General features: G+C 47.4%; 4 protein-coding genes across 12 annotated transcripts; 1 reads left to right on the top strand and 3 right to left on the bottom strand.

Annotated features, from left to right (window-relative positions):
• Nucleotides 1-20,542: 20,542 nt before the first annotated feature.
• LOC101116640 (retinol dehydrogenase 12) lies at nt 20,543-27,965 on the bottom strand. The gene is made up of 6 exons (XM_004006092.6): nt 27,775-27,965; nt 27,366-27,605; nt 26,796-26,885; nt 22,695-22,883; nt 22,111-22,217; nt 20,543-21,992 (listed from the first exon to the last, which is right to left on the bottom strand). Exons 1-6 carry the CDS (start codon nt 27,950-27,952, stop codon nt 21,804-21,806), a joined length of 993 nt encoding a protein of 330 aa, XP_004006141.2. The 5' UTR covers nt 27,953-27,965; the 3' UTR covers nt 20,543-21,803.
• A 622-nt stretch (nt 27,966-28,587) lies between these two features.
• Nucleotides 28,588-33,112, bottom strand: C3H2orf81 (chromosome 3 C2orf81 homolog). 3 transcript variants are annotated; one of them, XM_004006093.6, is made up of 4 exons: nt 33,000-33,112; nt 30,414-30,635; nt 30,106-30,327; nt 28,588-30,014 (listed from the first exon to the last, which is right to left on the bottom strand). In XM_004006093.6, the coding sequence occupies exons 1-4, from the start codon at nt 33,015-33,017 to the stop codon at nt 28,656-28,658; spliced, it is 1,821 nt and encodes a 606-aa protein (XP_004006142.1). In that variant the 5' UTR covers nt 33,018-33,112; the 3' UTR covers nt 28,588-28,655. The 3 variants fall into 3 exon arrangements, with proteins under 3 accessions (XP_004006142.1, XP_012029061.1, XP_042104057.1); XM_012173671.5 differs by having other exon boundaries at nt 32,710-33,112; XM_042248123.2 differs by lacking the exon at nt 30,106-30,327.
• A 96-nt stretch (nt 33,113-33,208) lies between these two features.
• Nucleotides 33,209-37,075, top strand: WDR54 (WD repeat domain 54). Of its 3 annotated transcripts, none has more exons than XM_004007319.6 (10): nt 33,209-33,275; nt 33,602-33,889; nt 34,062-34,124; nt 34,649-34,715; nt 34,804-34,857; nt 35,179-35,306; nt 36,184-36,284; nt 36,384-36,546; nt 36,736-36,810; nt 36,887-37,075. In XM_004007319.6, the coding sequence occupies exons 2-10, from the start codon at nt 33,668-33,670 to the stop codon at nt 37,016-37,018; spliced, it is 1,005 nt and encodes a 334-aa protein (XP_004007368.4). In that variant the 5' UTR covers nt 33,209-33,275; nt 33,602-33,667; the 3' UTR covers nt 37,019-37,075. The 3 variants fall into 3 exon arrangements, with proteins under 3 accessions (XP_004007368.4, XP_027822823.1, XP_027822824.1); XM_027967022.3 differs by having other exon boundaries at nt 36,384-36,537; XM_027967023.3 differs by lacking the exon at nt 34,062-34,124.
• A 121-nt stretch (nt 37,076-37,196) lies between these two features.
• RTKN (rhotekin) lies at nt 37,197-51,745 on the bottom strand. Of its 5 annotated transcripts, none has more exons than XM_042248124.1 (13): nt 50,923-51,134; nt 48,896-49,322; nt 43,621-43,820; nt 41,844-41,905; nt 41,693-41,746; nt 41,477-41,594; nt 41,061-41,270; nt 40,228-40,322; nt 40,012-40,118; nt 39,647-39,775; nt 38,795-38,963; nt 38,475-38,579; nt 37,197-37,898 (listed from the first exon to the last, which is right to left on the bottom strand). In XM_042248124.1, exons 2-13 carry the CDS (start codon nt 48,965-48,967, stop codon nt 37,564-37,566), a joined length of 1,656 nt encoding a protein of 551 aa, XP_042104058.1. In that variant the 5' UTR covers nt 48,968-49,322; nt 50,923-51,134; the 3' UTR covers nt 37,197-37,563. The 5 variants fall into 5 exon arrangements, with proteins under 5 accessions (XP_042104058.1, XP_004006144.3, XP_042104059.1 ...); XM_004006095.5 differs by lacking the exon at nt 50,923-51,134 and adding an exon at nt 49,674-49,908; XM_042248125.2 differs by lacking the exons at nt 48,896-49,322; nt 50,923-51,134 and adding an exon at nt 51,640-51,745.
• Nucleotides 51,746-53,241: the final 1,496 nt, after the last annotated feature.

The raw sequence follows: 53,241 nt of genomic DNA on the forward strand, positions 1-53,241 counted from the left end.
TCGCTGCGCTTTTGCGTGCTAGGCTATTAATTAAAACAATAGTGGTAAATATAAAATAATGAAAATGTACATAATGGACTTTGGTAGTTTTTAATTAAAAAAACACTTGGGCTGGAGTCGGGGGGCTGTGGGGGCCGCAGCTGCCGGGCACTTCAGCTTCGCCACGGCTCGCAGGCACCTGGCGCGCTCCCGCCCGGCAGTCACGGCTCCCCAGACGAGTCCGCTCCGACGAGGGGCGCCGAAGAAAGAGCCCAAGAGGAGATCTGCGAGATTGTCAGCTAAATCGGCTCCTGCAAAAGTAGAAACGAAGCCGAAGAAGGCGGCAGGAAAGGATAAATCTTCAGACAAGTCAAATAAAAGGGGAAAAAAGGGAACAACGGCCGAAGTGGCTAACCGAGAGACTAAAAGGAGAGCCCAGCCTTTGATGAAGCAGAAGCCAAGTCTGATTAATATCACACCCTATCTGCCTCCCTTCTTGTACAATCCAGACGATTATTTTTATCAACTATTTTGTAAACGCAAGTTTTTTGACAGCTCTAAAAACATTTTTTTAAAAGAATCCTCTCTCATTCCACTTTTTAAGTGTAAGTGCTTTTTTTTTTTTTTAAAAGAGGTGAAATCATTTGCTGGTTATTTTTTGGCTCAACCAGAAAATAGTGGGATATTGAATATGGGAGGTTTTGGTTGTCTTGGGTGTCAGTAACATTCCATAAATTGATAATGAGCTTTTATACTCTATAATATAAAGCACACTAAATGGCAGTTTGGAGTCAATTGTGCATTCAATGTGTTGGATACTATTACTTCTCTTCCCATGTTTTTGGTAGAATTGTATCCTATAACAAACCACTGCTTGATCTTGGCTCTCCTGGTCAGAACTTTGTGCCCTGTAGCATCTTTAGTCGTGGTGGTCCAGTTCTCCTAGTAACATTGTTAATGTGCTGTGAGCGATTGAAAATTTGAGTATGTAGTATGACATTAAATTGTGACTGGTGGAATTTCCAATATTGTACTGGATATCCTGTTAAGGAAAATTTGCCTCCAAATTTAAGCTGTAAAGTTCTAGGAAAACTATTCAGAAAAGAATCAAAACTACATGATTTTTTTAGATTTTTGGTATAAATGTTCAGAATTATGTACAAATTAAAATGTCTATGTACTGATCCTCAAAACAACCAATAAAATCTCAGTTATGAAAAAAAAAAAAACATTGGAAAGTACGAATTCCTTGACCCAATGAACCCACTTCTAATGATGCCAAAGAAATGAAAAAAAAAAAAAAAGAACAAGTGTTCAGACATCTTTGTACAAGGATCTTGGAAGAGTCAGGATCTGATAAACAATGGGTTCAATTCTGTTTACCCACTGTCTCAGTCTTTGAGTTGTTTACTTAACCTCTCCCAACCTCTGTTTCATCTTTCATAAAATGAGAATGTTAAGGATAGAACCTGCATTATTTGGTTGTTCGTAAGTTTGAGTGCACAGAAGGCAATGGCACCCCACTCCAGTACTCTTGTCTGGAAAATTCCATGGACAGAGGAGCCTGATAGGCTGCAGTCCATGGGGTCCCTGAGAGTTGGACACGACTCAGTGACTTTACTTTCACTTTTCACTTTCATGCACTGGAGAAGGAAATGGCAACCCACTGCAGTGTTCTTGCCTGGAGAATCCCAGGGACGGCGGAGCCTGGTGGACTGCCATCTATGGAGTCACACAGAGTCGGACATGACTGAAGTGAGTTAGCAGCAGTAGCAAGTTTGAGTGGATTCATGTAAAGAGCCTGAAATGTAACTATTGCAATATTATGTTTGTCTCAGTTAATCTCAGATTGAAAAACAACCTGAAAAATCCATAAAACTGTTGGTGGGGTGGAAGTGGGGGTGGTAAATGGTAGGAAAGATGAATCTCTCCACTACTGCCCCTCTTTTCCCCATTTCATCATCTAAGTATTTCTGGAGAGGACTCTCGAGAGTCCCTTGGACAGTGTGGAGATCAAACCAGTCAATTTTAAAGAAAATCAACCCTGAATATTCATTGGAAAGACTGATGCTGAAGCTGAAGCTCCAATACTTTGGCCACCTGATGTGAAGAGCTGAGTCATTGGAAAAGTCCCTGGTGCTGGAAAAGATTGAAGGCAGGAGGAGAAGGGGGTGGCAGAGGATGAGATGGTTGGATGGCATCATCAACTCAGTGGACATGAGTTTCAGCAAACTCCAGGAGATGGTGAAGGACAGGAAGCCTGGTGTGCTGCTGTCCATGGGGTCACAAAGAGTCAGACACGAATGAGCAGCAACAAGTATTTCTTGTTATTATTCTAAATAGCTAATGCACTAGTGTGATTCAAAACCTCACTGCAACCTCTCTCCCTATCCACTCCTTCCTCCTTGCACACTGTAGTTAACCCTTGGTGTCAGTTTCTCGCTCAGCAAATTGCTCAGCAAGTGGCTCAGTTTCTTACTCCTCCCACTTCTTATCCACAAGACAGCATACTATATACACTTGTACCTTACTGCTTCACTTAACAGTATATCCTGGAGACCTTTCTAAATCAGTAAATAGAGATCTTCCTCATTCATGTTTTGAGCTGCATAGTACTCTGTTGCATGGAAACGTAACTTGTTAACCATCCTCTTCTAGTGGGATAACAATTTTTGCTATTGCAAATGATGCTACAATGAATCACCTTGCACATATGACATTCCATATGTGAGCAGGTTAATCTGTAGGATACAGCTGGGCCAAATATTAAGTGTATCTATAAGTAGAAATGGTCTTTATCCCCTGCAGTTAAAGAGAAATGGTATAAAATATAAATTTAAAGGCTCAGTTAAGTTCAGTTGCTCAGTCGTATCCAACTCTTTGCGACCTCATGAATTGCAGCACACCAGGCCTCTGTCCATCACTAACCCTCAGAGTTCACTCAGACTCACGTCCATCGAGTCCGTGATGCCATCCAGCCATCTCATCCTCTGTCGTCCCCTTCTCCTCCTGCCCCCAATCCCTCCCAGCATCAGAGTCTTTTCCAATGAGTCAACTCTTCACATGAGGTGGCCAAAGTACTGGAGTGTCAGCTTCAGCATCATTCCTTCCAAAGAAATCCCAGGGCTGATCTCTTTCAGAATGGACTGGTTGGATCTCCTTGCAGTCCAAGGGACTCTCAAGAGTCTTCTCCAACACCACACTTCAAAAGCATCAATTCTTTGGTCCTCAGCTTTCTTCACAGTCCAACTCTCACATCCATACGTGACCACTGGAAAAACCATAGCCTTGACTAGACGCACCTTAGTCGGCAAAGTAATGTCTCTGCTTTTGAATATGCTATCTAGGTTGGTCATAACTGTTCTTCCAAGGAGTGTCTTTTAATTTCATGGCTGCAGTCACCATCTGCAGTGATTTTGGAGCCCAAAAAAATAAAGTCTGACATTGTTTCCACTGTTTCCCCATCTATTTCCCATGAAGTGATGGGACCAGATGCCATGATCTTCGTTTTCTGAATGTTGAGCTTAAAGCCAACTTTTTCACTCTCCTCTTTCACTTTCATCAAGAGGCTTTTTAGTTCTTCTTCACTTTCTGCCATAAGGGTGGTGTCATCTGCATATCTGAGGTGATTGATATTCCTCCCGGCAATCTTGATTCCAGCTTGTGTTTCTTCCAGTCCAGCATTTCTCATGATGTACTCTGCATAGAAGTTAAATAAGCAGGGTGACAATATACAGCCTTGACATACTCCTTTTCCTATTTGGAACCAGTCTGCTGTTCCATGTCCAGTTCTAACTGTTGCTTCCTGACCTGCATACAGATTTCTCAAGAGGCAGGTCAGGTGGTCTGTATTCCCATCTCTTTCAGAATTTTCTACAGTTTATTGTGATCCACAGTCAAAGGCTTTGGCATAGTCAATAAAGCAGAAATAGATGATTTTCTGGAACTCTCTTACTTTTTCGATGATCCAGCGGATGTTGGCAATTTGATCTCTGGTTCCTCTGCCTTTCCTAAAACCAGCTAACATCAGGAGGTTCACGGTTCATGTATTGCTGAAGCCTGGCTTGGAGAATTTTGAGCATTACTTTACTAGCGTGTGAGATGAGTGCAATTGTGTGGTAGTTTGAGCATTCTTTGGCCTTGCCTTTCTTTGGGATTGGAATGAAAACTGACCTTTTCCAGTACTGTGGCCACTGCTGAGTTTTCCAAATTTGCTGGCATATTGAGTGCAGCAGTTTCACAGCATCATCTTTCAGAATTTGTAATAGTTCAACTGGAATTCCATCACCTCCACTAGCTTTGTTCGTAGTGATGCTTTCTAAGGCGCACTTGACTTCACATTCTGGGATGTCTGGCTCCAGATGAGTGATCACACCATCATGATTATCTGGGTCGTGAAGATCTTTTTGTACAGTTCTGTGTATTCTTGCCACCTCTTCTTAATATCTTCTGCTTCTGTTAGGTCCATACCATTTCTGTCCTTTATCGAGCCCATCTTTGCATGAAATGTTCCCTTGGTATCTCTAGTTTTCTTGAAGAGATCTCTAGTCTTTCCCATTCTTTTGTTTTCCTCTATTTCTTTACATTGATCGCTGAGGAAGGCTTTCTTATCTCTTCTTGCTATTCTTTGGAACTCTGCATTCAGATGCTTATATCTTTCCTCTTCTCCTTTGCTTTTCACTTCTCTACTTTTCACAGCTATTTGGAAGGCCTCCTCAGACAGCCATTTTGCTTTTTTGCATTTCTTTTCCATGGGGATGGTCTCGATCCCTGTCTCCTGTGCAATGTCACGAATCTCCGTCCATAGTTCATCAGGCACTCTATCTGTGATCTAGTCCCTTAAATCTATTTCTCACTTCCAGTGTATAATCATAAGGGATTTGATTTGGGTCATACCTGAATGGTCTAGTGGTTTTCCCTACTTTCTTCAATTTAAGTCTGAATTTGGTAATAAGGAGTTCATGATCTGAGCCACAGTCAGCTCCTGATCTTGTTCTTGTTGACTGTATAGAGCTTCTCCATCTTTGGCTGCAAAGAATATAATCAATCTGATTTCGGTGTTGACCATCTGGTGATGTCCATGTGTAGAGTCTTCTCTTGTGTTGTTGGAAGAGGGTGTTTGCTATGACCAGTGCATTTTCTTGGCAAAACGCTATTAGTCTTTGCCCTGCTTCATTCCGCATTCCAAGGCCAAATTTGCCTGTTACTCCAGGTGTTTCTTGACTTCCTACTTTTGCATTCCAGTCCCCTATAATGAAAAGGACATCTTTTTTGGGTGTTAGTTCTACAAGAATCAGTGTACATGTATTTACTCTTGCCTGGAAAATCCCATGGACGGAGGAGCCTGGTAAGCTGTAATACATGGCGTCGCTAAGAGTCGGGCAGGACTGAGCGACTTCACTTTCATGCATTGGAGAAGGAAATGGCTACCCACTCCAGTATTCTTGGCTTGGAGAATCCAAGGGACGGGGAGCCTGATGGGCTGCCGTCTATGGGGTCGCACACAGTCGGACACGACTGAAGCAACTTAGCAGCAGCAGCAGCAAAACATACATAAAATTTACCATTTTAACTATTTTTAAGTGTACAGTTCAGTGGCACTAAGTACATCTACCTTATTTTGCAACTATCTCCAGTATCCATCTCTAGAATTTTCTCATCTTTCCATATGGAAACTGTATCCATTAGACAGTAATTCCCCTTTCCCCCCTCACCCTAGTCTCTGGTAACAAGGATTCTACTTTCTGTCTCTATAAATTTGACTTTTCTAAGTACTCCATATAAACAGAATCATACAATATTTTTCCTTTTGTGTCCGGCTAAGCGACCGGCGCACTAAGCGCAGGAGGCTGCGACCGGTGCACTAAGCAAGGCCAAGAGGAGCCACCCCGCGCCCGAGGCCAGGGGCGGCGGCCGGGAGGAGCCAGCACACGTCCAAGGAGCGGTGGCTGCATGGGCGCAGGAGGGCCTAGAGGAACTATCCCACGTTGAAGGTCAGGAAGGGTGGCGATGAGGAAATAACCCTCATCCAAGGTAAGGAGCAGCAGCTGCGCTTTGCTGGAGCAGCTGTGAAGAGATACCCCATGCCTAAGGTAAGAGAAACCCAAGATGGTAAGTGTTGCAAGAGGGCATCAGAGGGCAGACACAGTGAAACCATACCCACAGAAATCTAGTCAATCTAATCACACTAGGACCACAGACTTGTCTAACTCAATGAAACCAAGCCATGCCTGCGGGGCAACCCAAGACAGGCAGGGCATGGAGGAGAGGTCTGACAGAATGTGGTCCACTGGAGATGGGAATGGCAAACCACTTCACTAGTCTTGCCTTGAGAACCCCATGAACAGTATGAAAAGGCAAAATGATAGGATATTGAAAGAGGAACTCCCCAGGTCATTAGGTGCCCAATATGCTACTGGAGATCAGTGGAGAAATAACTCTAGAAAGAATGAAGGGATGGAGCCAAAGCAAAAACAATACCCAGCTGTGGATGTGACTGGTGATAGAAGCAAGGTCCTATGCTGTAAAGAGCAATATTGCATAGGAACCTGGAATGTCAGGTCCATGAATCAAGGCAAATTGGAAGTGGTCAAACAAGAGATGGCAAGAGTGAATGTCGACATTCTAGGAATCAGTGAACTAAAATGGACTGGAATGGGTGAATTTAACTCAGATGACCGTTATATCTACTACTGCGGGCAGGAATCCATCAGAAGAAATAGAGTAGCCATCATGGTCAACAAAAGAGTCCGAAATGCAGTACTTGGATGCAATCTCAAAAACGACAGAATGATCTCTGTTCGTTTCCAAGGCAAACCATTCAACATCACGGTAATCCAAGACTATGCCTCAACCAGTAACGCTGAAGAAGGTGAAGTTGAATGGTTCTATGAAGACCTACAAGACCTTTTAGAACTAACACCCAAAAAAGATGTCCTTTTCATTATAGGGGACTGGAATGCAAAAGTAGGAAGTCAAGAAACACCTGGAGTAACAGGCAAATTTGGCCTTGGAATGCGGAATGAAGCAGGGCAAAGACTAATAGCGTTTTGCCAAGAAAATGCACTGGTCATAGCAAACACCCTCTTCCAACAACACAAGAGAAGACTCTACACATGGACATCACCAGATGGTCAACACTGAAATCAGATTGATTATATTCTTTGCAGCCAAAGATGGAGAAGCTCTATACAGTCAACAAGAACAAGACCAGGAGCTGACTGTGGCTCAGATCATGAACTCCTTATTACCAAATTCAGATTAAAATTGAAGAAAGTAGGGAAAACCACTAGACCATTCAGGTATGACCCAAATCAAATCCCTTATGATTATACACTGGAAGTGAGAAATAGATTTAAGGGCCTAGATCTGATAGATAGAGTGCCTGATGAACTATGGAATGAGGTTCGTGACCTTGTATAGGAGACAGGGATCGAGACCATCCCCATGGAAAAGAAATGCAAAAAAGCAAAATGGCTGTCTGAGGAGACCTTACAAATAGCTGTGAAAGGAATAGAAGTGAAAAGTAAAGGAAAAGAGGAAAGATATAAGCATCTGAATGCAGAGTTCCAAAGAATAGCAAGAAGAGATAAGAAAGCCTTCCTCAGCGATCAATGTAAAGAAATAGAGGAAAACAACAGAATGGGAAAGACTAGAGATCTCTTCAAGAAAATTAGAGATACCAAGGGAACATTTCATGCAGAGATGGGCTCGATAAAGGACAGAAATGGTATGGACCTAACAGAAGCAGAAGATATTAAGAAGAGGTGGCAAGAATACACAGAACTGTACAAAAAAGATCTTCACAACCCAGATAATCACAATGGTGTGATCACTCATCTGGAGCCAGACATCCTGGAATGTGAAGTCAAGTGCGCCTTAGAAAGCATCACTATGAACAAAGCTAGTGGAGGTGATGGAATTCCAGTTGAGCTATTTCAGATTCTGAAAGATGATGCTGTGAAAGTACTGCACTCAATAGGCCAGGAAATTTGGAAGACCCAGCAGTGGCCACAGGACTGGAAAAGGTCAGTTTTCATTCCAATCCCAAAGAAAGGCAAGGCCAAAGAATGCTCAAACTACCACACAATTGCACTCATCTCACACGCTAGTAAAGTAATGCTCAAAATTCTCCAAGCCAGGCTTCAGCAATACATGAACCGTGAACTTCCTGATGTTCAAGCTGGTTTTAGGAAAGGCAGAGGAACCAGAGATCAAATTGCCAACATCCGCTGGATCATCGAAAAAGTAAGAGAGTTCCAGAAAATCATCTATTTCTGCTTTATTGACTATGCCAAAGCCTTTGACTGTGGATCACAATAAACTGTGGGAAAATCTGAAAGAGATGGGAATACCAGACCACCTGACTTGCCTCTGAACTGGACATGGAACAACAGACTGGTTCCAAATAGGAAAAGGAGTACGTCAAGGCTGTATATTGTCACCCTGCTTATTTAACTTCTATGCAGAGTACATCATGAGAAATGCTGGATTGGAAGAAACACAAGCTGGAATCAAGATTGCCGGGAGGAATATCAATAACCTCAGATATGCAGATGACACCACTCTTATGGCAGAAAGTGAAGAGGAACTAAAAAGCCTCTTGGTGAAAGTGAAAGAGGAGAGTGAAAAACTTGGCTTAAAGCTCAACATTCAGAAAACGAAGATCATGGCATCTGGTCCCATCACTTCATGGGAAATAGATGGGAAACAGTGGAAACAATGTCGGACTTTATCTTTTTGGGCTCCAAAATCACTGCAGTTGGTGACTGCAGCCATGAAATTAAAAGACACTTACTCCTTGGAAGAACAGTTATGACCAACCTAGATAGCATATTCAAAAGCAGAGACATTACTTTGCCGACTAAGGTGCGTCTAGTCAAGGCTATGGTTTTTCCAGTGGTCATGTATGGATGTGAGAGTTGGACTGTGAAGAAAGCTGAGGACCAAAGAATTGATGCTTTTGAAGTGTGGTGTTGGAGAAGACTCTTGAGAGTCCCTTGGACTGCAAGGAGATCCAACCAGTCCATTCTGAAAGAGATCAGCCCTGGGATTTCTTTGGAAGGAATGATGCTGAAGCTGACACTCCAGTACTTTGGCCACCTCATGTGAAGAGTTGACTCATTGGAAAAGACTCTGATGCTGGGAGGGATTGGGGGCAGGAGGAGAAGGGGACGACAGAGGATGAGATGGCTGGATGGCATCACGGACTCGATGGATGTGAGTCTGAGTGAACTCCGAGAGTTGGTGATGGACAGGGGGGCCTGGTGTGCTGCAATTCATGAGGTCGCAAAGAGTCGGATACGACTGAGTGACTGAACTAAACTGAACTGTGTCTTCAAAATTTGTTCATGTTGTAGTATGTGTCATCATTTCTTTCCCTTTTAAAGCTGAAAAACATTCATTACATGTGTGTGTGTGTGTGTGTGTGTGTATACATATATACACACCACAGTTTGTTTATCCATTCACCTGTAATGGATTTGATGGATTTGGGAGCTGATTCTATCTTTTGTCTACTGTAAATAAGCACCTTAAAAAAAAAAATAGTGCGTATCTCATTGGAGAAGGAAATGGCAACCTACTTCAGTATTCTTGCCTGGATAGTCCCAGGGACGGGGGAGGCTGGTGGGCTGCCGTCTATGGGGTCGCACTGAGTCAGACACGACTGAAGTGACTTAGCAGCAGCAGCAGCACATACTTCATTTATCCCATCCCCAAGATCCTTGGAAAATCCCATGGACGGAGTAGCCCGCAAGGCTGCAGTCCATGGGGTCACTGAGGGTTGGACACGACTGAGAGACTTCACTTTCACTTTTTACTTTCCTGCGGAGAAGGAAATGGCAACCCACTCCAGTGTTCTTGCCTGGAGAATCCCACATTCAGGGGAGCCTGGTGGGCTGCCATCTGTCGGGTCACACAGAGTCGGACAGGACTGAAGTGACTTAGCAGTAGCAGCAGCAAGATCCTTACCCAAAGTAACTTGATGCCATTTTTTGTTTTTGGTTCCAGAGTCAGCCTCTGAAATTGCAAGCATTTTAGATGCAAAGAGCAACTTTGTATACACACTGTTCTAAACCTTGTTGTTTTTTTTAAATTGAAGTATAGTTGATTTACAATGTTATGTTTATGGTGTATGACAAAGTGATTCAGATATATGTATTATACATATATATTATATGCTTTTTCAGATTCTTTTCTATTGTAGGTTAATACAAGATATTAAATATAGTTCCCTGTGCTGAACCTTGTTTTTATCTCCATGCGACACTACATCTTGGAGGTTTTCCATATTAATACATCTTGATCTGCTTTGAATTTGTTTTTAAATATACATTTTTAATTTGAACTGGAGCCATCTCTCTGAGTGCTTTAACAACCTTTAACAGATATGCTGAGTTTTCATGTGAAGATGCCAAGCCTTGGTTAGAAGCAGGATATTGATACAAGAAAGACCCAAATCCTTTTCAACATCATGAAAAGGGGTCTGAAGACATGACATACAAACAGGAGACATATTGTTTCTTTTATATTGAATTGGACTGAGTGGTCTTCAAAGAAAATTAATACTCTCTCTGTCTTATGTGCTTTTTCACAGGTGCCAACCTGATGCCCTGTGTGATAGGGACCATGAACAAGACTCCAAAGACCCTAAAACTCCAATCTGTGTGACTAGAGCCCATCCTTCCAATCCCTGATACTGAACAGAGAAGAACACCTGTGCTCATTTGGGTAGACTTCTAAGCACTTCAGAAAATGGGGTGGAACCAACAGGGAAAAAAATCTCCCCTTGAAAAAAGTTCAAAGGACTCATTTAAAAAGACCTTGACACTGGGAAAGATTGAAGACAGGAGGAAAAGGAGACGACAGAGGATGAGATGGTTGGATGGCATCACCAACTCAATGGACATGAGTTTGAGTAAACTCTGGGAGTTGGTGCTGGACGGGGAGGCCTGGCGTGCTGCAGTCCATGAGGTCGCAAAGAGTCGGACATGACTGAGCGACTGAACTGAACTGAAAAAAAGAATGCTGTTTCCGGGAGGAAGTAGTTTTTCAGGCTGAGACATGGAGAAGGGATTAGATAAAGGCAGAGAGCAAATCAAAGCCAGGTATGGCAGAGGACAGATACAGAGAAGAGAAGCGTCTACATTAGTTATACTGGTGCTGTCCAAAAGAAATAAAATGTAAATTTTAGAATTGTCTTTAAGTGATAAATATGCTCATAACTTTTAAAAATTTTCTGGTTGCTCTGGGTCTTCGTTGCTGTGCATGTGGGCTTTTTCTCTAGCTGCGGTGAGTGGGAGCTCCTCTCTAGTTGGAATGGGCAGTCTTCTCATTGTGGTGGCTTCTCTTGTTGTGGGCATAGTCTCTAGGGTGCATAGGCTTCAGTAGCTGTAGAACATGGGCTCAGCGGTGGGCAGCTCCCAGGCTCTAGAGCACAGGTTCGATAGCTGTGGCACACGGGCAGAGTTGTTCTGCGGCATGTGGGATCTTCACAGATCAGGGATCCAGCCTGTGTCTCCTGCATTGGCACGCAGATTTTTTACCACTGAGCTACCAGGGAATCCCCACTAATAACTTTTTAACAATTTGGGGAGTGGGGGACTTCCCTGGTGGTCCAGTGGTTAAGACTCCATGCTTCCACTACAGCAGACATAGCAATCAGAGAAGAAAAAGAAATAAAAGGAATTCAGATTAGAAAGGAAGATGTGAATGACATGGTACTATACACAGAAAATCCTAAGGCAGCCACTAGAAAACTACTAGAACTCATCCATGAATTTGGTAAAGTTGCAGGATACAAAATTAACATACAGAAATCTGTTGCATTTCTATACACTAAGAATGAAATATCAAAAAGAGAAATTAAGGAAACAATCTCATTTACCATTGCATCAAAAAGAATAAAATGCTTAAGAATAAACCTACCTAAGGAGGCAAAAGACTTCTACTCAAAATAGTGTGAGATGCTGATGAAAGAAATGGAAGAGGATACAAACAGATGAATTGAAGAGGATACAAACCATGTTCTTGGACTGGAAGGAGCAATACTGTTAAAATGACCATACTACCCAAGTCAGTCTATAGTTTGGGATCGCATGTACACCCATGGTGGATTCATGTCAATGTATGGCAAAACCAATACAGCATTGTAAAGTAAAATAAAGTAAAAATAAAAATTTAAGAAAGTAAAAAAAAAAAAGAATAAAAGGAAATAAAAGGTATATAGATAGAGAAGGAAGAAATAAAACTGTTTTTGTTCACACACGCACACAAAAAAAATCTATAGTTTCAATGTAATCACTATCAAACTACCAATGGCATTTTTCACAAAACTGGAAAAAAAATTTTTTTTTAATTTATATAGGAACACAAAAGACCCTGAATAGCCAAAACAATCTTGAGAAAGAATGGAACTGGAGGAATCACACACCCTGACCTCAGGCTATACTGCAAAATGACAGTAATCAAAACAGTGTGGTACTGGCACAAAAACAGAAATATAGATCAATGGAACAGGCCCAGAAATGAACCCACACACTTATTGTCAATTAATTTACAACAAAGGAGGCAAGAATATACAAAGGAGAAAAGACAGTCTCTTCAATAAGTGGTGCTGGGGAACCTGGACCACTACACGTAAAAGCATGAAATTAGAACATTCTCTAATAACATATATAAAATAAATTCAAAATGGATTAAAGACATAAACGTAGGGAGTTCCTTGGTAGCCTAGTGATTAGGATTTTGGGCTGTCACGGAACTGAGATCCTGCAAGAGGTGTGACCAAATAGAAAGACCTAGATGCAAGACTGAATACTATAAAACTCCTAGAGGGAAACACAAGCAGAACACTCTTTGGCATAGATTGCAACAGATTTTTTTTTGATACATCTCCTAGTAATGGGTAATGTAAACAAAAGCAAAAGTAAACAAGTGGTACCTAATTAAAAGCTTTTATGCAGCAAAGGAAAACATAAATAAAAAAGACAACCTACAGAATGGGAGACAATATTTGTAACCAACAAGGAATTAATTTCCAAAATATGTAAATAGCTTACATAGCTCAGTATCAAAAAACAACCCAATTAAAAAATGGCCAGAAGACCTAAATGGACATTTCTCCAAAGAAGATATAACCAACAGGCACATGAAAAGATGCTTGATATCACTAATTATTAGAGACATGCAAATCAAGACTGCAATGAGGTATCACCTCACACTAGTCGGAATGTCCGTCATCAAAAAGTCTGCAAATAATAAATGCTGGGGAGAATTTCCTGGTGGTCTAGTGGTTAGGCCTCGGTACTTACACTGCAGGGGGCACAGTTTCAATCCTTGGTCAAAGAACTAAGATCCTGCAAGCCAGGCAGTGAGCTAAAAAACTTTTAACATATGCTAGGGAAGGTATGGAGAAAAGAGAGCTCCCCTATACTGTCTGTGGGAATGTAAATTGGTACAGCCAATTTATGGAACTATGGAAATTATGGAAACCAATATGGAAATTATTTAAAAAACTGAAAATACATTTACCATATGATCCAGCAATCTCACTCCTGGACATATATCTGGAAAAAATGAAAACTCTAACTTAAAAAGATACATGCACACCTGTGTTCATTGCAGCACTATTTATAATAGGCAAGACATGGAAGCAACCTAAATGTCTATCAATGATTCAACGATTAATGGATAAAGAATATATATATATATATATATATATATACACACACACACCATGGAATATTAATCAGCTATAAAAAGGATGAAATACTACCATTTGCAGCAACAAGAATGGCCCTCAAGATTATCATACTAAGTGAAGTAGGTCAGAAAGAGAAAAATAAATATCATATGGTATCACTTATATGTGGAATTTTAAAAAATGATATAAACGAACCTGTTTACAAAACAGAGGCAAACTTCAAAAACAAATTTATGGTTACCGAAAGGGAAAAGTTGAGGGGAAGTATAAATTAAGAGTTTGGGATTAATATATGCATATTACTATATATAAAATAATCAACAAAGATCTACTGCACAGGGAACTCTGCTCAGTATTTTGTAATAAACTTTATAGGAAAAGAATCTGAAAGATAATGGATATATGTATATGTATAGCTGTATTACTTTGCTGAAACTAACATTGTAAATCAACTTTGTTCCAATGTAAAATTTAAAATTTTAATTAAATAACAAGGACCTACTGTACACCATAGGAAACTATATTCAATATCTGTAATAACCTATAATTTAAAAGAATTTTTAAAAATATTAAAATATATATGTAACTGAATCACTTTGTAGTACACCTAATTTTTTTAAAATCAACTATACTTCTCTTGAAGTTTAAAACAATGAAGGTAAAATAAATCTTCAAACAAATAAAATTGAAGAAGTTTGTTATCACTAGATCTTGTAATAGTGGTCTACTGCTGCATAACTAATTATTACAAACTCAGTGGCTTAAAAGAAAACACGTATTATCTCAGATAGCTCTTCAGGCACTCTGTCTGTCAGATCTAATCTCTTGAATCTATTTGTCACCTCCACTGCATAATCATGAGATTTGATTTAGGTCACACCTGAATGACCTAGTGGTTTTCCCTACTTTCTTCAACTTAAGCCTGCATTTTGCAATAAGGAGCCAATGATCTGAGCCACAGTCAACTCCAGGTCTTGCTTTTGCTGCAAAGAGCTTCTCCATTTTCAGCTGCAAAGAATATAATCGATTTAATTTTGGTATTGACACTCTGGTGATGTCCCTGTGTAGTGTCATCTCTCATGTTGTTGGAAGACGGTGTTTGCTATGATCACTGTGTTCTCTTGGCAAAACTCTGTTAGCATTTGCCCTCCTTCATTTTGTACTTCAAGGCAAACTTGTCTGTTACTCCAGGTATCTCTTGACTTCCTACTTTTGCATTCCAATCCCCTATGATGAAAAGGACATCTTTTTATGGTGTTAGCTCTAGAAGGTCTTCTAGGTCTTCACAGAGCCATTCGACTTCAGCTTCTTTGGCATTCGTGGTTGGGGCACAGACTTGGATTACTGTGATGTTGAAAGGCTTGCCTTGGAAATGAATTGAGATCATTCTGTCCTTTTTGAGATTGCACAAGTACTGCATTTTGGACTCTTTTGTTGACTATGAGGGCTACTCCATTTCTTCTAAAGGTTTCTTGCCCACAGTAGTAGATATAATGGTCATCTGAATTAAATTCACCCCTTTCTGTCCATTTTAGTTCAGTGATTCCTAAAATGAATGTTCAAACTACCATATAATTGCACTCATTTCTCATGCTAGCAAGATAATGCTCAAAATCCTTCAAGCTAGGCTTCAACAGCATGTAAGCCAAGAACTTCCATATCTACAAGCTGGATTTAGAAAAGGCAGAGGAACCAGAAATCAAATTGCCAGCATCTGCTAGATCACAGAAAAAGCAAGGGAAATCCAAAAATACATCTACTTCTGCTTTGTTAACTAGGCTAAAGCTTTTGACTGTGTGGATCACAACAAACTGGAAAATTCTTAAAGAGATGTGAATACCAGACCACCTTACCTGTCTCCTGAGAAGACTGTATGCGTGTCAAGAAGCAAGAGTTAGAAACAGATATGGAACAATAGACTGGCTCAAAATTGGGAAAGAAGAGTACATCATGGGAAATGCCAGGCTGAATGAATCACAATCTGGAATCAAGATTGCCAGGAGAAATATCAATAACCTCAGATATGCAGATGATACCACCCAAATGGCAGAAACCAAAGAGGAACTAAAAAGCCTCATTTTTTTTTAAAGAGCCTCTTGATGAAGGTGAAAGAGGAGAGTGGAAAAAGCTTGCTTAACACTCAACGTTCAAAAAACAAAGATCATGGCATCTGACCCCATTCAGTTCAGTTCAGTTCAGTCGCTCAGTTGTGTCCGACTCTTTGCGAGCCCATGAATTGCAGTACGCCAGGCCTCCCTGTCCATCACCATCTCCCGGAGTTCACTCAAATTACTGCGTGGCAAATAAATGGGAAAAAATGGGAACATGGCAGATTTTATTCTCTTGGGCTCCAAAGTCACTATGGATGGTGACTGCAGCCATGAAATTAAAAGAAACTTGCTCCCTGGAAGGAAAGCTATGACAAACCTAGACAGCACATTAAAAGCAGAGACATCAGTTTGCCAACACAGGTCCATATAGTCAAAGCTATGTTTTTTCCAGTAGTCATGTACAGAAGTAGGAGTTGGACCACAAAGAAGGCTAAGCACCAAAGAATTGATGCTTTTGAAATGTGGTACTACAGAAGACTCTTGAAAGTCCCTTGGGCAGTAAGGAGGTCAAACCAGTCAATCCTAAAGGAAATCAACCCTGAAATTCATTGGAAGGACTGATGCTGAAGCTGAAGCTCCAATACTTTGGCCACCTGGTGCAAAGAGCTGACTCATTGGAAAAGACCCTGATGCTGGGGAAGACTGAGGGCAGGAGGAGAAGGGTGTGACAGCAGTTGAGATGATTGGATGGCATCACCAACTCAATGGACATGACTTTGAGCAAACTCCAGGAGATAGTGAGGGACAGGGTAGCCTGGTGTACTGCAGTCCATGGGGTCACAAAGAGTCAGACATGACTTGGGGACTGAGCATTATCTCACAGTTTCTATGAGTCAGGAGTCTGGGTACAGGTTAGCTTGGTCCTCTGCTCAGGACCTCCCCAGGCTGAAATCAAGGTGCCATCCTGGGCTGCAATCTCATCTGGGCCCCAGGCCCTCTTCCAAGGTCACTGGTCACTGGCAAAATTCAGCTCCTTGTAACTATAGAACTGAAGCCTCAACTACTAGAGGCCATGTGGTTTTCTCCACAATATGGCAGTTTATTTCTACATGGTTGTATTGCTGATCCTGTTCGTGATGCCAGTTGTCTTGCTGTTCACACGGTTTGCTGAACCCAGGGTGAGCAAGGCACAAGTTGAGAGGCTGGAAGATGACTCGGGGAACCATAGGCACTGCAGACACACTTTTTCTTTCTTGGCTGGCACGGCAGCCGTAACACAGCCTCTCTCCCGGCTGACGCAGCAGCTGTAACAGCAGCCATAACATAACCATAATGCAGCCATGGCACAACCGTAACATAACCTCGTGTAACAGCACCGTGATGCCACTCCAGTGTAGTCTCAGGGCAGCAGCAGCCAGGGCTTCCATGCTGAAGCTCATGTAGGTATAAAGCACAAAGCAGCCCGTGACCCGGTGAGTACCTCATGATGCTCATACACAGTGCTCTAAGTGATCTCAGCTGCATAACTGTGCAAAGTCTCTGTTTACAAAACATGGTGCCAGAGAGCATGAGAGGGTGGGGCAAGAGAGTCTGGCCGGAGCTGTCTTGTTAAACGTCTCTGACTGCTAAGACTAAGCCCTTTTAAAGGACTCACCTACTTAGGCTAGGCTTCCCTGGTGGCTAAGATTGTAAAGAATCTGCCTGCAATGCAGTAGACCTGGGTTCAGTCCCTGGGTTGAGAAGATTCCCTAGAGAAGGAAATGGCAACCTACTCCAGTATTCTTGCCTGGAAAAATTCCATAGACAGAGGAGCCTGGCAGGCTACAGTCCATGGGGTTGCAAAGAGTCAGACATGACTGAGCAACGAACACACCCAAAATGAGGTCCCCTTTGATTATCTCAAAGTCAACAGGTTACTTGAATCTTTTTTACTGGCCAACCTATTTAAAATTTTTACCCAGGCCCCTTATCATGACACTCCTTTTCTTTCTTGCTTCACTTATGTCCACAGCACTCATTGCTGTTGCTTTTGTTCAGTCACCCAGTCGTGTCTAATAACCCTTTGCGTTCCCATGGACTTCAGCACAACAGGCCTCCCTGTCCATCACCATCTCCTGGAGTTTGCCCAAGTTCATGTCCATTGCATTTGTGATGCCATCCAGCCATCTCATTCTCTGATGTCTTCTTCTCCTTCTGCCCTCAATCTTTCCCAGCATTACAGACTTTTCCAATGAGTTGGCTGTTCACATCAGATGACCAAAATACTGGAGCTTCAGCTACAGCATCAGTCTTTTCAATGAATATTCAGGGTTGATTTCCCTTAAGATTGACTGGTTTGATCTCCTTGCTGTCCAAGGGACTTTTAGGAGTCTTCTCCAGCACCACAGTTTGAAGGCATCAGTACTTTGGTGCTCTGCCCTCTTTATGGTCCAGCTCTCACAACTGTATATGACCACTGGGAAGACCACAGCCTTGACTATATGAACCTTTGTTGACAGAGTAATGTCTCCGCTTTTTAACACGTTGTCTAGCTTTATCATAGCTTTTCTGCCAAGAAGCACTCATATCTATGTAATTTTACCACACATTTTTATTATCTCTCTTACTCCACTAGAATATATACTGCTTGAATTCATGGACGTTTATCTATTTTACTTCTTACTTCAGGACAATAACATATAGAATAATGCCTGGATCAGCTGACACTCCATTAATTCATTTGATGAATAAATGATTGAATTACACAAACTATGGAAAAAAAGATGTAAGAAAAATACATCAGATGTGACTATTGTGCAGTCATGCACAGCACATACACAAAGCCAAATGGTTACAGGCTTTAATTACCATTAACCTGATATGCAACATAATCACAAGAGTAAAATTCCATCATGTTCATGAGATCTGCTCACACTCAGGGAGAAGTGATTATAGAGAAGGTGTACGCAAGGTAGGGTGCAGATCTTGGGAGCCATCTTAGAATTCTGTTTACCACAAATCCTCATGAAAGGAACTTCTTCTAAAGGTTGCATATACTTCAGGGTAGAAGAAAAATAATCCCAGATAGAGGATCTGAGACACAAGAAAGAAGAATGAACCAAGAAAATACTAGGCATATGAGTAAATCCATATAAATGCCAACTATTTAAAATAACAAAATATCTGATTTGTGAAATTAATGAGATAACAATATAATTAAGTATTGGATTATAAAAGCATATGAATCCAAAGAGAATGGTTAATGTTAAAGAACGTTAAAGACCTCTAAGATCTATGTATTGTTTGAAAGAAGAATAAAGATATAAAGATAATGTTAAATGCAGGGATGGAACTTCCCTACTGGTCCAGTGATTAAGAATCAGCCTTCCAATGCAGGGGATGTGGGTTTGATCCCTGGTCAGTGAACCAAGACCTCACATGCCTTAGGCAATTAAGCCTATATGTGGAAAACTACAGACCCCAAAGGCCACAATTAGAAAGAAGCCCTCGCAAGGCAACTAAGACTCCATGCAGCCAAAAAAAAAAAATAATAATAATTTTAAAAACAGTTAAGATTTTAGGCTTTTAAAATGCAGGGACTTCCCTGGTAATCCAGTGATTAAGATTCCATGCTACCATTGGAGGGGGCACAGGTTTGACCCCTGGTGGGGGAACAAAGATCCTGCATTCAGCATGGCCACTAAAATAACATTTTTAGACTAACCACTAAAGAACAGAAATAGATTGTATACAAGAGGGACTTTTTAAAAGGAAAAACTGGGATTTTTCTGGTTGTCCACTGGTTAAGACTCTGTACTTTCACTGGCAGGAGCTGCGGGTTTGATCCCTGGTAAAGGGAGTAAGATCCCTCATGCAACATGGCCCAAAATAAAGGAAAAAGCATTCCACTGCACTCTTTCCAACCAGCCTTCTCTCTGGGTCAAACTTGTATCATGGTCTGATGGATCTCTCAGCTTTCTCTCCCCACTTTCCTCTCTCAGCCACTTCCCTTAGCACGTTTCTTGCACATTTAATCTTCAATTAATTGGCATCTGCTTTTTATATAAGAGCTTCCCTGGTAGCTCAGACAGTAAAGAGTTTGCCTGCAATGTAGGATATCTGTGTTCAATCCTTGGGTTGGGAAGATCCCCTAAATCTGAAGGGAATCTTCGTATTCTTGCCTGGAGAATTCCATGGACAGAGAAGCCTGGTGGGCTACAGTCCATGGAATCGCAAAGAGGTTCAATCCCTGAGTTGGGAAGATCCCCTGGAGAAGGGAATGGCAACCCACTCAAGTATTCTTGCCTGGAGAATTCCATGGACAGAGTGGCCTTGTGGGCTACAGTCCATGGGGGTCTTACAGAGTCAGACACAACTGAGCAATTAACACTTTCTTATATAACGTCCCTACACTAACATGAATTCCAAATTCATCCTATAAAATGAATCTATCCATGACAGCAAAGCTAGACAATGGCAATATAAGTAGGAAAAAGTACAGTACAGGTCAGTCTCATTTATGAATAAATAGTTCCAAATAAAAACATGAGTATACTAAATTTAGCCATGTATACCAAGTTATATACTAGTGGCTTCCCTAGTGGACCAGTTGGTAAAGAATCTGCCTACAATACAGGAGATCCAGGTTCAATTCCTGGGTTAGGAAGATCCCGTGGAGAAGGAACCCACTCCAGTAAACTTGCCTGGAGAATTCCATGGACAGAGTATCCAGGCAGGCTATAGTCCACGGGATCACAAAGAGTCAGACACGACTGTGCAATTAACTTCCACTTTTTTTCATACAAAATTAGCACTCTGACAAAGTTGGTTTAAATGCAAGTTTGGTTTAATAGTAGAAAATCAGTTAAGGTCTAGGAAAAGAAATAAAATTTATATTAATATGAAAGAGGAGAAATAAATGTTATTATTCCTAGATGGTATGATTGTCCATGTGCAAAAACCAAAAGAATGTACGGATGACTTATCACAATTAGATAACAGTAAACTTTGGCCACCTCATGCGAAGAGTTGACTCATTGGAAAAGACTCTGATGCTGGGAGAGATTGGGGGCAGGAGGAGAAGGGGACGACAGAGGATGAGATGGCTGGATGGCATCACCGACTCGATGGATGTGAGCTTGAGTGAACTCCAGGAGTTGGTGATGGACAGGGAGGCCTGGCGTGCTACAATTCATGGGGTCGCAAAGAGTCAGACACGACTTAGCGACTGAACTGAACTGAACTGAAAGTTGCTCAAGGACGTACAATTAATATACAAATTTTAAAATATCATTTGCAATAGCATAAAAAGTAAGGTATCTGAAATTAAATATAGTAAAACTTGTGTAAGATCTTTATTCAAAAATTTATAAAGATATTAAAAAGATTTAGATAAAAGTACACACTGTTCATGTTTAGAACAACTCATTGTCATAAAAACTTCAATCCTCCCAAGTAGATACATACACATACAAGCTTTGTATACGTGAAATTTGAAAAGTTTAGTTCACAATTCATTTAGATTTTGAAGGAAACAGTGGTCTCTCACTCTCAGAATTCACTCTCTTTATTGCAGGACTCAGCACTCAGGAGCAGCTGGCTGGATAGACAGGTGGAAGGGTTACCTGCAGGCTCAGTTACGGCACAGCTGGGAGACAGCACCCTACGGAGTTAGAGTGCTGTCCGGCAGGATGTGGCACACACCTTGATCCAGAGGACGCAGTGTGGTGCCGCCTCTCCCAAGGCCAGGAACCAAGGGCTACAGGTAGAAGTTTCCCCTCTTATTGGCACGTCTAATACCCATTGAAAGGAGTCTCACTCCCCATCCCTATAATGTGGGACTCAGTAGGTCTGGAGATCCCAGTGCCTAAGACATGAATACTTCTATCAGACAACTAGCAATAAAGTAGAAGCTGAAACTGTCCCCTGGCTGATCTGAGGTCCCATGCCCCTGAACCAACAGAAAGAGGAAGTGGTCACTCTACTAGACAAAGAGATTGATCCTTGGAGCTGGCAAACAGAAGGCATAATCAGAGTAAGGGCTGGGAGTCAGAGGGAGGGTGGCTGGTTAAGGCAGGGGTCACAGAAGATCAGTCCACCTTGTCTAGGTTTGTTAGTCGGACTGAGGTATTCCAGAGGCTTTGGGCCACGTGAGGATCCTGAGCAGCTTCAGGGGGTAGAGTTATCACGCAGGAACTGCTAAAATGTTTCCCAGAAACGCCATCCAGCTCCTTTGCTAAGCTCAGGTAGAGGACTGGGACTGCACCTTGTTTGCTATCCTGTAGAGACACAGAGGAAGTGGAGAGCAAAGCCAGGCAAGCTCCAACTTACCAGGACGGGCAGCAGCAGAGCCCTGACCCACCGTCTTCAGGCAGCGCCAGCTTCTCCACTACCCACCTTAAAGAAGAAGCTGAGGAGCCAGAAGAGGAAGCGATATGACCAGGAGAAATGCTTCATGATTTTCGTGTACACAACACCTGGGTCCACAGAGTTCACAGTCACACCTGAGCAGTGTAGTGCACAGTGAAGTGAGAGGAGGACGGTGGGAAGGAAGAGTTAAGCGTGGTTCTGCAGTGTGCAACTAAGGAAGGATCCTACCAGCCCTGTCGGGTAGACGAGACAGGAGACTTGGGGGTGGTGCCAGAGAAGTCCATGCTTCGTAACTTACATGAGTGCCAATACCCAAGCCAGTAAGGAGATACAAGTATTAGAAAGCATGGGGTGATCTTGAGGGGGAATATGATGGATGGTGTTGGAGGAGAGGGAAGTTGTAGATGATGAGAGTGCTGGAAAAGAATGAAAAGGAGGTAGGAAGATGGGGTTGAGAGAAATACTGGGTGCACAGGTGATAAATGGAGGAGATTAACAGCAGGCTTGGGGATATTGGGAGTATTTTAAGGCCAGAAGATATTGGAATGAGATGGGAAGGGTTGGGAGGTAGTGTTGGGAGTGGAAGGGCAGGGAGTGTCAGAGGCAGTTACCTGTCCCTTGAAGTCTCTGGGCAAGCTTCCCAGTGAATGAGGCCAAAAGCAATTTGCTGCAATCATAGTTCTGGTTGAAGGTCAAAGGTCTACCGGCCCCTATCAGATGATCCTCATCAATGTACCCATGTGATTGCCGGAAGGAAGATACATTCACCACCCGGGCTGACCCCGCCCGCTGAAGGGCCCCTAGGTGGAGAGAAGACCACATACCCTTAATCCAAGTCATGGAGTAAACCCCCATGCCCACTCCCCAACCTGCTTCTCCACAAGACTACAGGAGAGCAGGGTCCATCCCAGGCTTTCAGAAGACAGTCAGTGGGCCCAGCGCACAGTGTAATGTGAATGGTGACTATTTTCATTAACTGCTTTCAGAAGGTTCTTCTTCTTGTTTTATTCTAGTGTTTTTTGTTTTTTGTGGGTTTTTTTGCCTAAAGTAAAAGTGGAGTTTTCCCTTTTCTGCCACTTGCCAGTTGAAGCTGATTTAATTAATCCTTGTTTATATTTTTATTTTGCTGATGGCTAAGAATGGGGAGGAGAGGCTGGAAAGGCTGTGAAAATTGGCTTTCACACACTCGTACACTCATTCATTCACTAATTCATCCCACAAATATTCACTGCACCCCTGAATCATGGCAGACACCACGCTAGGCACTAAAGACATATGGGTCCTCGGTTTAGGGGGAAAGAAATATGTGCAGAGATTCTTGGGAAAGAGTTTTATTAAACATTTTTTTAAATTAAAAAAAATTTTTTTTTGAATTTATCTTCCAAAAGAATGAAAGTAAAATTACTATCAATAGGAGAGGTACAAGCAAATCTTTGGGGAAGAAAAGAGTGTCCTAACTATACAAAAAAAAAAGTCTAGATTACATAAAGTATAAAAAATTATAGTTATCACATATGAGTTTACTTATTGTTTCAAAATACTAAAACTATTTTGAGCCCTCCATTTAGATGAAGAATCATAAATGAAAAATTGAGTGGAGGTATTCAGCCATAATTTGCTGAAGAGAAAATTATTCTCAAAGAGGACAGTGAACTCCAGACTTGCAAACATAGTGACATAAAGACCAAAAGGGCTCACAACCTAGTTGGAGGGTGATCTTCATGCAAAAGCATCTGTACAGGAACAGAGCCTGTTTACAGGGGCTCAGGTGGTGGTAGTGGTTTAGTTGCTAAGTCGTGTCCAATTCTTTGTGACCGCAGGGACTGCCTGCCAGGCTCCTCTGTCCATGAGATTCTCCAGGCAAGAATCCTGGAGTGGGTTGCCATCTCCTTCTCCAGGGGATCTTCCCAACCCAGGAATCAAACCCAGGTCTCCTGCTGTGTAGGCAGATTCTTTACCAACTGAGCTATGAGGTAAATGGGGGCACCTGGTGGGAGGCAGAAGTGTCAGGACAGGATCCACAGTACGAACAGTATCTGTGCTGAGTGCTGGAAGCTGAATTAAGTTAGCCAGGCTGAAAGGATGGGAAAGGATATTCCAAATAGAGGGAAACACATGTGCAAATTACAGCCAGGATTTGGAAGACAGAGTGTGGCCTAAGAGAGAAAAAATTTTGGCTGAAGATGAGGGTGTGGGTTTGGGAAAGGTCAAGGCGAGGCTCTCAGTCTGCAGGAGGTTTTGTAAGTGGAGATAAACAGCTTAGTTATTGTATAAAGGTCAGAATACCTTCCAAGAACTTGAAGCAAGAAAGTGATGTGATGAAAGGTGATTTCTTAGAAGACACAGAAGGGAGACTAGACTAGACGGAGGAGATAGGAGAGAATGAAAGAGTAGGACCATATGGTCCTTGCCCCCCTCCCTGCCCCATGTCCTCTGCCTGCCTTTTGTCTATAGAAAACTTTAATTGAAGAATAAGTTTAATCAGAAAAGTGAAAAACGGCGGAAACAAAGGAAAACAGTCTAAAGTGACTAAATAATAGTAATTTAGTCATTAAGCACAGTCAAGGACCTTTAGTTCTTTCTCAAAGGTTACAGAAAATATGTTGAGCCATATCCTGTGAGTTGTCTTACAGATACCAGAATATCAGGTGGAAAAGTTAACTCCATGGTGACCAGACTGCACCCAGGACATGAGCTGCCACAATTCTGAAAACTGACTACAAAGAAATGGGAACAAACAGACCCTGGAACGGAAGATTAACGCTACCTAAAACAGTGAAGACAAGGCTGTGGTCCTAGTGTGATTAGATTGACCAACCTAGATAGCATATTCAAGAGCAGAGACATTACTTCGCCGACTAAGGTCCGTCTAGTCAAGGCTTTGGTTTTTCCTGTGGTCATGTATGGATGTGAGAATTGGACTGTGAAGAAGGCTGAGCGGCGAAGAATTGATGCGTTTGAACTGTGGTGTTGGAGAAGACTCTTGAGAGTCCCTTGGACTGCAAGGAGATCCAACCAGTCCATTCTGAAGGAGATCAGCCCTGGGATTTCTTTGGAAGGAATGATGCTAAAGCTGAAGCTCCAGTACTTTGGACACCTCATGCAAAGAGTTGACTCATTGGAAAAGACTCGGATGCTGGGAGGGATTGAGGGCAGGAGGAGAAGGGAATGACCCAGGATGAGAGGGCTGGATGGCATCACGGACTCGATGGATGTGAGTCTGAGTGAACTCTGGGAGTTGGTGATGGACAGGGAGGCCTGGCGTGCTGCGATTCATGGGGTCACAAAGAGTCGGACACGAGTGAGCGACTGAACTGAACTGAACTGAACTAAAACAATGAAGATGATGCCAGTCAGACCACTGATGACCAATTGAAGATGACTGTTAGAGATGAAGGTGCTGTTTCCACATGTAATCTCCCCACTACACACACTCTGTCTATCAAAGCTCTCGCCCGCTGCTTGTCAGGTGGTGGAGTCGGCCTTTGCACAGATGTCCGCCACCCTCCCTACCACTAGTTGCCAGAATCCGAAATAAAGCAAACTTTCCTTTCCATCAACCTGGCCTGTTTATTGGCTTTTGAGTGGCGAGTAGTCAGACGTCTCACACACACACTTTTCAGTAACAAGAAGACAGTTCAAGAAATTATTACTAAGCAAGACACAGGGTATTGTAGCATGTTACAATTTTTGGAAAAGGGAAAAACATATATTAACACATTACAAACCCATAGAGCTTGGCCTTGCTCTTTGTTCACTTTCCAGTCAGGACTAATTTAATTGCTCACTAAAGGGTACATGAGACCTGGCAATAGGAGGTGCCTCCCAGGAAGGGAATGGGCAGCTGATTTTCCAGGAGAGGAGGAGAGTTTTCCTTTTCTTTCTTTTTCTATATACCCTTTTGTACTTTGGACATATATTCATTACCTGACCAAAAAATTAATTTTCTTTTAAAGAGGCTATTAGAGAGCTTCCTAGATGGCTCGGTGGTAAAGAATCTGCCTGCCAATACAGGAGACATGAGTTCAATCCCTGATCCAGGAGAATCCCACGTGCTGCAGAGCAGCTGGGCCCGTGCACCATGACCACGGAGCCCCAGCATAGCTGAGCTGCAACTACTGAGCCCTCAGGCTGGAACTACTGAACCCCGCACACCCTAGAGCCTGTGCTCCACAAAGAGAGGCCACTGCAATGAGAAGCCTATGCAGGTCAGCTAGAGAAAGCCCATGCAGCAAGGAAGACCCAGCACAGCCAAAAAGCAATCAATCAATAAACAAAATTATAAAGAGGCTATTAGACAATCCAGAGAAAATGTTAGGGAGAATGTGCCTGCTGCTTAACCCTTCCCTTCCCTAGAAGAACACAGCCTCCTTAAACCTAGTAGCCTAATGCCACCCTCAAGAAGCTTTTGTTGAGATGACTGACTCTACCGGTCTGGCTAGAACTCAGACCTGAGGGAAAGAGAGGTGTGGTGTAGATCTTATATCCTCTTGCTGGATGTATTGATATTTGGGGGCTAACTGATTCCATTACCAGTCTCCTAATCTTGACTGAGGCCAGGTATGGAAAGTAACAATGTATTGGCTCATTACTCAGCATGCATCTGGGTGCCAAGGGAAAGGAGATGAGCATGATAGACAGTAAGCCATGAAAATGCTAGAGGAATGGAAAAGCAGGGGTCACATAGAAGGTAAGTACCCATCCTTCCTTACCTTGGAGCAGATTTGTGAGCAGAAAGGGTCCAGTGTAGTTGGTAGCAAAGGTGAGATCAAGGCCCTCTGGAGTAAGTGTGGTAGGGAACCCTGTGAGAGATGAAAACATAGGTGGTGGGTAATGGAGTGAGAATTCTTAGGGAGACAAAGTCTGGCGAGGATATATTGGGTTCAGTAGAAATGCCCTGGTGGCTCAGACAGTAAAGAATCTACCTGCAAGGCGGGAGACCTGGGTTGGATCCCTTAGTTGGGAAGATCCCCTGGAGGAGGGCACGGTAACCACTCCAGTATGCCTACAGAATTCCACAGGCAAAGGAGCCTGGTGGGGTCACAAAGAGTTGGACACGACTGAATGACTAAACCCAGCACAGAAACACCAAAGGAGCATGGATGTGTTGAGATGGGGGCAATGATGTTTGAGACTATAATTTTAGGTTTTTCAGGATAGTGTCTGAATTAGAGTTTCCATGGTATGTACAGGTTAGGCTTGAAGGATGCTTGTTTTGAGGTCCCTGAGCTAGAAATGAAACTCTGGAAATGCATTTAGGGGAAGTAAGTCAAGGCACATACCAGAGACTGCAGCATTGTTAACCAACAGATGAATCTCAGGACACTCCTGCAGCAGCCGCTGAGCAAAGCTCCGGATGGAGGCCATAGAGCTCAGGTCCACCTCACCAAGTAGGAGGCGGTTGCTCTTAGACGTTGCTTGTATCTCAGCCAGGGCTTGCTGTCCACGCTCTCGGCTACGGCAGGCCAGGATCACACGGGCCCCGCGGCGGGCCAGCTCCTGGGATACAGCCTTCCCAATGCCTGTGGGAGGGCAGCTTCAGAGTATGCTAGTCTGGGGAGTGACTAGAGGGCAATGGAGCAAGTAGGGTGGGAAACAAGGGTTCTGACAGTGGGAGCTGGTCCTCCTCTCTGCCCTCCCTGTTGGGGCAGTTGGAAGCTGTGGTTGTGGCAGGTCAGGAGGAACACTCACCACTGTTGGCCCCAGTCACCACTGCTGTCTTCCCAGTCAAATCCGTGGAGCAGTGCTGGAGGTCCCAGAGATAAAACTTATGCCAGATCTGCACACTTAGTCTAAGCAGGAGGACCAGAATGAGGACGACAGAGCCAGGACCCCATACTGGGCTGCTGAGTACAGACCACAGCGACATGGCAGAGAAGACTGGCCCGCCACTGGGAATTGCTGCCCACAGGAGGGGGGCAGGGAAGGACTAGTGAAAGCTGAGTAGCACTAGCCAACAGGTTGATGTGGAGCATAAAGCACAAAATTTAAGGAGGCACTCACTCTTGGATGTGTTCGAGTATCCCATTTGGACCTGAGAGTGAGTTCCTCCTTAAATTATTTTCACTAGCTATCTGATTGCCTCATTCCATTGCTGGTCGAAGTCAAAGATCAAAAGAGTCAGAGTTTCCCTAAATCCTGCATAGCCTCAAATTTGTCTCCAAAGAAAACATGGATATGCACTCTAAGGTGAACTGATAGAACTCCAGGGGCTGAAAATCAAATTCCTTATGTCTTGAATCACTCTGTGCTTAAACAGAGCTACCCCCTTCTTCGAGTACTGGAAGGAGACTAAGTTCTCCCAACTGAGGCAGATCCCTCTTGTAACACTTGTGTGCTCCTTTGTGGAAATGGGGATGGCTCTCCAGAATGCCTCTCCTGGAGCGCCACCTTGACCCTAAAGCAGGGTCTCCTAAGGGTGTAGCGTAATTATGTGCTGTGTTCTTATAGACCTCTCCAGTTCAGCGAGAGCACACACTTAGAAGGAACTGCTGGACATCAGGCCAATTTTTAAGGCAACTCAGCTGTTTATTTCTGGCAAGCAGACAGAAGGAAGGCAAAATTCCCACTGCCTAGGGCTTAGAATGGGGCAGGCGCTTGGAGGGGAGTGACCACATTTTGAGGGCTGAGTTCATTAGCTGTGCCACAGTCACCTGCGGCTTCGGGGCACCTGTATGGATGGGAGGAGAGGCGCTGCCTTCTCTGTCGTCCCGTTGAGCCTCAGCGGAGCTAAGCAGCACCTGCGTACTTGGGTTCCACAGGCTCACACCAGGAGCCAGCTTCAGTGCTCCCGGCAGTAACACGGGTTTCCACGTCACCTGGGACGTGGCCTCCAGAACTTGAGGCACGGGATGAAGACATTTGTGAGGATCCTGGCTTTCCCGGTCCCCAGGGCCCAGGCCCTGCGGAGGTACACGGGTGCGGCCGGCCCAGAGCTCACCCAGCAGTTCGGCCTCCCTCTCCCAGCCGCTGGGCCACTTAGCACTCGGCCATAGCTTGGGGCTGGGGCTGCGTGCCATGTCCGGGCGCGCCCGGTGTGTGGCGAGAAAACGGAGACCGGGACTGGGGAAGGGAAGCTTTGAACCAAAGCCTGGCGACGGTAGGCCTAAGCTTAGAGTAGGGAACTGGAGGCTGAGACCGGGGCCCAAAGCTCGGACAGGAACGCCAGGTGGGAAAGGGAAGAACTCTGACCCGGAGACGCGGAAGCTGGGGAGGGAGGCTTGCGGTCCGGCTGGGGCCTCGGTCTTCTTGCCCCGCTGGCGCCCCCGGTAGGCCTCCAGGGGGCGGCCCTCCGAATCTGGGACCAGGACCTCCGACAGCGGGCGCACCCAGGGGCGCGGCAGCCGCGCGGGGTCCAGACGCGTCATTGCCCCCTTACGGCCAGTTCTGGAGTGAAGCGCGCTGGGCTGCTCGTCAGCCAGCCACGGCGGCTGCGGCTGGAATCCCGCCGAGGGGTTGAGCGTGGTGGGGCCGCCCTCGGAAGGATCAGACACCAACACCCGCGAGGGGATGAGGGGCACCTTCTCCTCCCTGAGTTCCAGCCGGTCTCCAGCCGCGTGCGGCTGGGGCGTGCAACTGTAGAGGTCCTCGAGAGAGAACTGAGAGCTGATGGGCTGTGCCCGCTCGACAGAGGCCTGAGGGCTGGCTACCAAGGACAGCTCCAGAGAAGCGTGGGTACTGCCTGCCGGCACCATCTCCATCGACAGTTGGCTGCTCGAGTTCGAGGATCCGACTGCAAACAGGTCAGTCTGGTCGCTCCTCAACTGGTCACCCAGTTTCTCCAAAGGACCCCGGGACCCTGTCTCCTGAAGCAACTCGGGCGTGGGTGGAGAGCCCGGAGTGTCTGTTAGCTCCCAAGATTCCATCCGCTCCTGAGAACCTGAATCCGTCCACGATCCTCCTAAAGGAATCTGGTCCACGCTCTCCTGGTCCTGGGGAAATGCACAGGGGTGGAGGTTAGGGGTGAGTAATGGATCGGGGGCGGCTTGTGAGAGGTGGGCGGCAGCTGGAGGCTGGGCTTACTTCGCCTTGAGACATCTCCTCCAGCCCCACCGAGGCCCGGGCGTGCAGCACTGGCACGGATCCCTGAGCCCAGGCATCCGTCGTGCAAGCCAAGGGCTCCTCATCCTCGCCCCATGTGGGGTCCTCTGCCACTGCAGATTCTCCCTCGTCCCGAGCCAAAAAGCGCCACTCGGTGATCTGCAGCATGGCCTCGCGTGCCTGACTGATGGTGAATGGAATGCACTACGAAGGCGAGAAAGGCTCTTAGTCCAGCAGGGAGGGGTCAGGGAGGGCGGAGATGTGTCTGAAGGACAAGGATCCAGGCCTACCTGCTGGGTCAGATAGACTTTAAAGGCGGAGTCCATGACTCGGGCCACCAGATCAGCCAGGATGTCACCCACCACGTCCTCGCCCTCTTCGAGAGCTGTGAATGCTATCCATTCGGCCTCAGTGAGCCGCCCAGGCACGATGTCCACCTGTGGCACCGGAACCGTAGGTGGCCGCACCTTTTCCGCCTTGGATCGGGTCACCCCGCGGTCTCGGACCTGCCTCTGTGGGAAAGGAACAGGGCACTCAGGGCGGGAAACCGAGGAGTGGAGCAGCAATCATGGGTTAGGAGGAAGCTTCCTTAGGTTGTCTAAGATGAAGGAAAAGCCTTTAGAAAGGGTCACTTTACTACTAAGAGCCTACTATGTGACAGATGCTTTTCAGGTGACCTAGACGATTTAATTTTTCAAACAGCTCACTCAGTCCCTTTCACAGACAAAGGAACTGAAGCCTGACAGCAGTTCACCTCCACTTGTTTGGGATTACACAGTGAACCCAGGCTATATATAGCTCTAATTGCACAGTCCTTGCTATTTGCGCTAGTTCAAAGTATTCAAAATTCTTGAGAGTTCAGGAATTTGTAAAAGTCAATAAACAGTACAGGAATTATTGGTGTGTTTCCCATCTTCTCCCACTCCCCAAATCAACTTAGATCCTCATTTCACAATATACATCTAAATAAATTCCAGATGAATTAAAGCATGCACACAAACAAAACAAAATTAAAACAAAAGATAAAACGTAGGGAAAATAGTTTAAATTGTCATATAATCTCTGGGTGAGAAACAGCTGCCTAAGCATAAAAGTAATGTAAGAAATAATACAGAAATGGGTAGGTAACTGTACATATATATATATGTCAAATTTTCCTGTGCTTTTTATAAATTCCTAATTACAAGCTGATAATAATAGTTATCATTTACTGGCACTTAAAGTATATCAGTCACATACATGGATTCAGTTCCTACATTTTTTAGACTGTATACTATTTTTATCCCCATTTCACAGAATTTGCCCAAGATCACAGAGTAAGGAAGTAGTGGAGTCATAACTCATATGCAGGTTTGTTTGACTCCAGAGCTTGGCTTTATCCTGCTTCCTAAACAAAAAATACATGCAACAAATTTTTTAAAAAGATATTCCCAAATACATTAAAAATGCATATAAATTTTTATAACCATAAGATCTCCAAGGATAATAAAGAACATAATATTTCAAAAAAGTGGAACTATTGACTAATAAACATTTGAAAAGATGTCCAATCTTCAAAAGTACCAATTCCAGTTTTATAAATACACAAAGGCATACTCTGAAATGAAAATATATTCTCTAAAATATTCCGTGATGTCATTTATAATAGCAGAATATTGAAAACATACATCTAACAAGGAAAATAGGTGGCTAATTGTGTGCTACCTATATGATGAAATATTATGTGATGATTAAAGGCAGTCTTACAATAGCATAAGAAAATACTTATGATGTAATGTTAAATGAAAGAAACGATATAAAATTACATATCAAGTATGATCTCAGGTATGTAAACCAATATGTGCTGAAGCAAAGGAAAGCACCGTGTATATGTTTCTTTCCTACACTCTTCTCCAGTTTATAAGTTCTCTACAATGACTTTATATCCTTTTATAATCAAGAAAAATCCACTGAAAAAGAAAAGTCTAGTCTCCCAAAAACCTACTTTAAGGACATACGAATTTACTAGTAAATTATTGGGAGCCGCTTAAATTCCCCACGACAGTCTCCCTCAAGCTGATTCCTTCCCAACACAATTTCCCTAACTTTTGTCTCCCCACCCCCTAACATTATTGCTTCATACATGGTGTTCCCCAAAATTCATTCTCCCCCAAATCTGGTGTTTCCTAAACCTCACACGGAACTCAAAATCCCTTAAGTTTCGTTTCCCATCTCTGCTAGTGAGAACAGTTCTGTTGGCAAGCCCAAGGAACGGTCCACAGCCCCGCTCAGGCTTGGCCAGAGCACGGGTAGGTAGGGCTGGGAGAGGAGAGCTGATTCCTTAGACAACCCCGCCCAGGCTCTCATTACACCCGCGCTAATGGCTACACCTAGATGGCCTGACCAGAGGGGTTGGAGATATTACTGCATAAGTGCTCTTCAGTCTATTTTAGAGTTTCTTGGCTTTTAAACAATAGACTTTAAGTGCAGCCTCAGAATTGTTGTTTAATCCATTTCTTCCTCCCGAAATTGTTCAAATGAATCCTATCTAGCAACACCCTCTCCTCAGTGCCTGACCAATTCTGGTTTATCCATTTAAATGAGTACCTCAATATAAGAGACTCATTAAACGCATTAACCGTTGTCAAAGTCACTTCTTGTTCTTGGGCTCTTCATCACCCATTTAACCTCCTTCCCTCAGGCTCCAAGTGTGACAATGCTTGTGAGTGCGCGTGGTACAGGGGTAGGTTTTCTGTCCTAGTGCACCGACAGGGCTTCTTCGGTCATCTTGAACGCCCGCGTGAAGGGCGGATGCCGGGTGGCACAGAGCTGGCCCACGGTTCCGGACACTGGTCTTAACCCCGCTCTGGGCCACCCTCAGCTGAGCTCAAGCTCACCGGGCCTTCGTGCGCCATCGCCTCAACTGTAGCTTCAACCCCCAGGCTCCAGCAGCTTTCCTGTCCAGCAGCAGCTGCTGCTGCAGCCTATCGGTCTCCTCGGCAACCGCGCCGCAGGCAGGCTCGCCCCGCCCACAGTTGCCCCGGCAGCCGCGCCGGGCGCGCGTCGCACGTTAGGGTAGTTCACCCCACCCAACGGCCGTGCGTCCGTGCGTCGTCTCTATGGTGGCGGCGGATTCGGAGAGACCGAACGCTACTGGAGTCTCGGAGCTGCTGGTGTGAACTCTGACCTGGTCCGGGGGCTTCGGGGAGCCAGGCTGAGGGAGGAAGAGCCTAGGGGCTACCCTGCTTCATCCTGCCTTGACTCGGGCTCTTGGGGCCACTGGGTCCTGGGCCATCACCATTCCTCCTCTGGGGTTCCCCCCATCACCTCATGACTCAGCCCTAGGGTTCCCCTCGCCAGCTCCGCGTTACCCTTCCCACACTATGTGACCACCAACCCCCATCACCATCCCCGAGGCCCTCGTTCATTCACATCGCGACCCAGTCGCCGGGGGCTTTCCCAGTGCCTCATGTCAGCACCACCACCCCCCCCCCCCAAGCCCCCTTAGGAATCTCGGCTGTCTGCTGCTTTCCGCGCGCCTGGGATCGACCATCTCTCCCCAAGAATGTTCCGCCGGGAGCGCTCCATCCCGCTTCGAGGCTCGGCGGCCGCCCTGTGCAACAACCTCAGTGTGCTGCAGCTGCCCGCCCGCAACCTCACTCATTTTGGAGTAGTCCATGGACCCAGCGCCCAGCTACTCAGCGCTGCTCCTGAGGGTGTGCCCTTGGCCCAGCGCCAACTCCACGCTAAGGAGGGCGCTGGAGTGAGCCCCCCACTTATCACCCAGGTGAGGCGTGGAGTTGGGAATGGTGTTGCTGAACGCCCGCCCTACCTAGAACCCGGTACTTCCTCTCCAAACCCCAAGGAATAGGCCTTCTCTGACCATCTGAATTTCCACACTTCGGAGTCCTCATGTCCTGTGCTCTGACTACTGTTTACTCTGATTCCTTTCCCTCTAGATCCACTGGTGTGTCCTCCCTTTCCGAGTATTGCTGGTACTCACCTCTCATCGAGGAATACAAGTAAGAGGACCTTCCTATCCTCCCCCGCTAGAGTCTTAACTTCTCTCCAAGGCCCCTAGTGTGTGTGCTGTGCTTAGTCGATCAGTCGACTGTTTGCGACCCCATGGACTGTAGCCTGCCAGGCTCCTCCGTCCATGGGATTCTCCAGGCAAGAATACTGGAGTGGGTTGCCATTTCCTCCTCCAGGGGATCTTCCCAACCCAGCGATCTTACTTCTAAACATTTCCAAGCTGTTCTCATGCTTAGCCCCCTCATCTCTCATCTTCATAGCTTTCTTGTTTTCCAGTTCTTAAGTGCCATCTCCAATATCTGCCCTTTTATTAGTTGTGTGACCCTGGGCAATTTAGTGAACTTCTCTCAGAGCGTCAGTGTCTTCTGCTAAATGCAGATAAAAGTAGCGCCTCCCTCCCAGGGTAATTTTGAGGATTAAACAGGCTAAGGTTAACATGAGTATGTGGAGTAGCTGGTACAGAGCTCAGCAAAGGTCAGCTGGGTTATGACCCATCCTTGCCCTGGTCTTCCAGATGTACGAGTCTGACGGCTCCGTCATGGTCTACTGGCATGCACTGGACGCTGGAGATGCCTCTCTAGGTACCTGCAGGACGGGGTTGGGGGTAGGGATTGTTTGCTGGGGCTAGGGGGGATAATACTTCTAATCATTTTCCCCTCTCATACTCAGTGCAGGCTGTGTTTGCCCGAGGAATTGCTGCCAGTGGCCACTACATCTGTGTGGGTGAGGGGGCCAAAGGCAGGGCATTGGAGAGTGCTGAGGTATAGGGGTGTGGGCTTTGACCAGGATGCTGCAGGTCTGAGGAAATTGTGGAGTGTTAGAGGGGTGGGAGTGAAGGAGGGTCTGAGAAACTCCAAAAAGCCATGGAGGGGTTCAGAGGGGCAGGATGGTATAGGAAAAGGGCAGTGAATATTGGGAGTGGGGCTGTTGGAGCAGTGAGAGGTGGGTTTGTTACTAAGGTTTCTGGGATGGAGGGAGGGCTGAGCATGGTGGCTGGAGGCCTGGGAGCATCAGGAGGCCATCAGTGGAGCACTGGTTCTGCAGGAACATGGTCGGGCCGGGTACTGGTGTTTGACATCCCCACCAAGGGTCCCAACATTGTACTGAGTGAAGAGCTGGCAAGGCACCAGACGCCAATCTCAGACATTGCCACTGAGCCTGCCCAGGGACAGGTGAGTCGATCCCCCCTACCTGTTCCAGTGAATCTGAGGGCCTTCCCCACCTTGGGGAAGCAGGGTACCTGGGTTCAAGCCTTGGCTTTGTCATTAAGCAGCTGAATGACTATGGGCAAATTAGTGCACTTTGCTGAGTTTTAGCAATCTCAGGTCCAGTGATGAGTCCAGAAATATTTTATATTTACGTGGTACTTAATAGTTCACTCATACTTTATGCTCCAGGTGTGAATGGAGGAGTTGGGACTGATGGTTTCTGGCATGTGTGGCTTCCTTCTCCAAACTTGGGCAAGTGCCCCCTATTGAGGCCCACCTCCAGTGCCATCCTCTCCTGGAAGCCTCCCCCCTCTTCCAGCCCTGACTCATCTCCCTTAGCTGAACCCTGAATTGACACTGCCCGCAAAGACAACTCTTATCTCCCTGATTAGGTTGTAAACCTCTTGAAAACAGGGTATGTATCTTATAATTCCTGTGCTACGCTACACCTGGCACAGAGTTGGGCCCGTGGGCTCTGTTGGCTGCCTGAGTTGAGGGGCTGTCAAGAGTCCCAGAGTCTAGTCATGACTGTGACTGGCTCAATGCAAGAACTCCAGAAGGTCCTAACACTGTGGCCTTAGTTTCATCATTCATCCAATGAGGACAGTTATATACCCTAACATACAGGATGTGTGCTGGGGTTGGGGTAGGGAGTCAGAGTCTATAAGGAATACAACGAAAGCGTTTAATGCTTCCAAGAGACCCTTCCAGCCAGTGATGGGTCCACATCTTCCCCTTTCCCTGGAGAGGCAAAGATGCAAATACTGCCTCCCTTCCCCTCCTGCCCTGTATATAGGACCCAGCAGGGAGAAAAAAAGGCTAATCCTGCCCTTCCCCTTAGGACTGCATGGCTGACACTGTGACAGCAGATGACTCGGGCTTGCTGTGTGTCTGGAGATCAGGGCCCAAATTCAAATTACTGACCCAGATTCCAGGATTCGGGTAGGTGAGGCAAAAGGGGGCTGAGGCCTTCCTGAGGTAGCTTCAAGGTGGGGAGTGGGCTTAGGTCTGGGAAATCCAAGTGCGATGTCACCCTTGCAGGGTGCCATGTTCTTCTGTGCAGCTGTGGCAGGGGACCGTAGCAGCAGGCTACGGGAACGGGCAAGTGCGTCTGTATGAAGCCAGTACAGGATCTATACACGTCCAGATCGATGCCCATGCCCGGGCCATCTGTGCCCTGGACCTGGCTCCTGAGGTGGGCAAGGTCAGTCTCCCACTCTGTCCTTGCATAGCCTTGTTTCCTGGTGCTGGGATGTTGAGAGGCACTCCACAGACTTATCTCTGCCTCTCAGGGTAGCCCCCTCCCCAAGCACCTGGACTGGGCTTTACAGCCTATACCAGCCCTCGGTCAGCACATCTGACTCCCACTGGTCCTTGCCTTTCTTTAAAATAGCTACTCTCTGCGGCTGAAGACACCTTCATACACATCTGGAAGTTGAGTAGAAGCCCAGAGGATGGCTGCATTGAGGTATGTGTCATGAGAGGAGTGGAATGAGGGCCGGAGGATGAGGCCACAGGCCCTGAACAGCTGTCTTCTCTCCCAGGTGGAACACTGTCACGGTGAGTGTGTGCCTGACACCCAGCTGTGTGGTGCCCGATTCTGTGACCCCTCAGGCAGCTCCTTTGCTGTGACTGGCTATGACCTCGCTGAGATCCTGAGATTCAGCAGCATGTGAGAGAAGAGCAGCCCTCTATTTCCCTGTGGTATTTATAAAGTACCCCCCGTCCACCCAGCCATTGTCTGATTACTCAATCTCATGGTCACACTTCACAACTAGTGAACTAAGCTCCAGGGATAAGGGGCTATGGCGGGTCCTGACCAAGTCAAGAGGCAGTCTGTCCTCAACAACCAGGTGAAGGGTGATGTTAAATAACTTTAATGGTCAATGTAAAAGTCACAAGGGAGGGGTGTTCCCTCCCAGGGCTCTTCAGTGCCATTCTCAAAGCTGGTTAATGAAGGGAGGTAGGGCAGGGTTGGTTCCAGTTTTCTCCCAGGAAGGGTTTACGGGGTCCCAGCCAGCCCTGGGAATGAGTCCCTCAGCACCGTGGTGACTGCAGCTTAAAGGGACTTCGGCTACCCCTTCTCAGCCTACCCCAACTCCAGCAGAGGAAGGGGAGGCCAAGCTGGTCAGCCTGCTACAAACAGTGCTGAATCCGAGCCCAGCTGCACACAGATCTTCCCCTCTTCTGGCCAGATCCTGTTGCCCAGCACCTTTTTCTCTCACACTGGTGACTGGAGCCAAGTGTGGGGTGGGCCTTTGCTGCAGAGGCCTCTGGATCGTGGGGATCGCTGCAGGGGGAGAGGGGCGGCCAAGCGAGAAGCCCCAGGGGAATGGTCTGGGGGGACAGCATCCAGAGAGAATGTTCGGGGTCTCCCCCAGGGCAAGGAATGGATCCGGGCTGGAGCTGGGGCCACTGAAGTAGGTGAGCAGGGGCCAGGCAAGGCAGACTGGTCTGTAAACACTGCTAGCCAGGGTGGGGGCGTCTCCAGCCTCACGCCCTCCCGCTGGGCCAGGATGTCTGTCACCGCTGCGATGTCATCCAGCGGCTCAATAGCTGTGGTATCAGGAAGGGATTGAGGGGAGGGGAGTCAGAGCTTGGGCCCCAGAGCTACTCAGCCCTGAGCATCACCTGTCACTGTAAGCGGAGGAAAGCAGAGCCCGGATCTCAGCTGAGACTGCATCATCCTGCAGGAGCAGCCCCTCACATGGGCCCCCAGGAGCCGCAGGCTCTGATAAGACTGTGGCACATGGGGGCAGTGGATGGACAGCAAGAGGGGAGTAGGCAGAAGTAGGTGAAGAAACCAAGAAAGAGGGGGAAAATTAAAGCATTGCCAGGCAAGTGAAGGGTCAGAGGAAGAGACAGGAATCCACATACAGAAAGGGAAACAGGAAAGAAAAAATTAGGGGAAAAAATCCATGAAATGAGTCTGATTCTACAGGGTTTTGTTTGAACTTTGGTGGAGGTGATTTAAGAAGAGTTGGAGAAGGGAAAGGAATCCTGGGTGGGACTTGGGTCCCCAGAGCTCTGCCTTAGCCCACAGTGTGCTTTCTCTCTGTCTCTATTATCTGGGTTCCCCTGAAGCCCCCAGTGCAACTTCCTACGAGGATCCCACAGTGCGTTTTCACTCACCCATTTCATGGTACAAGGACCCCTGCTTGGCCAGCACTTGGGGTGGTTTCCGAGGAGCAGGTGTTTCAATCTTCATGATCTCATCACAGCACTGCTTCCACTGACCTGAGGGGAGAGCACTGGTGGGGGTGGGCTGCCTTCTCCCCTGCTACATTCCCTTCCATACATTCTCGAAATAAGCTCATGTCAAAAAGTATTATATTATTATAGGAATTATTATAATAATTTAATATTGTATTAATTATATAATTTTGAATTATAAGAATTATCAAATTATTTTGGTAAAAATAACAAGCCCCAATCCAGACCCCTCCTCTTACTCATGTCAAAGAAGAGCTGCCACAGAGCCTCCATCCAGCTCTGCAGGGCTCCCCGACTCTCTGCCTGAAGAGCGTGTGTCACCTCTTCCTCCCCATACCGGTTACTGATGCTCAGCGTGAAGGGCCAGCCGGCTGCCTGGTCCAGCTCCCCTGCCCGGACTTGAGTCTCCTATAGGAGAAATCCAAGATCTGCTTCCACCTTCACCTTGGCCACAGAAGTCAGCTGTGACATCAGGCAGGCTTGGTCATCCCTACCCTTAGAAGGAGGAGCTTGTGGAGCTTTCACCAAGCCGTCTCATTTGCCTCCTACTGATCAGAGTAGGAAGAAATGGCAAGAAAGGAGAATGAGACAAGTCATCCTTAGTCAGGAGAAGGAGCAGATGAAGACAGGAAAGGAGAGATTGAGCAAGGCAGGGAAGGTGAGGAGGCAGGCAGGAACAGGAACACTAAGGCCCCTCAATACTTGTATAAAAGTCGGCAGGAATGCCAGCAAAAGGGCTAGGAAACAAAGACGGTCCTTGGACTTGGGCTGGGAGAGAAAACCAGGAAAGGGTAAAAGAGATGCAGACTGGAATCTGAAGAAAGACGAGAGGAGGATGAAAAGTCCTAAACTGGCACTAGAACCCTCTGGCAAGGGCTGAGGCTGGCGAGTAGAAGGGACGCGTTTTCCGTGATGCTGGTGGGGAGAACACGGTCCCTCGGCATCCCTGATCCTGAAGCTGGGTGTGGTGCTGTTGGGAGCAGGAAGCTAGCTTTGATCTCTCTGAGGTCTCTGTGCCCACCCTCCTGGGGCCTGATGGAGAGGTTCCCGAACCCTGGCACCTGGTGGCTTCACCACCAGAGACTCATCACCTTGTTGATTGCGATAGTAAACAGCGGCTCGTCCCCAGCGTCTGTGTCTTCAGGTTGCCGGTAACAGAAGAGGTTTGTGCCTTTCAGGACTCCATGTACTTGCACCCAGTCCCGCGGCTCCCCAGCTTGCTGCATAAATGACTCAAGGTTTCCTAGGGGAATCACACCCCCAACACCCTTCTTCCCAGCCCCCCACAGAAAAATGACTCCTTTTTGCCCACCCTCCTATCTTACCCTCCTTTCATCTTACCATGCCCCTTCTTCCTCCACCCAGATCTTAGGTTTCCAATAGTTCCTTGATCCCTAGGTGATCTGGCTCTCCTTTGTCTTCTCCCACTTCCCTTCCACTCCTCAGGGCCCCTCACCTGCACCCTGAGGGTACCACTTGCAGTAGGCTGAGTCATGCAGAGAGGCTGAGCCACTAGGCGGCAACACACGCTACCATAAAGGGGCAGCCAGGCAGGGTTCTCCTCTGGGGGAGAAAGAAGTGCAGGGTGAGGGTGGGAAATGTGAAGGGGAAGGGACCATCTAACAGCCCCTCTTCTCATCATCCAGCATCCTCCACACAGACACATACTCACCAGGAGTGGCGAGGGTGAGGTCATGTGTGCGGAACCCATCTTGCACAGCTGCTAGGGTGAGCGTGGTATGAGCCAAGAGGTGGTAACGAGGACCGCTGCAGGACAGAGAAGTGGGCAGCAGCCAAGTGAGGGGCATGCTGGGTGGCAAGAGCAATAAGAGCTGAGCAGGTCTGTCTGCCCCACTGTTTAGGCTGCCCCACAGAAAACTAGCTTGCCTCCCCCACAGGGGATGAAACAAACATTTACTGTACTCCCGATAAGTGCTGGGGCCTGTGCTTTAAATGTTATCCCACTGTATTCCCACAATAGCCCTGAGGTTGGTGGCATTCTTTAGTTAATAGACGAGGCAGCTTGAGGCTTAAAGAGGTTAAGAAGTCTGCCCCAAAATAAAACTGAGGTGGCGGAACTTGAATTTGAATCTGCGTCTATCTCCAAAATAAGCAATCTGTTCATTACCTGCAAGGTTCTCAAACTGCTCCTCAGAGACCCAGTGAGTCTGCTAGGTGCCTCCAGCTGCCTGTAGGCAACACCACAGCACCCAGGTATTTTGCTGTAGCCAGGGGCACTCTGTTATATCTACATAAGGTGTATCTGTTGCTGCAGAAGCAGTGAAGACCCCAGAACCTAGCTCTTCCTGCATTCCTGTTGGTCTTCTCAGTTGGCTGTTTGAGGTACCTGAGGTATGGGCCAGAGTGCCTCCCAGTATGTGACCACTGCTCATTCATATCTGTCTGCATGTCCTGGCAACAGTAGGAAATAGGCTCTGCATGCTCAACACAGCTCAGAGATGACCGGTGGCCAGCTGAGGGCTGGGGAGGAATATAGGTGCTTACCCCACAGCCGGGGTGGGAAGCAAGATGGGACTGCTGCCTGAGCCCCCAGCAGTCTCCAGCGATGCTCGGACACGCCTCCCTGAGGAGCGGCCCAGGGAGCTGCTGAGTTTGGTGGCGAGCCTCTTGGGGGCTCCAGCCAGGGCCCCCTCCTCTTCCACGCAAGCCCCATACAGCTCCAGCCGCAGTTCAAAGTCTGGCCCTGCCTCGGCACTGTAGGAATACGGAAGGAAGCAAGGAGAGGAGGATAGTCTGGGCCAGTCTAGGGAGCAGCGCTGGGGTTAGGATGGATGTCATGCAAGTACAGGACAGCTCCACAGGGAAGGCCCAGCTCCCTCCCTCCTTCTCTTCCCTCCTCTAAAGCTATGTGATCAGAGCCTAGTAGAGAAAGCTGGGAGCCACAGGGATGAGGTACCCACAAGAGCACGTTGTTCTGAAAGGAGATGTCTGTGAGGGTCCTGTCCACCAGGATCATCTCTGTGTCCTGAATGTGTTCCCCTATCTGCAGCAGCAGGAACACAGCCCAGCGGTGCAGGTCTGGGGGCCGAGAGCAAAATCAGTAATGATGTGCCCCCAAGGGGACCTCCAGTCTCAGGGCCCCTCCCTTAAGTCTGTCCCACGTGAGTGGAACTCACCGCCTTTGTTCTTGAAATATTCTGTGTCCTTCCACATGAGTGGAATCCGAAGATCTAAGGGGCAGAGGGATAGGAATAGATGTCAAACCGGGACAGGAGATCTTACCACTGGGCAAAGAATGCCAGCAGCTGGGGTAGTTGTGCTTCTTACCAGAAATGCAGATCTGGCCACGGCAGGGAGAGCGTTCAGTGGGTGGCCCACTGTCCGAAGGCCTGTGGGCAAATCACAACATCCTAGCCTGGCCTCTTGACACTATTCCCCCTGATTCTGGTTCCCAAAGGCTCTAGGACTCCCCCGGCCCAGAGCTCAGCTGCCAGATCCCTGCCAGGCTGACACTGGCAGAGCTGAAGGACTGTTAGGGAGAGTTGTCCATTGAACCCAGGAGGTTGCTGGGCTTGGGAATACTAGAGGCACTTAGCTTACACACCCAGTACAAGCTCAGGCCACCCCCAACAAGCACCCTTCCTGACCACCTCCCTAGACTCCTGCCAGGAAGAAGTGGGGCTTGAGGAGACAGGTTGCACAGAGAGACTCCCTTTCAAGGATTCTCCTCAGGCTTGGAGGAGTTTGCAGGCTTTCTTTTTAACAACAAAGGAGGCTGCTTGTCTCCACCATCTCATCACTTCAATGAAGGAGGGTACTCGGTCAGTCAGAAAATCAAGAACCCAAATAGGGGACATTTATGTCCCATTTATCACAAATCTCTCTCCATCTTCGCCCCCAGGTTTGATTTCTCCTCTACCCATCTGGCCAAATTGGCTAAACCTTCCCAGTGCCCCAAGTTCCCCAGTTCCTCCACTGCGGGAGGGACATCAGATCTTCCTCCCCTCCCTGCCTATCATTAGAACTCACTGAGCATGTGTCCCTTTCCTAAGGTGGTGGCCAGCTTCTCCATACTAATTTACAACTCTTCATAATGAAACTAGTGACTTGGAACAGCCTTAAACTAAACGACGTGGCACTGATGGCAATGTGTTCAGCTGCCAGGGCCTAGGGTGCACCACAGATCACACTGTATGGGACGTGTGGGGACTTGGGCAAGGCAGAACTTGTCAACAGCCACCTCTTAAGAGACAGCAGACTCACAGTAGAAGCTGTCCCTATGCCTGCTTGCTCTTCCTTTAACTTTATGGAGCAGCCGTTGAGGGGTTCCTGCCTTTCCCTGCTGTCTTCACGGGTGAACTCTAGAGGCCTCCTGGCAACCTCTCCTGTGTGTGAGCTGGAATGGACACTATGCCTGTAAGGGGCCTGTACCTTCTCCCCACTCAGCCTTGTGGGGTCAAACAGGTTACTCTGCCAGAAGCCAATTTTCCAAGCCACCAATTTACAAAAAAATGGTCAGTTCTCAGAATGATCAATTTGCCAAATATTTTCTCCCACATTTTAGTCTTACCAGAGCATCACCTCAACCATTTCACTACAGTTTTGTCAGATTGGGTCCTTTTAGTACACAGTCTAATTTATATGAATGGGTAGGCTTTTACTTAAATTTTTTTTATTATTATTTCTCCCAATTTCTGCCTCAGATGAGGCAAACCCCAGGTACAATTAGCTACTGTCTGTTACAGTAAATGACTAATTGGTCATTTAGCAAATTGACCATTTGGTGAACTGGCTTTGAGAAAATTAGCTTTCCAGAAGCCAAACAGGCTCATCAGATCACAGGAACGGCTTAGCAAATTAGCACTTCCGCATTACTCTCCTCAGACTGCCGGCCTTTCACCAGACACACTGGCTTTACTGGGCCCTAGCAACTCACTAGTGTGCCTCTGGGCAGCACACTGTGATGATAAAACACCAAGGTGTCTTCTAGGTCCCTGGGAAGTCTTCATCAGGAAGTCGTCTTCGAGGTGCCCCATACTCCATGCTTCATATATATATCCACTGCACCACTATCCCCATAAGGCCTCGCCTCCCCCTTGCTTACCGCCGGCCTGTCTTCTTCAGCACCTGTGCCTCCTTGCGCCGCTGCAGCTCGCCCATGTAGTTGAGGATGCGGCTGTTGCACACCAGCAGGCTCTTGGTGGCCTCCAGAGCCTGCTCTCGCTGGGAGCAGGCCGCCAGCAGCTTGCAGGCCCCTTCCCTCATCCGGATCTCATGGTCCAACTTTCTTTGCAACTCTGTGTCCTAGCCAGAGTGGGGATAAGGAAGAGAAGGAAATATCAATCAGGGGACAGACTGATGCACCCTTCAGTCCCTTAGTGGGCCGTGGTCAACAAGAAACTGATGAACTTAGGTTTCAGGCAACTAAAGGGCAGGGACTGAGTCTCAATTTCAACTGCCCAGGAATAACCAGAGAAGCTTTGTAAAAATACAGATGCCCTTGGGAGTATAAATTTTTTCAGCCTCTTTGGAGCACAATTTGGAAAAATCTGTAAAAACCACAAATTCACATCCTTTTATCCAGTTATGCATCATTTAGGATTTTATTCTACAAATACAGTGACACTTGTGGCCAGAGCCATATTCATTGCAGCATCAATTTAAAACACCAAGATTAAAAGTCCTTCAATAGGGCATTGGTTAAATATGTTATAGTACATCTATACCACAGAATATGGAATATTGCAGACATTAAGGTAGACATGTATGCAAAAATGAAACTATTCAAAATACATGAAATGAGAAAAGATAGTAGAACAGTATTACAGCATGCTCCTATTTGGAGCATATTTATATATGCATATGTTTATATATGCATATCCATATCCATAGATACACATAAAATAGTAGTGGTTGTGGGGCTGGGAGCCAGGAATAGAAAGTCAACTTATGATAGTTTATAAACCTCCATACTATTGGAAAGTGTTACCTTTTAAAAAAATTAAATCTTCTGATTATTTAAAAAAAGGTCACCAAGGCCCACCTCAGATTAGCAAAATAAGAATCTCTTAAGAGGTGGGGCGTGTGCATTTTTGGGAAAATTCCCCAAGTGACCTTGAGGTGTAGCCCAGGCTGAGAACCACCACCTAAAGTGAATGGCCACAGATGGTAGATCCTGGGTTACCCCAAAGACTCAAGTGATGAGAGACCCTAGTTGGCAAGGGGTCAGTGGAGAAGAAGCATACTACCTACAGTGTTCACGCATGCTGTACAGAATGCACTACACACCCCAGATTCTGGAGCGTGCCACCTGCTGGCCTTCTGAGTAAGGGAGGTGAAGACAGACATGAAGGCAGGTGAAACAGAAGGTCAAGAGCGAGTTGCTGAGCAGGCACTTAGCAAAATGCCCAACATATGGTGTACTTGGAAGGAGGTGGGGGCGGGGAGGAAGTAGTGTGTACTTATTTTAATGATGCTACCTCAGCCCCAGTAACATTCACTCAATAATAACACTAGAGCATCCCTGTGCTGTCGAAGGCTTCACATTTGAAATCCAGCTGGGAGGTGAGAGATGCAGACATTAATGGCTGTTCTGTAAGTGCCAGGTCATGGCACAAAGGCACTCAGGAAACAGACCCTATTTGTTTCTGGCTGAGGTGATGGGGAAGGCTTCAGAGAGCAACTGGAAGACTAACCCTATTACAGTGTATACACATCAGAAGCAAGCCAAGTGGAGTCACAGGGTTGGAAAAGGAGGGTGAATGTGACTGCCCAACATCAAAACCTGTCTTCTCCCTCACACCAGCTCTCTTTCACACTGTGCCCTTGCTTCTGTCCCTGATGACTCCAGCCTTCAAGTCTCCAAGACCTGAACACCCTAAATTACTGCTTCCAGGAACTGCCCTGTCTGACCTACCTGCTGATTCTTCCTTCCCTACTTGGGCTAGGCCAGACTCTCATCACCTCTCACCTCATCTCATCACCCTCACTATCCACGTTTCCCTTCCTGACTATAAATAGGCCAACGTGTACAGTGCCCCCTCCACCAGAAAGCCCTCTCAGACTACCCAGTTGTCCCCACCTCCACCATGCCTGCCTGCACCAAGATCCCATCTCTGCTAAGGTTTGTTGCTTGCCCATCCCCATCTCATTCTCCATCCAGCTTCTACCACAAATACCCCAAACAAGTGAGGGGGGTAGGGCTGAGCAACATCCTCAGGGCCCCTCCTAACTTGCCTTTAGGTCCCAGCCCCAGCACTCGCGGATTCTTCCCTAGCCCTGTCCGTTGCCCATGCAGCACGATGCAGGCAGTGTGGCTGGTCCTCCAGGGAACCTCACCACCAGGTGAGGCTGCAGTGAGCGCCGATGACAGCTCCCAGCTGTCACGAGAGTGAGCCGCAGGCACCCCTCGGTCCCTCTGTGCGCCTGACCCCATTAGGCTCCAGTGGCAGCATTAACCAGAGAGACCTAGTGGCAGAGGGGCGGTGCCTCCAGAAGCACTGCCCTCACCCTGGAAAGGGCTCCAGGCTTTTGAGCTGCCGGAGATCAGGAGACCCCTCCATGTTATAAGTGCTCCCCAGGGTGACTCCTGGCCTGGGAGCTTGCCAGAGGAAGGAAGGTATATACATTGGAATACATTGGTATAATGGGCTGCAGAGAAGTCACGGTATCCAGCCCGGATGAGCTGGTGTAGGGGCCCAGACACCCTGTCTGCCACTGCCCCCACAGCCCTCTGGTTTGAATCCACTCTTGATGGCCCCACAGTGGAGAATGCCCTAAAAACCTCCCATCCTTTGGGCAGACCATTTTGGGAATCCTGACACAGGATCTGGATCCCAGACCTTCACCCCCTCTCCCTACCTCAGGGATAGCTCCATGTCCCCTCCTCCCCACCCATATGCCCTCTCTTCCCAAGCTGGTGGTACTTTCACCAGGCTCTCCTGGGAAAGAGCCCTCAGTTGGATGTCAGCTGGACTGGGTCAGGACCCAAGGGGCTGAAGAAGGCTGAGTCATGGCCCGAAACCCCAGCACATACTAGGCCCTCTCTGGACATCCTTTCCAGTTCCTCCCACTCTCTTCTGGCTCTAACTTCCTGCTCTGCTTCTCATCGCCTTATGATCCTTTTAGAAACTCCACCAGGACTAAATTCAAATCCTGGCTTAGGAACTTGACTAGCTGTAAGAACTTAATCTCTGGGGGTAGGGGTAGGGGGTGGGAGTTGGGTATTCCACCTGCTCCATAGCACTGTTTGAAGATTAAATGGGAAAATCTAACTTCTGCCTGGGCCCAGCACTCCCACCTCCTCCTTACTTGCACCTTAAGTTGCCTTCTCCAGAAAAATCTTCTTGAATTTACACTTTCACAACTACCCCTCTTGCTAATCCCTAAACATCAATGAGCTGGGGGTTGGAGAACTGCTGAGCCTCCTGGAGAAAGAACACAGCACCCTCAACCAACCAATGGCTGAATAAGAGATGATTAAAGTGAAATCTAAGCCCCCTTTTCTGTCCCAGAACTTGGGCAGGGCTCCTATGAAGAACAATTACCTGGAGGGGGAGGGATGCAGAATTTGAATACTTAAATACCTAGACCAGTCATGTCCAATAAGATCATTCTATCATCCTACAATGATGGAAATGCTCAATAGCCATGGACCACATGAAATATGGCTAAAGTAATTAAGGAATTGAAAATTATTTTATTTCATTTTAATTAAAATTTAAATGTAAATACCCACATAGTAACATGAACAGTGCAGAGGACTAGGGATGGCAAATAGATTTTATCTCATGTGCCAACCCAAGACAATAGGTAGTGTCAGAGTCCCATTGAAGACCCTGGGCAACTTTCTGCATATTAGAAAAAGAGGACCCTCACTAGGGAAATAACTTAGATAAAGGTGTTTCCTCCTCACACAGCCTGAAACTAGGCCAGGACTCTTGCCACTATGCAATGCCCTTGTGAAGGACACAATCTGCATAATTTATGCCAAGATTGTGCTGAGAAAGATTGTGAGGCCATGCATGGATTTGTTGGTGAAGAGTGCCATGATTGACTAGTAATGTCTGTCATTATCTAGGGCGTGGAGACCAGGTTGAGGGTGCAAAAACATGTGATAAATCCCCCTTCTGAGCTAGACTCTGTACTGTCCCACCTCTGACCTTCCTCAGCAGCAACCCTCTGCCTGGTCCAGGCAGTCACTGCCACAGCTTCCTCTATCTTTCCCATCTCTGTAAATGACCACACTGCCCAAGTGCTTAGCCACACACCTGAGAATCATCCGGGAGCCCTCTCTTTGCCTCAGCCTCACATCCAATCCATCAACAAGCCCTGTCAGATCTACCACCATCATTTCAAATCCGCCCTTTTCTCCCTGTCTTCACCATGAGCATTTAATCCTCACCATCAGGTTCATTCCCCAAAGGCTGTAATGATCTCCTAGCTGGTGGTCACGCCCCCCCCTCCCCCCCACCTAGCCTGTTCCTTTCAAACACAACAGCTATCATATTAAAACATTAGGGGAGTTGTCCCACATGCTTAAAACCCTCCATGGGCCAATATCACACTTATAGTAAAATCTAAATGACCTGTCATGGCCTTCAAAGCCCTGCATAATCTTGTCCCCGCCCATCATTTGACCCCAACCAGTATGTTTTAGCCACACTGGCTCTCTTTCTTCCCCATCATCATCATCCTCATTTAAGGTCCTTACTCTGCCCTCTGTCTGGAAAGTTCTTCCTCCCATCTTTACATATCTTCATCCTTCTGGCCACAGCTCAAAGAGCTCACAAAGGCCTTCCCTGACTCCTACACTTAATGCTGCCTGTCCTACCTGATGTTTATGGTAATTTCGTTGTGAGATTATTTATGTGTTTGCATGTTTCTAGGTCCCCTAGAGTGGACCCTTCCCTGTTCACTGAGGTGTCCCAAGATCTAGAAAGCAGCTGGCATATAGTAGGTGCTCGATAAATGTGATTAAGAATAAATAAATGAATAAACAGCTCCCTGCCATCTTCAGGGCCACAGAATCGTTACATCCTGCTCTAGAATCCTCTTCCCCTTCTCCGGTAAGGCCATCTCCTTCCTGAAGATCACGCTCACAGTGTACTCTTCTTCCCACACCTAAAAGGGGCCCTCAGCCCCAGCACACACAGCCACACCAACCCACAGAGCTTCCAGAAATAAGGGTGAAGACCCTGTTGCCAACACAATAGTCTAACTGGCAGAACTGAACCTGGGTCCATAAGTAGCACCCAAAGAAGGGCACACAGAACCACCTAATCCCTCTCCCCACTGGGAGCAGCCCAGTGTGAAAGGGCAGCGCAGAACTGGGGCTGGGATGCTGTGGAGGAGGTGCACTCCAGGGGTGGGGTCGTTACCTCCAGGCTGAGCGCCATCTGCCGGATGTAGAGCATATTCAGGTCCTCCAGGATGTGCAATCTGTCCTGCATCTCTGTGCCCCCTGGGCTCCCCTTCCCTTGCTGATCCCTCAGAGGGGTGGGGCAAGCAAGCCCCACGCTGCCCCACAATTCCTCTCCCGCTGCTCTCCTCGTCTTGAAAGAGGTGGGCAGTTCTTGGGCAGAAGGCAGAGGCAGCCCCTGTCCCTCTCGTGCTCCAGTTAGACCCCTCTGGCTGCTGTGACAGAGTCTCCTTGCCTACCGCTGTTCCCGGCCCTGAAGGAGCCAGGCATGGGAGGAAAGGAACGCGAGGTGAGGATGAGCAGGGTACCCGGAGAGGAGGCCAGCTGCAGAAGGGGCTCTGGGCACAGAGTGTCCAGTCTTGCTTTGGTGGCAGCTGTTCTCCCAGCTGTGGAAGAAAAAGGCTCTTTCATTCCGACTCTGGCCCCTCCCCAGCCCCCGCCCACAACCCTGGCCCGCTGGACAGAGAATCTGTGTGCTGTAGGGTGTGAGGGGCAGGCACAACTGGAAGGGGGCCGGGAAGGGACACTTCATGCAGGTTCTGTGGAGTCGTGGGGATTGTCAGGAGGTTGCTTTCTGAAAGGGTTCGGGCTTAGTTTGAGGAAGAAGAGGGATAGAGGTGGGGACTTGATTGAGCCTAGGAAGTGGGACAGAGGGGTAATTGCGGCCCAACCCCCAGGGCCACCTCTTCCAACTTGGGACCTTCATCCAGCCCGCCCCACCCTGGGTTCACAATTACCTTGCTTTTCCAGCAGAAGGGAGGAGAGGGAGGGAGAAAGGCAGGGGTGTGCCTGGCTGCGCTGCCCCCGCTCCCCTCTGCGGGCCCCTTCCCTTCCAGACAGGAAACCAGCCCCGATTCCCAGCCAGCTGCAGCTTTGCCACCACCGCCCCCTCAACCCTAGGCCCACGGAGTCACACTCCGCTCCGGGGCCCAGCGGCTCCACCCCGGTTCCTCCGCGATGGCCCCCAAAAAGGCCGGGCTTATCCCGGGGGCGGCCCCAGCTCACAGGCCCCTCCTCCTGGTCCCTGGGCCTCGCCCCTCACTCCCCCACGCTGGCCCCACGCGGCGTTGCTTATGCGGGACTCGACAGAGGCCCTGTCTCCCAGGCCCACTAGCTTCTGAGTCAGAGAAGGCCTGGGACTGTGGGACAGGAGTGTGAAAGAGCCTTTGTTCTGGGCAGGCTGTGGGGTAACAGTGCAGAAGCCAGGACTGGAATCCGGGAGGAGTGAGGAAGGCCCCCTCACTTAACTCTTTCCAGGACCAGCAGCGAAGGAGAACTGACCTGGGGGGACAGCCTCTGCTGTCGCTACTGGCCCTCTCGGTCCTGGCTCGGTCCTCACATCTTTCAGCCTCTCCTGAGCCTCTTTAAGGAATTACAAGTAGGGCTCAGACCTGGGCAAAGTAGTGGGCCAGGGAGGGAACTGTAAAGGCTGGACCCTTCTTAGGCCACAGAAAAGGAGGCTGAAAGCTTGAGTGTGGGAAATAATCCCAAATCGTTAATCGGGAACCCCTCACTTCCGATTCCCCCAGCCACAGAGGAGCAGTTGCGGAGAGTTTCAGCGAAGGAGGCCGAGAAGTCAGGACTGACGGCGGAGGCTGTCCCAGACGGTAGAGACGGGCTGTGGGATGCGGCTGGAGGCCAGGGAAGGAGCGGGCACAGGCCAGGAGTCTTGTTAGACCCCGGCTAGTTGCACATGTCCAGGAAGGGCTGCCATAAGGCACATCTTAGGAATCGAGCCTAGGGCTCCTTAAACTGAAGTTTTTCCAGGCGGAGGCAAATCATCCCACTGGGCCAGAGAATGTCTGGGGTGACACGGTTGGATTAACGTGCAGACGGTCCGCGCCTGACTTTTTAAGTCAACAACCTCTGTTCTGTACCCGACCCACCGCGTCTCCGCCCCTCGGCGCGCGCGGGCGGGGCGGGCGGCCCGGGCGGCCCGAACTGCGGGAGCCGGGCGAGGGGAAGGCAGGGACGCGCGTCTCTCACCTCCGGCGGGTCGCATAAGAGGCTGAGTCGGAAGCGGCCGCGTTTGAACTCCATCTCCAGGGCAGAGCCCCTGGCCACGGTGACCCGGCTCCGGTGGTTTCGGGAGAACATACTGGCGGTCCCGCGCCGTTGCCTGCCTTCTGCACTCCCCGCGCCGCCCGGCGCTGCTTTGGCCCTTAGGCTTCTTTCCGTCGCTGCCCTTCAGCTAGTCCGGCTGGGAATCTCCCGCAGCCGGATTCCCAAACTCCGCCTCCGGAGACGACACCTGGGCCGGGCAGGGCGCGGCACTCTCTCCCTCCACCCCCCCCCCGCCCCCGCCCCCGCCAAAGGCCCGGGCGGCCGGGCCAGGCCCGGGCTACAGGCAGGCCTACACCTCGGCAGCACTGGGGGGGTTCGCGGCGGGGGGTGCGGGCGCCACACCTGGGCGAGGGGCGGGCCTAGAGAAGCCCCGCCCCAAAGGCTGCGCCCCCTCGGCGAGCCGACTACCTGCCGCGGAAAACCCCAAGGCCCAGGGATCACAGCGAGTCACACCGCGCCGCCCTGGGACGGCGCCCAATCTCACCCCTGAGCAGCTTCTCAGGGTTTCAACTTCCTACGGCCCCAAAGGTCCCTTCTTCGTCCTCCTCCCCACTTTAAGCTCCCCTCCGTCCCTAGTGGCCACAGTTCACCGAGCAGTGCTTAAGCAGGTCTGGTAACTCTGCTCCATTCGTTACTAACCGTGGATCCTTGACTGTCAGAGAACTTCTTGGCTTCAGCTTTCTCACTTGTACGGTGAGGATACAGTCATTACCGCACTCCTCAGGTCGCTATGAGGATTACATACAGCATGAGTGCCTGGCACGAGACAAGCGCCCCCTAAGCGGAGTTATGAAGAAAAATGGTAGGAGGCAGCACCGTTGTGCCCTTGGATGGGGCACCAGCGACCTTCAGTTCCCTGGACCCAGACCTTGACTGCCTTAGAGGGTGAGGATATCTGTTACCTAAAGATGGGCTCTCTGCTGCTTTGCTGTGTGGCTGAGGCAGGGTTAGGATTCTCATCTTCTGCAGAAAAAGGGACCCCTCACCACCACCCCCAGCTCTGTGGGACAGAAGGAAATGGCAGAGGATTAGTTTGCTGACCACAGATGAGGAATTCCGGGGACTTAGAAATTTACTGGGGAGAAGGAGAGAGACAGAGAGAAAGGTCCCTTCAAAGCTAGAGCCAGAGAAATACCAGGCTATAGCTTTAGAGAGCCCAGGTTAGAACTGCTGGGCTATGAAAAATTACTCAACCCAAAAGGGGAAATTTATGGCTTAAGGAATGATGATATCTAGGGCTCAGGCTTTCGTTGTGGCTTGACCCAGGTATTCAGCATCCACAAGGATCCTGTCTTTCTCCTTCATCTCGATCTACTTTTCTCTCCAAGGGCTTCATTCTCCACAGCATTATAAAATGGTTGTCAAAAATTCTGGGTCTGTGTACTTTCAGGCTTAAATGCACCAGAAAAGAGAGCTGTTTCTTGAAGCTCCTGTGCATGTCTGGGATTCACTATGGGCCATTTCAGATCGTTTATCCATCTCAAACCGATTTTTATAGGCAGAGGGGTGGCCAGAACTGAACCAATCGCTATGGCCAAATAGGATTCCATGTGCCAGCTGGCCAGGCCTAGGTCACTTCCCAGTCCTGGAAACCAAATGGAACCCAATGAGCTGGGAGAGAGGGGAGGGAGACATGGTTTCTGAAAAACGGTTACAGGTACTACCACCAGAAAGTGAAAGAATGGATGCTGGACAGAAAAAAACAACAAACATCTCTGTTGTTTACAGAAGTTTACATGAAGAAGGGAGTTCTTCTGTCACTAGGAAAGGCAGATCAAAAGATTATGAAAAATCTGTGGCCTCTGAGATAAATCTCAAAGGAAGAGTGAAGGGGAAAGGAAGGCATTGTTTCTAAATTTCTTCAAATATCTATCATCACTCTTCTAAACTGTAAGCTCCCTAAGGAGAGACAGTCTATCTTATCCACTGCTTTATGCCCAGTGCCTGGCACATACAGAGTTCTCAATAAATCACTGGTTGAACTAAATGAACAAATGAGATGCCCAAAGGAAACATACAGATTTGAGAGTGCTTGACTGGGATGAGCCATGCTATGGGACTAAAATGGTTCATTTCAAATGTTTAACTTTTAGCAGCAGAATGCTTTTTTCCCCAAATGAAAATGTCACCTGAAATATATGAAATATGATCACAGCTGCTGTAATAGAAGCAGGGGCTGGAGCCCCAAATCTTGTCCTCTCCAGAGGCTCCCTCAGCTGCATGCAGGGACACACACACACA

Source organism: Ovis aries, chromosome 3 (assembly GCF_016772045.2).
Source record: "Ovis aries strain OAR_USU_Benz2616 breed Rambouillet chromosome 3, ARS-UI_Ramb_v3.0, whole genome shotgun sequence".
NCBI lineage: Eukaryota > Metazoa > Chordata > Mammalia > Artiodactyla > Bovidae > Ovis > Ovis aries.

Bases quoted from the DNA above. Each gene is read 5' to 3' on its own strand.
- LOC101116640 (XM_004006092.6), bottom strand. From the start codon at position 27,952: ATGTCGCTGTGGTCTGTACTCAGCAGCCCAGTATGGGGTCCTGGCTCT. The intron at 22,884-26,795 runs GTAAGGAAGGAT...CTCTCCACCTAG, and splicing joins GCTCACAAATCTGCTCCAAG to GGGCCCTTCAGCGGGCGGGG. The intron at 21,993-22,110 runs GTGGGTAGTGGA...GTGTCTCTACAG, and splicing joins TCCTCAGCTTCTTCTTTAAG to GATAGCAAACAAGGTGCAGT.
- RTKN (XM_004006094.6), bottom strand. From the start codon at position 51,033: ATGTTCTCCCGAAACCACCGGAGCCGGGTCACCGTGGCCAGGGGCTCT. The intron at 41,595-41,692 runs GTGAGTTCCACT...CTCGGCCCCCAG, and splicing joins ATATTTCAAGAACAAAGGCG to ACCTGCACCGCTGGGCTGTG. The intron at 38,964-39,646 runs GTGATGAGTCTC...TTTCTCCTATAG, and splicing joins TTACTATCGCAATCAACAAG to GAGACTCAAGTCCGGGCAGG.
- WDR54 (XM_004007319.6), top strand. From the start codon at position 33,668: ATGTTCCGCCGGGAGCGCTCCATCCCGCTTCGAGGCTCGGCGGCCGCC. The intron at 34,125-34,648 runs GTAAGAGGACCT...CTGGTCTTCCAG, and splicing joins CCTCTCATCGAGGAATACAA to ATGTACGAGTCTGACGGCTC. The intron at 34,716-34,803 runs GTACCTGCAGGA...TCTCATACTCAG, and splicing joins CGCTGGAGATGCCTCTCTAG to TGCAGGCTGTGTTTGCCCGA.
- C3H2orf81 (XM_004006093.6), bottom strand. The intron at 30,328-30,413 runs GTAGGCCTGGAT...TCGCCTTCGTAG, and splicing joins AAGTCTATCTGACCCAGCAG to TGCATTCCATTCACCATCAG. The intron at 30,015-30,105 runs GTAAGCCCAGCC...GCATTTCCCCAG, and splicing joins AGGAGATGTCTCAAGGCGAA to GACCAGGAGAGCGTGGACCA.